General features: G+C 47.2%; 4 protein-coding genes across 5 annotated transcripts in view; 3 read left to right on the plus strand and 1 right to left on the minus strand.

The window, feature by feature from the left end:
- Nucleotides 1-1,338: 1,338 nt before the first annotated feature.
- DENND11 (DENN domain containing 11) lies at nucleotides 1,339-32,837 on the minus strand. Its single transcript, XM_066590280.1, has 9 exons — nucleotides 32,601-32,837; nucleotides 15,967-16,066; nucleotides 14,765-14,923; nucleotides 11,838-11,991; nucleotides 9,987-10,125; nucleotides 9,066-9,197; nucleotides 6,113-6,263; nucleotides 4,402-4,470; nucleotides 1,339-4,314 (listed from the first exon to the last, which is right to left on the minus strand). Exons 1-9 carry the CDS (start codon nucleotides 32,809-32,811, stop codon nucleotides 4,119-4,121), a joined length of 1,311 nt encoding a protein of 436 aa, XP_066446377.1. The 5' UTR covers nucleotides 32,812-32,837; the 3' UTR covers nucleotides 1,339-4,118.
- A 6,690-nt stretch (nucleotides 32,838-39,527) lies between these two features.
- LOC136611034 (uncharacterized) lies at nucleotides 39,528-44,168 on the plus strand. Of its 2 annotated transcripts, none has more exons than XM_066590279.1 (2): nucleotides 39,528-40,225; nucleotides 42,779-44,168. In XM_066590279.1, the coding sequence occupies exons 1-2, from the start codon at nucleotides 39,583-39,585 to the stop codon at nucleotides 43,375-43,377; spliced, it is 1,242 nt and encodes a 413-aa protein (XP_066446376.1). In that variant the 5' UTR covers nucleotides 39,528-39,582; the 3' UTR covers nucleotides 43,378-44,168. The 2 variants fall into 2 exon arrangements, with proteins under 2 accessions (XP_066446376.1, XP_066446375.1); XM_066590278.1 differs by lacking the exon at nucleotides 42,779-44,168 and adding an exon at nucleotides 41,723-42,763.
- Nucleotides 44,169-50,512: 6,344 nt separating this feature from the next.
- On the plus strand, nucleotides 50,513-63,703 carry LOC136611031 (E3 ubiquitin/ISG15 ligase TRIM25-like). The gene is made up of 2 exons (XM_066590276.1): nucleotides 50,513-50,994; nucleotides 61,534-63,703. The coding sequence occupies exon 2, from the start codon at nucleotides 61,536-61,538 to the stop codon at nucleotides 63,147-63,149; it is 1,614 nt and encodes a 537-aa protein (XP_066446373.1). The 5' UTR covers nucleotides 50,513-50,994; nucleotides 61,534-61,535; the 3' UTR covers nucleotides 63,150-63,703.
- Nucleotides 63,704-67,807: 4,104 nt separating this feature from the next.
- WEE2 (WEE2 oocyte meiosis inhibiting kinase) overlaps nucleotides 67,808-71,559 on the plus strand; it is a 17,921-nt gene continuing 14,169 nt past the window's right edge. Inside the window, exons 1-2 of the mRNA XM_066589393.1 lie at nucleotides 67,808-67,902; nucleotides 70,840-71,177. Coding sequence (XP_066445490.1) covers nucleotides 67,884-67,902; nucleotides 70,840-71,177 — 357 coding nt within the window. The 5' untranslated portion in view covers nucleotides 67,808-67,883. The remainder of the gene's footprint in view (nucleotides 67,903-70,839; nucleotides 71,178-71,559) is intronic.

Consider the following 71,559-nt stretch of genomic DNA (forward strand, 5'->3'; position numbering starts at 1 on the left):
ATTCTTGTACATAGGAGGCAGTATTATAGTAGTTATATTCTTGTACATAGGGGGCAGTATTATAGTAGTTGTATTCTTGTACATAGGGGCAGTATTATAGTAGTTCTATTCTTGTACATAGGAGCAGTATTATAGTAGTTATTTTCTTGTACATAGAGGGCAGTATTATAGTAGTTATATTCTTGTACATAGGAGGCAGTATTATAGTAGTTATATTCTTGTACATAGGGGGCAGTATTATAGTAGTTGTATTCTTGTACATAGGGGGCAGTATTATAGTAGATGTATTCTTGTACATAGGGAGCAGTATTATAGTAGTTGTATTGTTGTACATAGGGGCAGTTTTATAGTAGTTATATTCCTGTACATAGAGGTCAGTATTATAGTAGATGTATTCTTGTATATAGGAGGCGGTGTTATAGCAGTTCTATTGTATATAGAGGGCAGTATTATAGTAGTTATATTCCTGTACATAGCGGGCAGTATTATAGTAGTTATATTCTTGTACATAGGGGGCAGTATTATAGTAGTTATATTCCTGTACATAGAGGGCAGTATTATAGTAGTTATATTCCTGTACATAGAGGGCAGTATTATAGTAGTTATATTCCTGTACATATCAGGCAGTTTTATAGTAGTTGTATTCTTGTACATTGGAGGCAGTTTTATAGTAGTTGTATTCCTGTACATAGGGGGCAGTATTATAGTAGTTGTATTCCTGTACATAGGGGGCAGTATTATAGTAGTTATATTCTTGTACATAGGGGGTAGTATTACAGTAGTTATATTTTTGTACATTGGAGGCAGTTTTATAGTAGTTGTATTCCTGTACATAGGAGGCAGTATTATAGTAGTTATATTCTTGTACATAGGAGGCAGTATTATAGTAGTTATATTCTTGTACATAGGAGGCAGTGTTATAGTAGTTCTATTGTATATAGGATGTGGTGTTATTTTTATATTCTTGTCCATAGGTGGCGGTATTATACAATTTATATTTTTGTCCAAAATTTGAATTGTGCAGTTCCTGTGTTATGCCTCCTGGAAATGTCTTAATGAATGGCCCACTTGTTCCTCTGCGCAGTCTGACAAGGTCAGCATTCATTTCTCTGAAGAAATGGTATTGTTAATTTATTCACGCATTTCCTGGAGGAGTAACAGAGGAATGATACAACATAAAAACTGATAAGAGCTCCATTATTATCTTATAGCGAATGCAAGTACTTGATGACAACCCTCTCTGCATACCGGCTTGTTTTTACTGTCCCCCCTCCCCCCTTGCCCCAAAGTCTACAGGTGATGGTGCAGTCTTATAATGATAGATTCCCTTTAATGACATATTATTAATGACTTCATTTAATTAGCATTCATCTCACCAAACATTTGCTTCGTCTTCTTTACAAATCCGTTAAGCAGCACACATTTATAAAACACAGTCTTTATTCCAGTGGTTCTTGGCCGGCTCAGTGTCCGGAGACGCAGCGTCGTTAAGAGTCCGCAGCAGTGTTCGTTAAGAGACGTGGTCCTTGGTGGTTCTGAAGTACTGACCTCCCGCCCCGGGCACAGCACCAGCAGAGGGCCGGGCACTGACCGATAAATCCCCTCTACAGCGGATCATAAACTTTCCTTCTCACCCAAAATATACACAGGACCAATATATACATACGCTAAAGAAAAAGGACCATAAAGGAATGTATACAGGAATGTGCAGCTCGTATACCGCAGGGCGTGTAAACGTTTGCAACTAGGTTGCGGAATAAGTTGGGGCTCTACAAATAAAGATTATTGTATTATTATTGTGGTTTTTTTCCCCAGGGTAACAAAAAAAATAAGGAAAGAAGCAACGTTATAAGTAGTTTAGATTAAAACTGCCCCCCCCGTTTTGCGTATGCAGCTCCTATGCAGTGTGTGACCATGAATAAAGATAAAGGCTGATCTGTCCAATATAGGTGATGAAGAGAGATTAACAGTTTCCAATCCACTGTCTGACGTCTAAAGACATTCTAAATGAAGGCTGTACAGCTTCTGATGTAGGGAAATGTCCGGCAGGGTATTCCTACTGTATATTATGGCCGCTCTGTTGTTGGGGGGCTCTCCAGCATGTCCAATACCGCAGGTGGCGCCATTGTATAATGGCAGAAAAAGAAAGCCCCCTAGGAAACGCTGAATTCAAAATTGGATTGCAAAGGGTTAAAGGGATTTCCAAGACCTTAAAAAAAAAAGTTGAAAGGGCTCAAAAGGAATAAAAATGTAATATCTCAGTGTCCTGTGCTGCCAGCCGGAACCAAGAACAGGCGGTCAGTCATATGCCAGTCATTGCGCACGTAATTACTCACAGGCTTTAATGGCCATAAAAGAATCACCGCTGAAACCTGCAAGCGGGCGAGTGGTCACGTACCCAATGAACGGCATGTGACCACACCGCTCTTCTTTCGTCTTTCATGTGGCGCCACTGGAGCTGCAGCCGCAGGGATAGGGGAAAACCCCTAAAGGTCTTGGAAAACCCCTTTAAAGTAAGGACTAGCTGCAGGATCAGACTACACACAGGGCTTGTTTGTAGTCTGTAACCATGGAGATGAACTGCGGACATAAAGTGGGATTTAAGTTTTTAAAACCACTTGAAAAGTTACTTTGAGAGGCTGAAGTAGTGACCGACTCCTGGACCAGACTACACACAGGGCTTGTTTGTAGTCTGTAACCGTGGTGATGCCTAGGTCTGCACAGAAGCTGGAGACACAAAACGGTAGATTTTAAGACTATTTAAAAAGTAGCTTCATTTCTTTTGATCTTGCTTACACTGGAGCAAAGAAACGACGGCCATGCCTTTAGTCCATTAGCCGTGACTGGGCAGGGTCTTAGGCGGCATAATCTTGCCAATGATGCCAGTTTTATGGGATTCATTTTTGATGCAGTAAAGTGCAGGATTGACTCCTGCCACCACTTTCCATAAGTTAGCATGCACTATAGCACCACCTGTTATTACTCTGAGCATGGCAGCAGGCGATGAGCTTCCACTTCCTGTAATACCATTTTACGGACTACAGACTCTTTAAAGGGGAATGTATCGCCATATATATCTATAGACAAATATACTTGCTTTGTTATCTCTCAGGTCGCCTTGGCATTCTCAGTGTCAGAAGGCGGCTGGAAAGCCAATCCATGAGAGAGAAATCTGAGACACTTGTTATATTAAGTGCGGAGTGTTTCCCTGTAATCACAGTGCGCCAGATTTAAAGGGGTTTGTCCAGGGCGGGGTCCGGCATTTTTTTATATGAGGAAAAGCGCCTCCACCTGGCTTTGGCCATACCTGGTATGACAGCTCCGCCCCACTGAACCTTTTTCTACTCCCGGACAACCCCTTTAAGGGCCTTATCAAAGTGTTTATGTGCAAACTATTAACCGTTATATTTGGTTCTTTTACTTTTCGTAGCTTCGACTTTTCTCATCGTAAGATCCGTTTCCGATATTTCAAGGGCTTTGCCTTTTCTATATAGAATCGGTCTGCATGAAGAGTGAGTCCCTTTGTAAATACATTAAGATTATTTATCTAGTACCGATCCTGAGTTACAGCCTGTATTAATACTTCAGAGCAGAATTCACTACTCTACAGGCTTCAGAGCTGAAATCTCTCACCGTTCTCTGCATCCTGGGAAGTGCTGGCATCTATCCACCAAGGCTCTCCTACATTACGGGAGTTCAGCTGAACTATTAGCAGAGCGCGATAGCAGACTTGCTGACTGTTTCCGATATCTAGCAGAATTGTGAACACAGCTCTGGAGCACAATATAGGATGTAACGCCGGATCGGTCATGCAATGAATTTATAAAAGTAACTTTTTAATGTAGACGCCGACCGTTGAGGAAGCCGTTTTGTGCATCTTGGTGAATCTAGCTAACAGAACGGCTGCTTGCTGCGCTGATAACGAGTAATCCGGACCTCTCTGCGGGGCGACTGATCCATCGGCACCCGGACTTCTGCAACGTTCTTATTGCATATCTTACTTGTGACAGCCGGTTGCGGTATTTGGGGAAGGGAGCGCCGTTTGCGTCCTCCTCCGCAGTCCGTGTCCGAATATTTACACGAGACGAGCCGAACAGCTTGCAGAGTCGTACGCGGCGTCAGGGGCAACACGGGTTGTCGATGACCAGCATCAGATCAAAACCGTACACTTCCAGAAGGTCCATGAGGAAGTTGCGGTCGCCCTGCGGGTCCAGGCCCATGCTGCGGGCATGATCGGCGGTGAGAGTCTTATCTTGGCTGGATGCCACCTCCAGGAGGATCTGGAATATCCTGTTGTTCTGCTCCATGAAGAAGCTGCAGGGCAAACAGAGAAAGCAAATCAAATAAGCGGGTATTACGGCGCTGATCTCCAGGATTTAACCCCTCGCGGTGCACACTTACAGAATGAAGAGGTCCTCCTCACAGGATGAACAGTCCCCGTCGACCTCCTGCGAGTACATCAGCAGCTGCCTGTAAGGAAAGGCAGCAATGAGTGCAACTGAACAATGGTGAAAGCCCCCTCCCCCCCTCTTTTTAGAAGGGTGTGTATACTTTTGCAACCATTTGCCATTGCTCAGATAATAATCACCTTTATGTATTCTGATGCAATTATATCATCAGATGCATCTAAATTAACCAAATGAAACTACTTTGCCATTAAAAAAAATCTTCTCTCGTTTTGTGTACACAGCTACTATGCAGACCTATTGTGTCTCCATGGTTACAGACAAACTGCGGAGTCTGATTCTGTAGCCTTGTTATAGTCTCTCCACCCCAGTCCCTTCTTCTTGCTCCTCTACCAGCAGGTAGAAGAGAACAAGATGACTGCAAGATCAGACTACACATGGGGCTGTTTGTAGTCTGTAACCATGGAGACTCAAAGATCTGCATAGAAGCTGTAGACATTAAACGGTAGATTTTTAAATTAACCTTCTATTGATCAGCGATACAATTTTTATTATTTTTCTCACAGAGGCCACTAAGGGGCAGTAGGCTAGGCCGCCATGTTTCTTCCATCCTCTCTAGAAAAATGTAAGTTAAACAATACATTATACGTCCCCCGAAGTGGTAGCATTACAAGATACAACTTGGCCGGGGAAAAAAAGGCCCCATAGGCTCGGTTGACAATTTTTTTTTTTTTTTTATATATAAATATGTTATAGCTCTTGGAACTTAACGATGTAAACACGAAAAAATTGCCTGGTCATTAAGGAACAATATAGGTCAGTCACCAAGGGGTTAAAACTATCTGCAAACTAAATCAGGAAGTGAAAATTAATGGAAAGTTACATAACGGTAAGTTTACCAGCAAAGAGCCGATTCTCACAATGGAACCTGTTCCATTTCCCCTGCAGTGGCCACTAGAGGGGAAATGTTGTATTACATGTGCCCATTCCTGCAATACCTGGACCGCCCGGGTCTGCCGCTCATTAATGGTTCCACCTTCTTGCTCACAGAAGGGAGTGTTTAGGATGTGGATGGAAAGGGTCATCAGCATGAGACCATCCTTTTAAAGTGGTCTCCTTTAAAGTAGTTAGCACCTATCCACTAGCGGTCATATCTGCACCGACCCCAAGAATTGAGCCCCGGCGCATCTTGAGATGTGTGCAGAGGATAATGCACAGTCGTACCTCCATTCCATTCACTGGGACCGGTAAGCGATGGCCATCTCCAGCAATGCCACAGAAGTGAATGGAGCAGAGGTGCCCATCCTCCACTGCCCACACGTCGGGATGTGCTGGAGCTCAATTCTGGGACCCCCACCGATCAGCAAGGTAGCTCCTATCCTGTGGCTAAAGGGTAGCTCGATGTGATCAGACAACCCCTTTAAGCCCATCAGCAGATAACCTAGTGGCATCAAGTAATGTCATGTCCAGTCGTATGCCACCTGGTTAGACCAGTTCACGACCATCATAAAGGGGAACTCCACCTCATACATCTAATGACTAGTCACCCTCACACCAGGGAGGTCATTGGGTTTCCTCAATGTGCCCAAGTCCCTTCTGTGCAGGCACAACCCTTCCATGCCCACGGTAATCAGAAGATGAGGTTTCCTGGTGACTTTCCCCTTTAAATACAACCAGTATCCCATTTCTAGAAGAGCAGTAGTCACCGCTGATCGTTAAGCCGGCGGTATTTCTCCTTGTCCGCGCCGTTGACCCTCAGCAGGGGCTGGAGATGTTCCAAGTGAGTCTTCACATTTTGGTTGTCTACATAGACATCATAGAGATCCTGCTTCTGCTCAAAGATCTTCTCCGTCGTACCTGCGTACAAGCGATATGAATAAGGGGTTAACCAGACAGAATGAGGTACGAAGTCCAGTCCAAGACTGAAGAAGAGCCAACTGCACTAGCATATCCTGAGATGATGAGTCTAAGGGGGTTGTGCCTATTTACCAACGAGTCTATGGAGGAGAAGCCTCCATTCAGCAGTCAAGGTGAGGTCGCCCAATAAACTATTAGGATGTAACAGAAGCTCATCTTCTACATGAGCAGCCATTTTGATTAAAGGGGTTGTTCCAGGTTAGTAAAGCGTGTTTGGAGGAAAGCAGCCATGTTTTTCTGACCCTGGCCAACTCCTTTAACAGAGACAGATAGATGAACTTTAAGAGCTGACATGGAGGTTGTCCCATGAGGCCCACCCCAGTTCATATGTTCTACTGGGGAATATGGTGATCAAGGAGTTGGGCCCCCTGCACAAGACACCATGTAGGACTCATTTCAATAGAGACCATGTAATACCTCAGCTCTCCTGCAGTGGCTGAATTATGGGAAATTTACAGCTTCCCCTGGTGACAGCAGCTGAACGCTTAAAACCTACAGCAATCGGTCGATCGCCAATGGGACCTCATTTAGAGAAGGGATCCATATGGGACCCCCTTAACTCCTCGGCACCCTCACTGACAGCTAGGCTTCCCCTGTAATAATGGGGATCAGTTAGAATAATAATCCGCAATTTTAACCTCTTATGAATGGCGATTAATGTTGAGATCGGCATGTACGAGGCTAACTGAAGGAGGGTGCTCCCTCTGTGACATCATTAGCCCTCTGCCATTTTATGACGGAGGGTCAATAGGTTGTCATGGCAACACGATGCCAGTCAATGGTGTTCAGGTATGCCATTGCTTTTTCTGGACAGGAATAGTGAGAATACACTGCAGTACAGAATTACTGCAGTGTACTGTCTGAGCAATCTTGAGATCATACATTCTAGTCCCCTACAGGGACATAAAAAAAATTACATTTAAAAATAGTTTAGAAAAAAATGCACACCAAATTAAAAGAAATAAAAACCAACATAATACATTTTGCGGACTTTTCCCCGTTTTTTGTTTAACCCTTTCCAATCCATTTATTTTTTCTCATCCATTCTCCCCAGCTCCAAATAAATTGGAGCTGGGGAGAATGGATGAGAAAAAATACGTTTTCCCTTCACCCCCCTGATCTGACAGTTCAGGAGGGTGCAGGTGGTCACTACACCGTGGGGGGGGAATGTGGAAGTATTACTTCCGCATTCTCCCTTCAGCCTACCGGCCCAGCGATCATGTAACAGCTGGGGGTGAGGTGACATCGGCGGTCACATGATCGCCGGCCGGAATCTCCGTGCATTACATAGCGCTAATTGAGCGCTATGTAATGTGTAAAGGAGAAGGCAGAAAGAGTTTTTAACCCTTTCTGCCTTCTCCTCGGGGGTCCTCGATGAGGACCAGTGCAGGTGTGCATCTGCATCCGATGTGTCTGACGATCGGGTGCAGATGCACTCCTGCACTGTAGTGTTGGGCCTGTCCTGACATCGGAGCTGTGGAGGAAAATGATGATGTCGGGGCACGCCCAACATTGGATTGGAAAGGGTTAAAAAAACACCATTAAAAAAAAAGAAACAAACAAAAAAAGGAGCCGAAAAGCTTTGCTCATTTCACGTCCTAAAAACTGTGAAAGTGATCAAAAAAGTCATATACACCCCAAAGTGGCATTAATAAAAACTACAGCTCGTCATGCAAAAAAAACAAACCCTCACAGAGCTCCGTCCATGGAAAAACACAGAGGGCTCTGGGTCTTTGAACACGACAATGCAAAAAAAATAAAAAATAGTGTTATTACTGCGCACAAGTGGAAAAGCCTAAAATGTTGCTGACCTCATAATCGTAACGACTTACAGAAAAAAAGTAATTATGTCATTATATCGCATGTATATAATGCCCTAAAAAAAGGACTAAAAACTTGCAGAATTGATGTCTTTTTTCTCTGCCCTCCCAAAAAACGTATAAAAAAGTTACACAATACATAAAATGTACCCCAAAATGGTACCAATAAGGACTACAGCTCCCCATTTAACGAACAAGCCCTCATACGGCTGTGACGGCGAAAAAATTAAAAAGTTGCGGCTTTTGAAAAGTGGAGATGAAAATCCCCCAAAACTTGTTGTGTCCTTAAAGGGTTGATCAGAGGAAACGCCCTCACTTAGTACCGTACAGGTTCATTAAAGGGGTTGTCCCGCGCCGAAACGGGTTTTTCTTTTTTTCAATAGCCCCCCCGTTTGGCGCGAGACAAACCCGATGCAGGGGTAAAAAAAAACAAAAAAACGGATAGTACTTACCCGAATCCCGGCGCTGCGGCGACTTCTTACTTACCTTGCTAAGATGGCCGCCGGGATCTTCACCCACGGTGGACCGCAGGTCTTCTCCCATGGTGCACCATGGGCTCTGTGCGTTCCATTGCCGATTCCAGCCTCCTGATTGGCTGGAATCGGCACGCGTGACGGGGCGGAGCTACGAGGAGCAGCTCTCCGGCACGAGCGGCCCCATTCAGAAGGGAGAAGACCGGACTGCGCAAGCGCGTCTAATCGGGAGATTAGACGCTGAAATTAGACGGAGCCATGGAGACGAGGACGCTAGCAACGGAGCAGGTAAGTGAATAACTTCTGTATGGCTCATAATTAATGCACGATGTACATTACAAAGTGCATTAATATGGCCATACAGAAGTGTATACCCCCACTTGCTTTCGCGGGACAACCCCTTTAAGAGCGGACGCTCTTTAATTCATCCCCCCTTCTGCAGTACTTACAGGCCACGTAGGAAACCTCATCATCGAGGGTCTCAATGTCAGCCACATTTACATAGAAGAAAGGCTTGGACTCCGGAGCGGTGGCGCCAACCCCGGGCAGAGTGACGTTGGCGAGACAGCAGCAACAGTAAACTGCGGGAGAAGAAAAAAAAAAAGTTATACAAAAAGTTACTGACCACAATAGAAGTGCAAGTCGTGTGCTAGGGACTTCTATAGGAGTTCTCACTAGGAGGACTATAGTGATCATCGGGTTCAAAGTCTCCTCTGAAGACCTGCTAGCCACCAGGTAGATGACGCCAGCCGGAAGGATCAGCGGCAAAAAATCTGAAGCTCCGTTGTGCCACGAGGAAACATCCTACAAATACTGCAACGTCCCATTTTAACATTTAGAGGGGTTACCCCACCAGAAACATTTATCACCTACCCATAGGATAGCTGCTAAATGTATGATCCCTGGGGGTCTGACCTTTGGGACCCTAAGGATAACGAGAACAGCGTACCGTTCCCTCGGCAGAATGGAGCGGCGGTGCACAAGCCTACCCACCACTCCAGTCACCGTCGATCACCCATGGTCCAGTAGAGCCAAATGGAGCAGTGATAACATATGCATACCACCGCCATTGTGGTGGTCCCTGTAGGTCCTAGGAGGTCAGACCCCCAAGAGATCAAGCATTTATCACCAATTCTGTAGGCGGACGATAAGTGTGTTTGGTAGGATAATGCCATGACCGGTCATGGCTTGTATTGTAGTTTGGCTCCATTGAAGTCAATAGAGCTAAGCTGCAATACCAGATATAACCTGTGGACAAAGGTGGCGCTGTTCTTGGGAGAAAGTAACTAGGTCTTTCTAATCCTAGATAACTTTAATTAAGGAAACAACATTAGACGAATGAATATATCAAGAAAAATATAATAAGTTACCTCTGTAGCAGACGACACCTACAGGCGGGGGCGAGAAGATCAGGATGCGCTTCCGTAGCAGCGCAAACTTCCAGAGGACGAAGATCTGCTCCCCGAAAAATTTAATGAACTGGGACATACAGCCGGCAGGGTGCGTGATCTACGAGAGAGACGACAAATGGGATCCATGCTAACGCATAGAACGGGCAGCATAATGAAAACGTGGCCGCTGCGACCCGCGACATTCTGCACTGCCGGTAGCCACACGTGCAAAATAAAGCAGAGGGTTTTTTGTTTTTCCAGTGAGGCATCGGCATGAAGATTTGTTTTTGCGGGACAATTTGTATTTTCCAGCGGTGCCATAAAATGTATGGAGAGACTTAAAGAAATTCTACGTGGGGAGAAATTGAAAGGAACAACTGACAACTGCGCCATTATGGGAGGGGGGGGGGTGATATGTTATGTTTATTATTTTCATTAGTACGATTACTGCAAAACCAAATGTATATTTTTTTATGTAGTGCTGCTTAAAAATAAGATACCCGTAAAAAAAAAAAAAAAAAAGTGATTGTCGACATTTTTTGACCCCCATAACTTTTTACGTTTTTGGATTGTTTAGGGGCTTTTTTACTTTAGGGAAGCGACCAGTAATTTTGCCCGTATCAAATCTTGTATCCAAGCTAGAGGCAGTACAACAGGTTACTAGAGCCTCCATACCCACCTGTATCACATCTTGTATCTAAGCTAGAGGCGGTACAACAGGGTACTAGAGCCTCCATGCCTCCCGTATCACATCTTGTATCCAAGCTAGAGGCGGTACAACAGGGTTCTAGAGCCTCCATGCCCACCTGTATCACATCTTGTATCTAAGCTAGAGGTGGTACAACAGGGTACTAGAGCCTCCATGCCCACCCATATCACATCTTGTATCCAAGCTAGAGGTGGTACAACAGGTTACTAGAGCCTCCATACCCACCTGTATCACATCTTGTATCTAAGCTAGAGGCGGTACAACAGGGTACTAGAGCCTCCATGCCTCCCGTATCACATCTTGTATCCAAGCTAGAGGCGGTACAACAGGGTTCTAGAGCCTCCATGCCCACCTGTATCACATCTTGTATCTAAGCTAGAGGTGGTACAACAGGGTACTAGAGCCTCCATGCCTGCCTGTATCACATCTTGTATCCAAGCTAGAGGAGGTACAACAGGGTACTAGAGCCTCCATGCCCTCCGTATCACATCTTGTATCCAAGCTAGAGGTGGTACAACAGGGAACTAGAGCCTCCCTACAAGGGGTCAGTTTTCTACAATAAATCCCCCTTTTGCTCCGATATTGTAATCACCATTTCCATCACAGAGAGGAAGTTTCATTTGATTCCAACGACTTCTTCTTGGGGGGGGGGGGGGGGGTTGGTTTTCACAATGAGTGCGCTATGGACTGTGGATGTCTGCATGGGGCAGTGAGACACATATTGCCACATATATGACTGACAGGAAGAGATTAACCAAGACCAGACGGGGACTTCCGATTGCTATGAAGATATATAAGAGAATGAGTCTGCTCAGAGTATTGGGGCCGTTCTACAAGCAGCAGTGACGATGACGGCCGCCATGTTGCCCACCCTTTATGTGGGCCGATGCAAAATCCATGCAGTTTGAATAACTGTTTGTGTGTAGAGTCATCAGACGCAAAACACACGGGGGGGGGATGTGCGGGTATTAACACTTTTTTGGGCTGAACAAAAGATGTGATCTGCCAACAAACTAGTGTTGCCCGTTCGTCAGCTGACACCAATGGCGGGGTCCGGTTATCGACCCGTGGAAAACGGTACAAAGAAAAAGGATTCCCTTCCAATTAGAATGTTTTCAGACCTTCATCTCCGGGTACAGGTGCTTGTGGATAGAGGACAGCCAGTGCACACTTGGCTGGCAGGACTGGGGGGTGACGCCAGCAGGTAAGACCCCCTTCTTATCTTCATAAAAGGCCTCCAGAGGTGTGTAGTGGCCGGGGAGCTCCAGCTGATGCCTGCAACATATGAAGTAAGGACCAGTGAAAGACGGACAGAATCTAGAATACAGATTAGAAAGAGGAGAAAGAAAACAGATTTTTCTCCAGTGTAATCAGGTGAAATCTAGTGTAATAAAGTAAACTCTCCACTAAATGTCACCAGTCTAACCCAGGAAGAAGTAATTATGTGATCGTAAGACCGCTGTTACTTATAATTAGGGGCTCTATAGTGACGGACTCTGTTCCACTGGATTGGTTCATAGCCAATGTGCTACCGATATTCAAAAGGGGGGCGAAAAGAGACCCTGGAAACTACAGGCCGGTAAGTCTGACTTCTATTGTGGGTAAAATGTATGAAGGATTTCTAAGGGATGCGATCCTGGAGGACCTCACGGATAATGGCTGTATAACTTCGTATCAGCGGGTCTATGAGAGATCGCTCCTGTCAAACCAATCTGATGAGCTTCTACGAGGAGGTAAGTTCTAGACTGGACCAGGAGTCACTAGATCTTGTGTATCTGGACTTTTTCTAAAGCCTTTGATACTGTGCTACCTAAGAGGTTGGTATATACAATTAGATTGGAGTCAGAAGGAAATTTTTTCTCTAAAAAGAAGGAAAATTAGCTTCTACCTCGTTGTTTTTTATTCTTGCCTTCCTCTGGATCAACATTAGGGAGTAATAGGCTGATCTGGGTGGACGGGGGGCTTTTTTCAAGCTTGCACACTATGTTTCTATATATGTTAGACTGGATACCACTGGAGCAAATTAATTCACCTGACAGCAAGCAGAGATCTTGAAACTGATGAGGATCTGAAGCTTTGTTTGAAGGACCCCTATGAAGGAGTTTCTAACTATCCACAGGATAAGCGTCTAATCGGTGGCGGGGGTCCGACTGCTGGAACCCCTCCGATCACGGGGGTTGTGTGCATGCGGGATGCCACTCATCTCATCAGCAGACCCATAGAGATAAATGAAGGGACGGTCTGCATACTGAACACACATGGGGGACACAGGACCCTTGTTCCTGTGATCCCGGAGGGTCCCAGAGGTCCGACTCCCACCGATCAGGCAAAATCTTGGGTTACCGCCTTTAAATCTGTTTTTCACTAGATGCGACATTTGCAGCAGTAAATAAATGTAAATGCTATAATTGGCGCCGGACGGATATTTTTATCGTACGCGGCGATCAATACTGCAGAGGGGACAGCGTTGGGAGTGTGACCTTCTGAAGTCCAGGAATAATCAGAGACGAGGCGTTCCATCCGTTCCTGCAGTACAAAAGGGTGGAAGAATAACTCCCAGCGCGTTCACACCGAGGCGATTTACTGGGGATTGTCTGCAGCTGAAAAATTCCGCGTCCAACCGGGCGTATTAGGCCTTATGTCCACGGGGAATCCGCAGCGGGTCCCTCCTGCCCCGCGAACACGAGGCCTAAAATCAGAATAAACTCGCCTGCTCCGGACGATGCGGTTCTTCCTTCCTTCGCAGCCGGATCTTCTTTCTTCGGCCTGGCGGATGTGCTCGGCACGCCAGCGGCGCGCTGGGCACATCCGCCGGGCCGAAGAAAGAAGATCCAGCCGCGAAGAAGGGAAGAACCGCATCGTCCGGAGCAGGTGAGTTTATTTCTGGAACGGGTCTCCTGCGGATCCAGACGGCTTCCATAGAAGCCTGCAGGAGCCGTCCCCACGGGAGACCCGCACGAAAATGGAGCATGTCACATTTCTTTCCCCGCACGCCGATCCGCACCTGACAGGAAAAATGACATCCGCAGGTATTTAACTACCTGCAGGTGTCCAATGCATCCCTATGGGGCGCGGATCCGCGTGCGGGAGAAACGCTGCGGATTGTAACCCCGCGGACATGAGGCCTCACGGCGCAGATTTTGGGGCGGATTTTTTCAGCTGTGGAAAATCTGCATCAAATCTGCCAAATCAGTGTTTTTGGTCCGCAGATCCGCACGAGGATTTAGGTTTTTGCATCAAGTGACTTCTTAATACGGACACGCGTCAGATTCCGCACGCAGGTTTTGCCCACTTCAAGGGTTAAATCCACGCCTGTATCGGCCTCAAAAACCACAGCAAATAGGCGTGGATTTAGATCTTTCGGCTGAGCGCACAGGACGGAAATCCCGCAAAATGTCCGCAGCGGGATCGCACGGAAATTCTGCAAGATTTCTGCAGCTTGAAGACCCGCGGGATTTGGCGCAGGTTTTCAAGCGGCTTATTCCGCTGCGGCCAGCTCTCACCATAGAGAGGAGAGAGACCACCGTGGAAACAGCGATACAACTGACATGTCGCGGATTTGATGTCGTGGACCCTGCGCATTAAGGGTGCGTTCACATGGGGGGGGGGGGGGCGCATCTCAGTACGTGAATACACGTCGCTGTGGGGTTGTGGTGTTGCAGCGTTTCCACATCAAGCCGGCCACAATTCATAGTTCACTTGGTTAATCTTGAGGCGGGCTCAGGGTCTAATCCGTGTTCAATGTATTTGAATGGAAAACCGCGCCAAAGTTTACAAATCCACTTCATAAAAAAAAAATGTTAAAAAAAAGAGAGGTGGACGGTCACTTCTTTACTACGGAATCTGAGCAGAGATCTGCGGGTGGATCCGCCCACTGAATGACGGCTCCATGATGGATAGCGCCCCCTCAGGTGATCTTTCCACAGTGAAACCGATCTTGGAAAAATCTGCGCCATATAAACGTCAGCGGAGGTTCCACATGGAATGTCGCCGTGTGACGGGCCTTCCAGCGCCGCAGTCGGTATCAGGACTCCTTGAGGACTCTTACCGGACTTGATTCTCCAGGAAGTGCATGTAGCGATACAGCAGCGTGTACGACGGCGACAGGATCCCCACCGACTTCATCCGTGCGCCTCGCTCCAGCTCGCTCTCCACCGGCATGTTGGCAAAACACGCCAGGCCGAAGAAGCCGCCTTTACGAAAGTAACTAGAAATAAACAGACAAGAAACGGCACTTTGCTAATTGATTTTAAACTGCCGACCGACCGCAGCGACCAATCACAGCACGGCGCTCAGGAAACGAAAGCCCCGAAAAAAAAGAAGGAAGGAAGGCTGCCCTCCTATTCTGGAGCGCTGCAGCCCGATGCCCGGCGTGCAGAACCCAGAAGAAGTGGCGGGCGAGTGGTCGCTTGCGGCTCATTGGCTTCAGCGGCAGTTCTCCTATAGCTTGTGAGTGGGCTCGTGCACAGTGAATGGCATGTGACCACCCGCAGCTTCTCCCCGGGTCCGTGTGGCGGGCACCGGAGCGCCAGCGCTGGACGGAAGTCCGCCAAGATAGCAGAGGATACAATTTTTTTTTTTTTTTATTTCAGAAGATTTTAGGATAACCTGCTGGTCGGTGGGGGGCTCGCTGCTGAGACCCCCAACAGTCTGTTCTCCTGTCACTGTGCGGGTCGCTTCGTCCCCCACCGTCATGGTAGCAGCTCCCTTCATTGCATTGCGGCGGCGGAAATACCCAAGCGTCTGCCGCTCTGCGATCTCCCAATGACAGTGAATGGACCGCTAGTGCGCTTGTGCCACCGGCGCTCCATCCAGTCTCCTCCTCCCTGGGGGGTGCAGTAACCCGCAGAGGAGAGGAAGGGGGACCCGCGGTGAGACCCCTGTGGGCCAGCAGGTCCTGTGGACAGGGGATTACTTGTAACCTTCGTACAACCCCTTTAAGGCTGTAAAACATCTTCTTCATATCCCAGGAAACCCTTTAAGATTACTTGGACATATAAGCCGCGCGGCTGCAGACAGCGGTGAACACGAATGACTGATGTCAGCCAGCTTTCACAGAGCGCCTCGGGCATAGAGTATATATCTGCACTGCTATATACTTCTAGCCCCTCGCTGCTGGCGCCAGTGTCAGTCTGCACTGTAAAGCTGACATTCTATTCCAGAACCAAGAAGCTCAGGATGAACAGAACGCTCTGCGGGGGTTCCTCCTCTTCTATATAGAGGTAATCACAAATTGTCGCAGCTACTTACATGAAGTCTGACTGGACCCGGTGCGAGCCGCTGGCCATGGATTTAAACTCCACTCCTTCCAAGTCGATGTCTTGAGGCAAACACCACTCCACCATGTTACCTGGAGACAAGAGAGACAGGAGTATAATAGTGAGTGCAGCTCTGGAGTATAATACAGGATGTAACTCAGGATCAGTACAGGATAAGTAATGTATGTACACAGTGACTCCACCAGCAGAATAGTGAGTGCAGCTCTGGAGTATAATACCAGGTGTAACTCAGGATCAGTACAGGATAAGTAATGTATGTACACAGTGACTCCACCAGCAGAATAGTGAGTGCAGCTCTGCAGTACAATACATGATGTAACGCAGGATCAGTACAGGATAAGCAATGTATGTACACAGTGACTCCACCAGCAGAATAGTGAGTGCAGCTCTGGAGTATAATACCAGGTGTAACTCAGGATCAGTACAGGATAAGTAATGTATGTACACAGTGACTCCACCAGCAGAATAGTGAGTGCAGCTCTGCAGTACAATACATGATGTAACGCAGGATCAGTACAGGATAAGCAATGTATGTACACAGTGACTCCACCAGCAGAATAGTGAGAGCAGCTCTGCAGTATAATACAGGATGTAACTCAGGATAAGTAATGTATGTACACAGTGACTCCACCAGCAGAATAGTGAGTGCAGCTCTGGAGTATAATACAGGATGTAACTCAGGATCAGTACAGGATAAGTAATGTATGTACACAGTGACTCTACCAGCAGAATAGTGAGTGCAGCTCTGGGATATAATACAGGGTGTAACTCAGGATCAGTACAGGATAAGTAATGTATGTACACAGTGACTCCACCAGCAGAATAGTGAGTGCAGCTCTGGAGTATAATACAGGATGTAACTCAGGATCAGTACAGGATAAGTAATGTATGTACATAGTGACTCCACCAGCAGAATAGTGAGTGCAGCTCTGGAGTATAATACAGGATGTAACTCAGGAGCAGTACAGGATAAGTAATGTATGTACACAGTGACTCCACCAGCAGAATAGTGAGTGCAGCTCTGGAGTATAATACAGGATGTAACTCAGGATCAGTACAGGATAAGTAATGTATGTACATAGTGACTCCACCAGCAGAATAGTGAGTGCAGCTCTGGAGTATAAACAGGATGTAACTCAGGATCAGTACAGGATAAGTAATGTATGTACACAGTGACTCCACCAGCAGAATAGTGAGTGCAGCTCTGGAGTATAATACAGGATGTAACTCAGGAGCAGTACAGGATAAGTAATGTATGTACACAGTGACTCCACCAGCAGAATAGTGAGTGCAGCTCTGGAGTATAATACAGGATGTAACTCAGGATCAGTACAGGATAAGTAATGTATGTACATAGTGACTCCACCAGCAGAATAGTGAGTGCAGCTCTGGAGTATAATACAGGATGTAACTCAGGAGCAGTACAGGATAAGTAATGTATGTACACAGTGACTCAACTTAACAAATAGATTTCCTCTACAGATAAACTGTACAATATTGTCCAACAGCGGAAATACGACTGGCCGTAGATATGAGGCACTTTTCAATGTTTATCACGATTCTCAGCAGTAATCAACGGCGTTCTGACAACTAACCAGTTAGCTTCTGATTAGTGCCAATGTTAGGGAAACTGTAACCACGAGCAGCAATAACTGCCCAATGGTCATATAATACCACCATATAATAATAATAATAATAATAATAATCTTTATTTGTATAGCGCCAACATATTCCGCAGCGCTTACATAGACGGGGGATACAGAAAGACAAAAGTACAAACATTACAGAACCACGGTTACATAGTAAACAGTTGATAGAGACAATAGGGGTGCGGGTCCTGCTCCAACGAGCTTATATACTACAAGTAATGGGGTGATACAGAAGGTAAAGGGGCTGGAGATGTGCAGGTATGGAGAGGTGGAGAGTGAGGGATGCTATACACATAGACAATGGTCAGACATTTAGCCGTGTGATGGCAGAATCGGTATGACTGCAGGAGCGGTTTATGATGGCTAGCAGGGATTCCAGTCAGTAGGTCAGGGAGCATGTTATCAGGCGGAGTACAGAGAGGTTTTTTTAGGGAATTCGGTATGCCTCCCTGAAGAGGTGCGTTTTTAGAGCACGCCTGAAGTTCTGCGATTGCCCAGGTAGCCTTTGGTAGTGCGTTCCAGAGGACCGGTGCTGCTCTGGAGAAGTCTTGGAGGCGGGAATGAGAAGTTCGAATTAAAGGGGCGCACAGTCTAGTTTCGTTAGCTGAGCGGAGAGCCCGGGCTGGGTGATGGATTGAGATGAGGGAGGCAATATAGGGTGGCGCTGCACTGTGGAGGGCTTTGTGGATGAAGGTAGCGAGTTTAAATTGAATTCTGTATTTAACGGGCAGCCAGTGCAGTGACCGGCACAGGGCAGAGGCGTCCGAGGAGCGGCTGGACAGTATGATAAGCCTGGCTGCCGCATTCAGGATGGATTGGAGGGGGTAGAGTCTGGAGCAGGGGAGGCCGATCAGCAACGAGTTGCAATAATCGAGCCGGGAGTGGATGAGGGCAACAGGAGGGGAGGTCGAGCCAGCAAAGCAGACTCTGAATGAGCGGTCAGATAGGTAGGAAGAAAACAAGGAGAGAGCAGTATCCTTTAGGCCAATGGAGCGTAGCATACTGAGGAGGAGTTTGTGGTCAACAGTGTCAAATGCTGCGGAGAGGTCGAGGAGGATCAGTAGGGAGTAATCGCCCCTCGATTTGGCTGACAGTAGGTCGTTTGATACCCTTGTAAGAGCAGTTTCTGTTGAGTGTTTGGGTTGGAAGCCAGACTGTAGGGGGTCGAGGAGAGAGTTCTCTGATGGATAGCTTACAAGGCGGGAGTAAACCAGGCGTTCTAGTAGTTTGGAGATGAAGGGGAGGTTTGAGATGGGTCGGTAGTTGGCAGCATCATTTGCGTCCAAAGTCGGCTTCTTTAGCAGTGGGGATATGATGGCGTGTTTGAAAGAAGAGGGAAAGATGCCAGAGGTCAGAGAGAGGTTGAACATAGTGGTGAGATGGGAGATGACCACTGGGGAGAAGGAACGGAGGAGGTGTGAGGGGAGAGGGTCGCTAGCGCAGGTGGTGGGGCAAGCAGAGAAGAGCAATTTGGAGACTTCTTCCTCTGTCGCTGGTCGCAGTGCTGACAAGACTAGGGCCAGGGCTTGTCTGGGATTGGGAAGTTATTTCCTGACGGATGTCATCAGTTTTCTTTTTGAAGTGGGCAGCCAGCTCCTCGGACCGAGATCCGTCACCGGGGGCTGCGGTTTAGGGCTGAGAAGGGAGTGAAAAGTATCAAAGAGCCGTTTAGGGTTGTGGGATAGTGAGGAGACTAGAGAGGTGAACTAGACTTGTTTGGCATGGTGGAGGGCGAGGTTGTAGGTTCTGAGCATGAATTTGTAGTGGAGGAAGTCCGCGGACATTTGTGACTTCCTCCACTGCCGTTCAGCACTTCTAGAGCACCGCCGGATGGATGAAACAGGTTTGAGGCATGACCCAAAGTTGCCGCATTCTACATCGGATAGCTTGGGTCATGGGGGGGCGCAGCTTCATCCAGGGCATGTTTGAGAGCGGTGTTGTAGTGAGCAGCAGCCATGTTGAGGCAGGAGAGGAGAAAGATAGAGGACTGTAGGGACTCAGCAAAGTCCTGGGTGTGAACGGCCTTAAGGTTCCTGTAGGTACGGTAGGTAGGTAGGTCTGGAGAGATGTTAGGGAGCGTGACAATGCTTGAATAATATCTCAGTACTGCCATATTGTGCGCACACATTGCTGCCACTCAGGTAAGAGGGTATTCTCATCCCAGACATCTACGGCCGTCCATCTCTAGAAAGGGGGCCGCTGCCTGTCGCATCCAGGCCGTGAGAGGTGGCCTTTTTCCTTCTTCTGCGCGGTTTCCACGATTGGTGAGATATCCTATTGATGAAGTTGCTCCGTCTTCAGGGCACATTGAGGAGTTTCCTAGCAGTTGGAGGATCACCGTATAGCAGACCCCCGCTCTAGATCGCCTTTATGGAACGTAACAGTCGGAAGAGGGAAACATGGGAAAAAGCGAACAGAAGAGAACTTTTACTCTGCAACTTCTCCTTTCAGCAGAACAAGTCATGTGATCGCAGGGATTAGTCAGTGACCCAACGAGGAAGCCATCAATTCTGCCATTGTTTTTCTTTTAATTTACAGCGTTAATCGCGCAGCATAAACGACACGATACATTTGTTTTCTGCGGGTCGGTACGATTACGAGGATACCACAAATTTTTTTTTAGTTTTTTTTTTCACTTTTCCACATTAAAACCGCCTTTTTGGAAATTCTTTGTTTTTCTAAATCGCTGCATTCAAAGTCCTACAACTTTTTTGGATTTCCATGGACGGCGCTCTGCGGGGGCTGGTTTATCGCGTGACGAGCTGTGGTTTTTATTGGTACCATTTTGGGGTAGATACATTTGGTGTTCTTGTACGAGTCGTTACGGATTCAATGATACCAAGTATTTGGGATTTTAATTTTTTTATGCAAATAGGGGAAAGAGCGCAAAAAAGTTTCTTCTTTAGACTATGTTTTTGTTTCTTTCTACATTTTTATATCCCTGTAGGGGATTTGAGCCATAAGAGCTATGATAATCCCTATAGGACTTCTGCAGTATACAAACATTCCGTCCAGCGCGGTGATTGGTTCAGCTCCGCATGACGTCTTCATTGGCAGCCAATCAGGTCCTAATGAAGGCAGGGCTGTTAGTAGCAGCCTGTTCAGTATTTTATCTGTTGTGGGGGGCTGCACTCGCCCGCTGACAGTAGAACGTACATTTATGTTGCTGCTGCACAGAGCCTAGACAGCAGCAAGATAAATGTACTTACTAGATTCAGCCCCGGGCGGTGGGAATGTGTCAAATGGGCAGTCCCCACCGCTCACTGGTAATAGAGTCTGACATCAGCATTGGGGACCGCTCACTTGACACATTAACAGCATCAGGAGCCGAATCTAAGAAGTATGGGGAAACTGGGGCGAGAAGACAGAAAGGAAGGACATGGCTGGAGTCAGCGGGACTGCGGCTGCAAAGCTATAGATCTGGTTCGCTGATGCAACGGTGCAGCATTACCCCAACCTTTTCAGCCTTGTGGCACAACCGCACGCCAGCCGGAAACAGACCAGGGAATAGTATACTCCTTACTGTAAGCTGAGGCTACTGCAGCAATAATTGCGGACGGCCCAAGATGCGACTCGCCAACCAGGATTTTCTCCGATGGACAGAATAGCCAATCCACCTCCGGTGTTGCAGCACCCCTGGCAGGCTCTCATGGCACCCCGGTTGGGAATCACTGGTATTGGGGTACATCCCTTAACATGCCAAGTTATAAATCTATTTATGCATTTCCAGGAGGAACAACGGAGGACCGGCACAATGCAGAGTTCTGAGAAAAGAGGTGTCTGCATTATCTCCTGGGGTATGCAAGTATCTCCTAGTACGGACCGTCCAGCTTCACAGGGGTTGCCCAATCTACTAAAAATATGGGGCAATGATTTTACGGGCATTATAGCACCCACCTGCCCTGATCCCTCCGACCCTCGGTGTACCCCACAAGAGTTGTGGCAAGATGACTTATCTGCCAATCGTGTAACCTTTCCATCATGCCCTGAACCCTTGTTCACACGGGTGAATCTGCGCCGCCTATTATGTCCATAATGCGCAGTGAATAGAATCCATTGTTTTGTTGGGTTTGCATATTTTGCGCAAAAAATGCGCAGCAGGTCCTATTTTGGTGGGTTTTATGCCCCACAATAGGCCATTGAAGTGAATGACCCGCCGCAAAAACGCAGTGAATATATGGGAAACCTGCGCAGTCACACAACGAGCCGAAGACCCTTTTTTATACTATTGTACACGCAGGAACGGCCGCAATACGCAGAAAATGGGATTTTCGACCACGTAAATACGTAGCATATTTATGCGACAAAAACCTGCTTACGCCCGTGGGAACGAGCTCTTACACTGAAGAGGACAATCCGCCGCCATCACCTACGCACAGTGCGCCAGCGATGGAGGAGGGAGGCGGCCGGCTGCGGCTCGCGGTTGCGTTTCATCTATTTTCTCTTTTGAAAAGTGGAATTAATTCATTTTTCGACTTTTATCTGTAGATGTAAATATCGGTCGGCTGCCGGGGTGTGAACCGCGCCCACCAGAACACGCAGCGGGTGGAGAGGCGATTCCTGTTAATCCTGGAGCCGGCAGAGAATGATGCCGCCTCACAAGGTGCCAGAGATCACACAGACTGAAGTCACAAGACTGTGACAATAGAGACACGTGGCACACCCAGCAGATGGCAAGGTAACATCCACAGCCGGGTACAAGCGCCAATTATGGAATTACACCTGTTAACCATTAATAGTCATCCATTAGGGAAACCGGCTGCCAAGCAAAACCACCCAGTTCACTGGTAGAAAACAAAGCGGACAGGAGCACAAGGGGCATCACTGCGGAGGGGGGGGGGGGGCAGACACCAGGGGCATCACTGCGGAGGGGGGGGGGGGGGACAGACACCAGGGGCATCACTGCGGAGGGGGGGAGGGCCAGACACCAGGGGCATCACTGCGGAGGGGGGGGGGGGGGGGGGAGGACAGACACCAGGGGCATCACCGCGGGGGGGGGGGGGCAGACACCAGGGGCATCACTGCGAGCATCACTCCGGGGGGGCCTCAACCTTCTTATGCCATGGTCGCAAAGTTGTGCAGGACCCAATTCCCCACGGAACAAAGACCTTGTATTCCAAAAAGGCCGGTGACACGCCAGCGTATTTTGGCAACATTTTTCAAAACGGGAAAGAAATACGCTAGCGTGTCACCGGCCCAGTATTACCAGTGTTAGCCCCAGACTGCAGCTATGTTCATGCAGTATTTGAAATGGAATTTGCGCCGGTACGACTGAAAATTCAGAGAGAAATCCACGTTTAAAAAAGGCTAATTTCTTTCTCATGGGAGGTTCACGCCGCGGTCCATACCGGGCGAATTTTTAATTTGAATTATGGGAGAAAAAAAAAAAAAAAGGGCACTTCGTCAGTCAAAATTCACACCTCAAAAAACTTTTCCCATTGACTGGACTAAATCCACGTGTGGATTCGCAGCTGCAGCAAATGAGACGCCGCGTTGGAAAAATATATTTGTCAATGGAGGGGGGGGGGGAATCTCCCCCCTGCTCCCTCTCACAACTCAGTGCTCTCCCCCGCCGGCACCCGAATCTTTTGAGCTGAGCGGGCAGGTACTTGCATAAGGCACTACTCGCTCGAGTAGTTTGCCTTAGCGAGTACGCTCGCTCATCTGTAATTATATCCTATAATATTGTATCGCTCAAGATAGACATCCAGGCCTCTTTTGAACGCTTATCGAATTTGTCATCACCACGTCCTCAGGCAGAGAGTTCCATGGCGTTTAATAATTTTTCCAAAGATCTTTCCCGGTACAGAAGTCAGGCTCACAGGCCTGTAGTTTCCTGGATTCACCTTCTTCTCTTTTTTGAAGATAGAGACAACATTTGCCCGTTTCCAATCTTCTGGGGCTTCTCCTATTCTCCAGGAATTTTCAGAGATTATGGCGAGTGGTTCAGCAATTACCTCCGCTGCTTCCTTCAGTATCCTAGGATGTAATTCATCTGGACATGGAGACTTGATTGAATTCATGTAAGCTAAGTGTTCCCCCACCATCTCTCTGCTTATAGATAGCCTGCATTCTTTTATTCCCCCAATAGCACAGGGAAGATCAGCTGATGTTCCATCTACTTTCTGAGAGAAACCAGATACAAAATAGGAATTTAAAAGTTTGGCCTTCTCAACATCATTCTTAACCAATTCACCATTTTCATCTTGTAAGCATCCAATAGCATCTTTGACTTTGCTTTTGCTTTTGACATATCCCCAAAATCCTTTTGTATTGCTTTTGGCCTCTGTTGCAAGCCTCAATTCATTATTACCTTTAGCTTTTCTGACACTTGTCCTACAGTTTCTGCAGACCCCATTATATTCTTCAGATATTCCTCCTCTTTCCATTTGATAGACATATATTTCTTCGTTTATAACATGTGTACAAGTTCTGTGTTCATCCATCCTGGTCTCTTTAAATGCTTCCCCTTCTTTTAGGGATTGGTAACGATTGTCCTTCGAGAATCTCATTTCACAATATTTCCCAACCTTCTTGGACATTTCTGTCCTTAAGAACATCCAGCCATTGGATTCTTCCTCTTTCTGAGATCATTAAAATCTGCCTTTCTGAAATCCAATCTTGAGGTCTGAGTCTTCTCAGGTCTTCCTCCCCTTTTTATCCAACCTCCAAGGATATCATGATCACTGCCTCCTAAGGTCCCAGCCCCCCTTACTTCCTCAACCATTCCCTCCCTGTTGGTAAGAATTAGGTCCAAGATAGCAGATCCCCTTGTTTTCTCTTCTACCCCTGGGGACTCTTCACACAGTCTCTGCGCCATTTTTCATCCCATTAACATATATGGGACTCCATGCCGCAGTTCATACGACGCGGCTTTTAAAATTCAGGGAAAAAAATGTTTTTTGAATGTCAGTTCTTGATGTGAATCGACTTTGGGCGTATGTTCCGCAGGTTCTCTGCGTATGTCGCGCGTATTGATGCAAGCCCATCGATTTCAATGGTTCTTGCACTGGGCAAATGCGCAAAAAATAGAGCATGCCGCATATTTTTTCATGCAACCCAATTGCGCGCTCAATATACACACGCGCGAACAGACCCACTTCTATGCTTCGTGTATTACACACGCAGAATATGTACATGTAATACGCTGCGCAAATACGTGAGAATGAGCCCTTAAGACAACTTTACTCCAGCAACTATCCTAGCAGGAAACAGCGAATTTGGGCGATCCCCGTCCCGTGTACACGCGGCCGCCGACAGGGCGCCGAGCCAGAAATCACCTACATGTCAGAGGCGATTGGTCGTCTAGCAGAACTAATAACCAAGCGACTATCGGCCCGTGTAATCCGGCAGCCCTTCATCTTTGAGCGACTCCCGTTTACTGTGAACGGCGGCGGGCGGATGGAACGACCCTTGAAGCTCCGCCTCCATTCACTGAACGACTATCGCTTCTGTGTAACATATGGGGCGCGATAATCAGGCAGTAGTTTATGGCCGGCTGTGGTAAAAGAGCCCTTACACGGGGCGACGGCCCAAGGAACGATGGATGATCGATCAAAAAAAATCGTTGTATCGTGCGAATTTAAACAATAATCGTTCCGTGTAAACGCAGACAGCGATTGAACAACAAACGACAATGCGTTCGCTTCTCGTTCGTCATTCAATTTACGCAGGCCTAAAGATAATCGTGCGCTCGTCGTTGCGTGTAAACAGCGACCATTTAGTCGTTGACATTCACCAGTGCAGAACGACTGAACGATCAATGCAAATGTCAATGATTTTCCCGCCTGTATAGACAGGCTGCCCGGGCGAACGGCGAGCTGAGGGTTCCGTTAGCTTCTGGCGTTTGTGTAACGCCGTCCACCACGCAGATGGAAGCAGCGGCCGCCGCACGCTCCGGACCCCACACCTCTACAGGGGAAAACGGAAGCAAACGGTCCATCGTGGTCACATTCAACACTTCAACCAATCAGGGAACTTGTTGAGTCGCTCGCTCCTGATGTCTTCGGTCGAGTGTGGTAGGACATGTTGGCGCAGCTGCCAACGCAGCCCACATAGAACCGCGGTCAACATGTAGAGAATCCATGGGAGAGTTATCATTTTTCTGTATAAAAAAAAATAAAAAAACTCAAAAATCTGGTGCAAGCCGTGGCGCAGTTTTTTTTTTAAAAAAAGGGGCGTGGCTGACCCAGACTGGCACATTTCTGTATAATTTATGCCAGAAATCAGCACCTGCCCCTGTGTAGGCACACGGAGGAGCCAAGATGCACCCAATATATGAGGCGGCGGGCACCTCTTTATATACCAAGTGCAAAGTGCGCCAGCGGAAATTATATTAATTAACATTTAAAGGGATAGTCCAGGCTTTTTTTTACTAATGTCCTATCCCCAGGACCCCGTCCATCAACTACCAGGGGGTCGGTTACAAAAGGCCTGAACCCCCTCAATGACACGCAGCGGGCTCCGTATAGTAACATCTCATTTGCATGTGGATGTGATTTGTTTCCCCGGAGTGCGGATCGCAGCGTGTTCCATCATCCTGCGGATCTCCTGCGGCTTCCATTATAGTCAATGACAACGGCAGCCGCATGCCGAGCACATCCGCCGGAAGAAGAAAGAAGATCCGGCCGCGACGGAGGGGAGACCTGCAGCGTCCGGACAGGTGAGTGTACCGACATGGCTGCGGGATTCCCCTGTGCGTGCCCGTGGGCACGAGGCCTTCCAGTACAACCGTCTTTGTTGCCCATAGCAACCAGGGTGCAGCTTGTAAAGTTGTGATGTTTAGTACCGGCAGCCACGCCCCCTTTTTGGAAAAGTGGCGTGCGGATCAAAAATTAGCAAAATTTTTGCGCCAGGGCTTGTACGGATTTTGTGACTTTTTGATTTTAAAAAGATGATACATCGTCCCCGTAGACTCCTCTGCATTGGTGGCTTCATGCCACGGAACGTGCGATCACACGGCGGGAAAAGGCATGTATTGTCAATAGGGAAAATTTTAAAAAATGGCATCACACTCGCAGAAGCGTGCGTATACGGGCGCGGGGGGTGCGGTTTGTCTTTTCACCCATTGGAAGCAACGGGCAAGATTATTTTGTTTTTTTGCATCACCAAAACGCACAAGCGAAACACGGAAATGTGAAGGAATGCGGTGAAATCAATGGGGTGTATTCTCTAGGTATTGCGAGCTGCCTGGGGGCGCGGTCACACGCAGCGGATTCCGCAGCAGATGGCACTTGGCCAATTTACATTGAAAGGATGAAATCCACACCAAAATCCACAGCAAACCAGCGAGGCGAGACCGGCCCCACCGACCCCGCTCACCGCCCCCCCCCCCCCCCCCCCCCCCCCGTGTAAACAGGCAGCTTCACTGATGAACGACTGCGACGGGCCGGAGGTTCCCCGACCTCCATCCACTAACGATGACCCCCGGAACGATCACCACTGGGTATCTGCGCCCAATATCATTACAAAATACTCATCCTTTCCACAACCTGTTAGTCATCACTGCGGGACGATTATAGGGGGTCCTCCTTACAGGAAACCCCAAACCTCAGAGGCAGAAATCGGACATCGATGGAAACAAACTCCAAAATTTTTACTTTGCAAAACGGTATCCCATAAGACGTTCTTGTTGCCCATAGCAACCAATCACAGCACAGCTTTCATCTCTCAGGCTGCTGAGGTAACACGAAAGCTGCGCTGTGATTGGTTGTTATATTCTACTGAGGTAACATGAAAGCTGCGCTGTGATTGGTTGTTATATTATACTGCGGTAACATGAAAGCTGCTCTGTGATTGGTTGTTATATATTATACTGCTGAGGTAACATGAAAGCTGCGCTGTGATTGGTTGTTATATATTATACTGGGGTAACATGAAAGCTGTGCTGTGATTGGTTGTTATATATTATACTGCTGAGGTAACATGAAAGCTGTGCTGTGATTGGTTGTTATATATTATACTGCTGAGGTAACATGAAAGCTGCGCTGTGATTGGTTGTTATATTATACTGAGGTAACATGAAAGCTGCGCTGTGATTGGTTGTTATATTATACTGAGGTAACATGAAAGCTGCGCTGTGATTGGTTGTTATATTATACTGAGGTAACATGAAAGCTGCGCTGTGATTGGTTGTTATATTATACTGAGGTAACATGAAAGCTGCGCTGTGATCGTGTTGCCCATAGCAACCATTTTTTTTTTTTTAAATCTCAATTCATATTAATGTCTCTTTCTTCAAGTTTTAATTCCATGCACACGGGGTATCCCTGCTAGCTTAATATTCGCAAACGTGCGGCAACGACCTCTGCCCTCACGCGTCGGCCTGTTTGGGGAGTCCTAGCTTATGGCCGCCTGCAGACGAGCGGGTCGGATCCGGCAGCGAGAAATCTCGCCGCGCGATCCGACCCCAGCGCCTGCAGGGACAAGCGCGTACTCGCCCGCGCCTGGCGGCCCCGGCTCTTTGATGTGCCGGCTGCCGCGCAGCCGGCGCATGCGCAGACCGGAGCCGGCGGCCAGGTGAATGCGTGCCCCGCAGAAAATTAGAACATGCCGTGGTTTGTTTGCCGCACGACATTTCGCGCGGCCAAACCGCGGCCGTCTGCATAGGAGTGCGTATTGTAATGCACTCCTATGCAGACTTTCAGCAGCGGAAATCCCGCGGGAAATCCCGCGGTGGGATTTCCGCTCGTCTGCAGGCGGCCTATGATGTGCTTCCCCTTCCCCGCCGCAGCACTAAATAAATCTGTCCTGTCACGCTCCCTAGAGAACTCGATACGTTTTGGGATAAAACATAGCCGATGTGCTTCGGCCCCGCCAACGGCCGTGACCAAAGATCGCCAGCGATAATTCGTCGCAGGGAAGGAGGATGGGGGGGGGGGGGGTGGAGGACCTGAGAGGTCTCAGCGGTGACCCCATCTAACAGATAGGCTCACTGTGGAGAATCGCGGAATGCCGCGCTATGATTCTCCGCTCGTGGATAGCGGCGCTGCACAGAGCGTGATCCACGGGCGATCCTCAGGGTGCAGTGATCTCCCCGCCAAATTTTATCAAAGTCGCTTAGGCGGTTCGGCTGCGAAAAGGTAACAGACAAACAGTCACTGACACATTTATAATATTAGTTTGGATTATATACTGTACATATATACAGCCATCACTATATACTGTAGATATACAGACCCATTGTATACAGACTATATACTGTAGATATACAGACCCATTGTATACAGACTATATACTGTAGATATACAGACCCATTGTATACAGACTATATACTGTAGATATACAGACCCATTGTATACAGACTATATACTGTAGATATACGGACCCATTATATATATACACAGTAATCCCTATACAATACAGCTATTTTATACAGTCAGCATTATATAATGTACATACACAGTCCCATTATATACACAGTAATCCCTACACCATCTGGCAATTATATACTGTACATACACAGCCCTATTATATACACAGTAATCCCTACACCATACAGCAATTAGTGTTTCTCCAAAAATAAGACACTGTCTTATATTAATTTTTGCCCCAAAAGAGACACAGTGTCTTAGTTTCAGGGGGAAGGGGGGGGGGGGGGGGGGGACTCAAAGCCTCGTCACCTGAAACGAGCTGAGATGTCAGAGTGGAGGACACTGTAGTTTGCCGCAGCGCCGCCAGAGACCACTGCGAGGCACCGGGACACCGCGGACCAGCTGAGTATTGATTTATTTTTAATGCAGGTTAGCTAGGGCTTATTTTCAAGGGAGGGCTTATATTTCAAGCCTCCCCGGAAACCTGGGGAAGGGCTTATTATCAGGGTAGGTCCTATTATCAGGGAAACAATATATACCGTCCTCATTATATACTGTACATACGCTGTGCCCATTATGTACACAGTAATCCCTACACTGTACAGTTATATAGTTATATAGTCATATACTGTACATACAGTGTCCCATTATATACAGTAATCCCCCTACACCAATGATATACTGTACATGCACAGTAATCCCTACACCGTAGGGCAATTACAGTCATTATATACTGTACATACAGACCCATTATATATACACACAGTAATCCCTACACAATACAGCAATTCTATACAGTCCTACTATATAGACAGTAATCCCTACACCATCCAGAAATTATATACAATCATTATATACTGTACATATACAGATCCATTATACATACAGTAATCCCTACAGAATACAGCAATATACAGTCAGCATTATATACTGTACATACACAGACCCATTATATACACAGTAATCCCTACACCATCCAGCAATCATATACATTATATACTGTACATATACAATCCCATTATATACACAGTAATCCCTACAGAATACAGCAACATACAGTCCCATTATATACAGTAATCCCCCTACACCGATGCTATACAGTCATATACTGTATATACAGTCCCATTATATACAGTAATCCCCCTACACCGATGCTATACAGTCATATACTGTATATACAGTCCCATTATATACACAGTAATCCCTACATCATCCAGCAATTATATACTGTACATACACAGCCCCATTATATACAGAGTGATCCCTATACTGTACAGCAATTATTGTATTACAATCACCACTATAACATACAATCATAATACATCCAACACTATAATATACAGTCATTGTTTACACAGTTTATTATACAGTCATTACAGTGGACATATGTAGTCATTGTATATACAGTAATCCCTATATTATACATTATATATGTCACTACAAAATACAATCAGAATACATTCGACACTATAATATACAGTAATTATATACAGTCATCACTATAATGTACAACCATGAGGTACAATTATAATCACCATCACAATATAGTCATGACATACTGTACAGTCACTATAATATACAATCAGAATTAAGGCATCACTATTATGAAAGTATTATTAGTGATGATCGTATGTAGGGGGCAGTATAGAATAGTGATGACTGTACAGTATAGTAATAATGGAGGTATATAATAATGACCGTATAGAATAGTGATGACTGTACATTATAGTAATAATGACAGTATATAATAATGATAATTGTATGTAAGGGGCTATATAGAATAGTGATGACTGTATGTAAGGGGCAGTATAGAATAGCGATGACTGTATATAGTAGTATATAGCATGTAAGGGGCAGTATAGAATAGCGATGACTGTATATAGTAGTATATAGCATGTAAGGGGCAGTATAGAATAGCGATGACTGTATATAGTAGTATATAGCATGTAAGGGGCAGTATAGAATAGCGATGACTGTATATAGTAGTATATAGCATGTAAGGGGCAGTATAGAATAGCGATGACTGTATATAGTAGTATATAGCATGTAAGGGGCAGTATAGAATAGCGATGACTGTATATAGTAGTATATAGCATGTAAGGGGCAGTATAGAATAGCGATGACTGTATATAGTAGTATATAGCATGTAAGGGGCAGTATAGAATAGCGATGACTGTATATAGTAGTATATAGCATGTAAGGGGCAGTATAGAATAGCGATGACTGTATATAGTAGTATATAGCATGTAAGGGGCAGTATAGAATAGCGATGACTGTATATAGTAGTATATAGCATGTAAGGGGCAGTATAGAATAGCGATGACTGTATATAGTAGTATATAGCATGTAAGGGGCAGTATAGAATAGCGATGACTGTATATAATAATGATTGTATGTAAGGGGCTATATAGAATAATGGTTATATGTCAGGCACTGTATATGATAGTGATGGGTATATATATAATAGTGATGACTGTACATTATAGTGATGGCTATATATAAGGCACTGTATAGGATAATGATGGCTGTATATATAATAGTGATGGCTGTATATATAATAGTGATGGCTGTATATATAATAGTGATGGGTATATATAAGGCACTGTATATAGGATAGTGATGGCTGTATATATAATAGTGATGACTGTACATTATAGTGATGGCTGTATATAAGGCACTGTATATATAATAGTGATGCTGTATATATAATAGTGATGGCTGTATATATAATAGTGATGGCTGTATATATTATAGTGATGGCTGTACATTATAGTGATGGGTATATATAGGGCACTGTATATGATAGTGATGGCTGTATATATTATAGTGATGGGTATATATAAGGCACTGTATATAGGATAGTGATGGCTGTATATATAATAGTGATGGCTGTACATTATAGTGATGGCTGTATATAAGGCACTGTATATATAATAGTGATGCTGTATATATAATAGTGATGGCTGTATATATTATAGTGATGACTGTACATTATAGTGATGGGTATATATAGGGCACTGTATATGATAGTGATGGCTGTATATATTATAGTGATGGGTATATATAAGGCACTGTATATAGGATAGTGATGGCTGTATATATAATAGTGATGGCTGTACATTATAGTGATGGCTGTATATAAGGCACTGTATATATAATAGTGATGGCTGTATATAAGGCACTGTATATATAATAGTGATGGCTGTATATAAGGCACTGTATATATAATAGTGATGACTGTATATATAATAGTGATGGCTGTATATAAGGCACTGTATATATAATAGTGATGGCTGTACATTATAGTGATGGCTGTATATAAGGCACTGTACATTATAGTGAAGGCTATATATATATTAGTGATGACTGTACATTATAGTGATGGGTATATGTCAGGCACTGTATATGATAGTGATGACTGTACATTATAGTGATGGGTATATATAGGGCACTGTATATAATAGTGATGGCTGTATATATGATAGTGATGGGTATATATAAGGCACTGTATATATAATAGTGATGGCTGTGCAGTAAGCCGTCACCCCTGTTCTATGCAGTCACACTGCCCACTCCTCCCTGTAGCGCCCAGTCATCAGTGTGCAGGTAGGTACCGCAGGCCCCGCCTCCGCAGCTCCACTTACCGCTCCTGGGATCGAATGTGACCACGAAGACGGCCACGATGTGATCATCCTCCAGCTGGGGCAGAGGGCACAGCTCCCCCGGCGGAGTGCGGCTCCAGCTGGCCCCATAGCCGCGGGGCCACTTGCCGTCCTGCTCTCCCTCCTGGACGGGACTAACCCCCGGCGCCTCGGCCCAGTCTAGGAGCGGAGCCCGGTCAGTCCGCCCGGCCATTCCGCTAAGAGCCGTCAGGAGCCCCGGGCGCCGGAAGTGAGTGGGAGGAGCCAAGCACCTGTGAAACCGCTCTATCTCTCACCGTGTACAGGAGGGGATAGACCGCTTTCACTGCTGACGTCACTTCCGCCGAGGTCAGACCAGCTGCTGTGCCCTGAGCCGCCTGCCGTGGGGAGACACAAAGGGGTTTGTGTGCTGCTGACAACCGGGGTATTGTGGCTGGGTGCCCCCCGGAGCCAGGAGGATGGCGGGGGCTCCACCTTCCTGGTCTGATGATTATGGATGAGCCATCACCACACCTGGAAGCATGGGATCTGCAACCTGCTTTGTGTTTCCATTCACTACCAATGGCAAGATCTCTGCTTGCTGTCAGTGAATGAGAGCAATCAATGAATTCATCCTGATCTAATACTCCTGAGGATCGATTAGAGATCCTTCACAGAAAGCAGATGAATTTGTCACAAAAATCTGTGTTTTTTTTTTTTAACTAATTTAGTTTTTTATTAAATTATTTGGCACCAAGAGTGCGGCAGCAGCATATAGTGCCTGACCGTATCACCAATGAGTGCAGCGCGTTGTATCCTTGTATGCTCACATCGTCTGCATCACAGAGGGGGAGCGAACTCCATGCCTGACTGTTGGGGCGTGCATTTACTCACTGAGCGTCATTCAACATATGGGGGGGAAGTCCACAAGGGCCGTTACATGGGCAGCAGCGTGTCCGAGGCGTTAACTTCATTGTGTATTTATCAAAACAGATGTTTTTAGGGCATATAATGTCTCGTACGAATTCTGATCAGAGATCGCCTGGACTCAACGGAGGGGGAGGGGGGTGGGCTGTGCACCTTCTAGACACCAGGGGCCTTGCAGTGAGGAGAGTATGGCTCGTCAATCTTCCCCCTGGGTTGGGTATAAGCGGGGGACCTGGGGTCTCCTGTTTCCGTAACCCTTCTCAGCAGGGAGAACCCCCCCCCACTGCAAGACTCTGCTAGTATTGGGCAGCCCAGAGGATGTGGTAAGTACTGCCCACCTGACCGCACTGCCTCCAGCACCGATCACTTGTTAGGGACGGACCTAGCCGCCACCGGGGCGTACTACCATCTAGTCCAGTGATGGCGAACCTTTTAGAGACCGAGTGCCAAAACTGCAACCCAAAACCCACTTATTTATCGCAAAGTGCCAACATGTCAGGGGGCGGGGTTTGTCACGACACAGCAGCCCCAAGTCCAACAGTGACCCCCTTCACAGCGGCCCCCAGTGTAACTGTGGCCCCCCCCATACTTACCCCCTCCCTCCTCGTGGAAGCTCCGCTGGTTGGTGTTGCTGCTCGGCGCTGATGCCGGGTGCACACTGTGATGTCAGTGTGCTGCTGGACGCCTCCTCCCCCTGCTCTCGCGGATCCTAAGAGGAGACTTTGAGGGGAGGGGGAGGAGGATCCTGGCTGCACATTGACGTCACAGTGTGCGCCAGGATCAGTTCAGCTAAAGTGAATGGGAGCCGCATCCCCTGCCGGTATTCACTAAAGTGGTGAGCAGCTGACGGCGGCATGTGCCGGCAGGAAGGGCTTTGCATGCCACCTCTGGCACGCGTGCCATAGGTCCGCCACCACTGATCTAGTCAATACTTTATATCAACCTCTAACAAATTTGAATTAAGAGTTGATTTATTAGCCCATTCAAAGGCCGAAAGCCATTGGGCAACCGTAAGCCTTCCTCCCAGTCGAGAAGATGACCTCTTGTAGTGTCTCCAATGTCTCCAGAAAGGACGTTATAAGACATTCTACGAGGGAGCGAGACGCCGGGATAGACTTGTTAAGTACTCAAAAATCTGGATTTTGACGTGAAATTGTCGGCCGCAATTTTCAACTCCGCATCAAAATCTGCTCGTGTGGATCTTGGGGTTGATCTCTGCAGGATGGCGAATTCCCCTGCAATGTGTACGGCCCCATCAATGTATCCAGTCTAGACAGCTGATACATTGTAGCGAACCGCGCAGGTAGCCGTCTTCAGGTCTATCCGAAGAGCAGAAAAACACCAAAAAGAACGGATCCAGTAAAACCCCCTTTGATCCCAGTGGGACTTGCTTTATTTCAGTTTGCCTTCATTCCGTCTGGTTTCTGTTTTTTTTACAATAAGAAAAGACTGAATTACAGAACTTTTTTTTTTTCTGTTCCAAAAAAACGAAAACCGGACGGAACAGGGTTCTCCTTTTTTTTTTTCGAACTGCAGACAATGGGGAACGGATATAAGTGGAAGCTATTCTGTTTGTATCTTGTTGGGCTTCCTTGAATGGCTGCATTAAAGCACACGGCGCCCGCGTCATTGTACACGAGAAATAGAGAAAAAACAGTGCTAAAGACTGATGATATCGGAAAAGAAGCGAACCGACACAACGATCTAATTTTTGTTTTTTTTCCCTAAAACATCCATTTAACGGCTCCAACAAAAACTCCGATCTGTTGGCTTCAGTTTGTCTCCGTGAGGCTCCTTTCACACCAGCGTTACGGCTTTAGTCAGAATTTCGTTTTTCTGATCCGTTTTTTTTCCTTATTAACTTCAGTGGGATTTTACAGCCTGCACTGAAATCAATGGGGAAAAATGTATCCGTTCATTTCCATCTTAATTCCGTTTCTCTGCTCCAAAAACAGAACAGAGATACAGAATTATGAGTGAAGCCCCACCGCTGGCGTGCGAAGAGCCAGCGGCCGGGTTCACACAGACGTAAGTGCAATTCTGGTGCACAAATGCACTTGTGCCCGGGTGTCTCGCCCGCAGGGGGTTGTGTGCGCATCGCACCGTGTTTACACACACAGCATCTCATTGGTTTTGCGCCTATATGCGCCTCAAATACACAGGTTTAATGGCGCATTTATTTCAAGGAGCTCTTGTGCTGTGCAAGTGCGCAAAAAGTAGAGCATGTTGCGTATTTTTGGGGGGCGACCGAAATAGGAGCGTAAAATACCAACCTGAGAGTGAAGTCCTGGAAATGAAGGGGCTCTGTTTACTGCACAACGACGGCCTTGGGGTGCATTCACATCAACGTGTTTAACGCGGCATATAAAGCAATGAATATAACCCGTTGATCTCAATGGGTTCATTCCCAGCTGCTGTGTAGAGATGAGCGAGCGGACTCGGTTCGGGTGTTTTTGCACTCGAGTAGCGCTTTTTCCGAGTAACTGACTACTCGGACGAAAAGATTCGGGGGGCAGAGGGGAGTGGGGGGGGGGGGGGGGAGAGCTCCACACTGCTTCCCCCCGCTCACCCCCGGCGCCCTCCGAATCTTTTCCTCTGAGTAGTCAGTTACTCGGAAAAAGCGGTGCTCGAGTGCAAAAACACCCGAACCGAGTACGCTCGCTCATCTCTACTGCTGCGTCATGCCCTATTTGGTGCGTATCGTGCACTGTAATAGCCCATTGAAATCAAGGGGTGCGTGAATTTGCAGGAAATATGAAGGGCATATTTAGCATACTAGGACTTCTCCATATACAGCACGCCACCGAGGGAGAACAGCGGGCAGAAGAGATGTCCCCGGCACTGGTCTTCATCATTTCTGGCTGGGGATTGAAAAATCCTCGCCTCCTGGAAGCATTGGCTGATGGTTAGCCAATCAGAGCCAGTGTTTGATGAATGGCTGTGATTGGGTTATCGAGTGCTGGCTATGATTAGCTAAGCATCAGCCAATCAGAGGCAGCACTTCAAGGAGGCGGGAATTTTTCAATCCCCGGCCAGAAGAGATGAAGCAGAATAGTTCCGGGGAGAAGATGCGGCCGGGCTGACAGCGCCTCTAAGGTGATGTATACTTTTTTTTCCCCCTGCAGTTAGGGCTTAGGTTATGGCTTTTACAGTAGGATTTTCTTCTGTCAAGTTTCATCACATCACACAAAAATCGCATTTTCGTGTGATGCAATGCAACAGAGAGGAAGACTCCATAGGGAAACATGGGCTACAAACCCTCACAAGTCGTGGACATATCACGGGAGCCGCAAGGTTTTTCTAACGGGATGTTGCATGCTACCAAACATCGCACATGTGAATTAACCCACAGGAAAGCATGGGCTTCACATACATGCCATTCGTAGCACTGTCGCAACGACTTTGTCGCACGTGTGAAGGAGGCCTTAATGGTTGATGCAACAATTCTTCAATAGGACATGCAGATTCCTTTTATAATCCCCAATGTTGGCCGCAACCCCCAACAGAAGCTCCACTTTACCTAAATCTGTGAGATTTAACATAGATGAGCCGCCCTGGTTACGGGTGCGGATGCCACAGCGACTCTCACATGTCATTCTCCGGTCTCTGTCCTTGGCACAGATAGGAGCTGAAGGGATTATTGAGTCTACAGGAAGAATAGGTTAAAAGTCACATCAATAAATAAGGACCGTGCGCTGCGACGTGAGCCTCCGGGGACCGTGAAAATGGGACACAATAAATAATATATAATGGGCGCTACAAGTATGCCAGCGCAGGTGCCAACAATTACCTGTGCCAGTCCTTCATATCCACAAGAGGATGACATGAGCTCCAAGATGCCGAGAAAGAAAAAGGTCCCACCCTCTGTATCGTGGGCAGCAGTTGTATAAAAACCTCATTAGCGGGACAGATGTATCATTTATTTATCAGAGGAATCTTCTTTCCATGTTACTTAGTGTAAGCATGGACATCACCGAGGAAATCCATATGCGGATTTTGGTTTGGATTTTGACGCGGCCATGTTTCCCTAATCTGATACAAGCCCTTTAAGTCATGGGGATAGGGGATAACAAACTGATAGATTGGGTTCTGCCAATGGGAGGAACAGGGGGTCAGGAGTGTCCAGCACAGCTTCATTCACTTTAATGGGACTGCTGGGAATAGACAAGTTCTTGAACTACCGGCTATCTCTAACGGCCCACTGAAATGAATGGAGCATGCGGCGCGGTGTGCGACCATCACTCTATTCATTCGGAGACAATCCTGATCCTTCTTCTCCCGATCGGTGAGAGCCCCGGCATTCAGACTGTCAACGATCATCGATTTATCCCTTTTCCTGTGAATAGGGGATATCGTAGTTTCATCGGACAACCCCTTTAATAGGGCATATAGACCCGGTGTTCTTCATGAGCGTCATGTTGATCCCCACCTACATTGTCATTTCAGTTTGCTTTGTGTAACCACAGCCTCAATGTTCGCTCTCATATTCCAGACCCGGAACCCCCACAGTTCTACTTCAGGCCCTTTTGCATGAGAGATGCTCAATGAGATCAACGCTTAATTAAATGGCTCTTAAGCAGGCCAATACAGCCGTATTGGAGATGAAGGACTACTAATGTGACCGTTCATCTCCAATGCAATATACATGTAGCCGGGCTCGGGTGAAGGCGCTGGAGTGAGGAGGTGAAGTCCTGGAGGCTAGTTGTGGCTCTGCGGCAGAAGAAATCTGGTTAAACGGGTTGTTCAGGATGGGCACATGTGGAGGGGAGGTAATGGGGGGTTACCACAATGTGTTTCTTGCTCAAAACGGAACTCTTTATTACATCTCTTCAATTGATAATAATAATAATCTTTATTTGTTTAGCGCCTCTTATGCAGCACAGTGAGTAACGCGGCTGCAGGGGACTGGGGGCGGAGCTTTAGTATAATAGCGAGATAGAAAGGGGGAGGAGCTTAGAACGGAAAGGGGGAAAGAAGAAGGGAAGAGGAACAGAAGTGAGAAGCAAGTGAAGAGAGAAGACGGAGCCGTGCAAGACAGAAGACACGTGGAGTACAATTGCCTGGAAGAAAGATTTTCGTTTTGCTAACCAGCAGAGGAGATACTTGGATTACAAATTTGGATTTACAAACTGAAAGCAGAGCAAGCGGAGGATTGAATTTAAAGAAGAAGAGGAAGAAGCTTACGGTTGAGGACCGGAGACGTCAGGAGAAGAAGAGAAGAGGATTCCGGTGTGAAGACAAGGAAGAAAGAATGGAAGACCTGCGGGCGCAAATCCAGGAGGCAGTCAGCCAGGACGGCACCGGCTGGCTGGAGGAATTGCTGCTGAGCTACAGGACGGCCGCGGGAGCGGCGGAGCCGGAGGGACCCGGGACGCAACCGAGGAGAGCCAGCGAAGCGTCGCCGGTAGGAGGGGAGCAGCTGCGGGGAAGACCGCAGCGAAGAAAGCAGCCGCCAGCGAGGCTCAGCCCGAGCCCGGCGAACAAGCGACGCGGAATGAGGAGCAGCAGGGGAGAAGATGAAGCGGCGGCCGCCGCAAAAACCGGAAGCAAGATGGCGCCGGGTTCAAAACGTTTGGCGGGAAAACGGCCCGCCACGAGGCAGCGCTCACCGCCGGCGAGCGGGAGCAGAAGAATAGAAGCCCAGCCATCTTCTACAGCATCAGCAGCAGCAGCACCCAGCGCAACAGGGCAGCGCGCGCTGGCGCGAAAAACAGCGCAGACGAGGAGCGGTGCGGTCATGAGCCAGACGGAGGAGAGAGGGAACACGCGGGAAGGGCGCGTACCCCGCCAACACCGCAGAGCATCGCAGCCAGAGCGCAGGGCGGAAGGTAGGCAACAGAAGGGCAGGGGGACAAGTAGGAGGGGGAACATCACGGGAACAGCAGCCACCTATAGCACCCCCGCCAGCACCCCCGCCAGCAGCCCCATTAGCAGCCCCGCTAGCACCCCCGCTAGCAGCCCAACCCCTGACATTTTAAGCCCAGGAAGGGCACAACGGGGGAGGGATAGCCGGTGCGAGGGGTCACGTAGCCCGACCCAGAGCCCACTTGCAGCGGGCCAAGCGAGTCGTAGCCACGGTATGCCATCTTACTATGGCGCTAATAGACCGGAGTCTTCCCTATACCCGGGACAGCAAAGGGGGTCATACACCACACAGAGGCCAAGCAGACACACTTCAGTAGTGCAGCCACCCGCTACAGGCATGCAGCATCGGTGTTTCGTTAACCCGAGATACCTCGACCCAAGGCTGCAAGAAACGTTGGGTTATGCATCCCAAGTTTCAGCTAATTACGCTAGCAGTAGCCGCCAAGGGCAGGGCGCTAGGCGTAGGCGCAGGGACAGAGCCAGGGCGATAAGATTAGAATCCAGGCGTTCGGGCCAGCTAGAGCAGGCGGGCAGCGCTTCAAGTAGCAGCAGCAGCAGGGCAAGAGTAGACAGCAGAGTAGATAGGAGCAGCTCAGGAGAAGGTAGACGGGACTCTGAAGAACATCGGCACCTGCTCAACGTACAAGTCGAGCCAAGTTCAAGAGACTACAGGAGTTACAGAAGTCATGGCCACTCGCATGGACGGTCGTGCGGACACCAGCCTGGTTTGGCCTATCAGCAAAGGGCGCAGGAGGCTACGCAAAAGGACAGTCGTCAGCCCACGCCAGACCGCAGGATCCGGAGGAGGGATACAGCTGGGACATCACCCTTGGCGCTGCCGGAGGTCGGTCGAGCTGGTGAGTTGTCATTACAAAATGCTTGGTGTAATGTGATGGATCCCGCGAAGGGCGCGGAAACACAAGATTTGGTTGCGGTGTTGAAGTCTTTGTTGAGCAAGGTGGATCCGCAAGAGGGGCTTGCAGGATCCGGTGGTTCACCGGGGGGCAGAGGCCCGCCTGTGAGTAATGTGTCTGGAAGCTCAACTTTGTGTACAGATGGTGACCCAACGGAAAGGCCCTTTCGGAACACCGCCATTTACCAATTTGCGGGTTTCCCCCTTGGGTTTAGTACCTAAGAAGGAAACCGGTAAGTTTCGTTTAATTCATCACCTTTCTTTTCCCGCCGGTGAATCAGTTAACGACGGCATATCGAAAGATCAGGCGGCGGTGACGTATACGTCTTTTGATTGTGCGGTGCGTTTGGTTAGGGCGGCGGGCAGGCGAGCTCAGCTGGCAAAGACGGATATTGAGTCCGCTTTCCGGTTGTTACCTGTTCATCCCGAATGTTTTCACCTTCTAGGGTGCCGGGTCGAGAGTCAATTTTTTATAGACATGTGTCTGCCGATGGGATGCTCGATTTCGTGTTATTATTTTGAATTGTTTAGTTCTTTCCTGGAGTGGTTACTCAAGCACGAGACGGGCGTCTCATCGGTGATACATTATTTAGATGATTTTTTGTTTGTGGGCTCGGAGACATCAGCCGATTGCGCAATTCTGCTAAAGACCTTCCAGTCTCTCATGCGTCGGGTAGGGGTCCCGTTATCAGAGGAAAAAACGGTGGGCCCAGTAACACGGATCACCTTCCTCGGTATCGAGATCGACTCCGAGGACATGGTTTTCAGGCTACCAGTGGAGAAAGTAGCAAGGCTGACCCAGGTGGTCAATGAAGTGTCCAGCTGCAGGAAGGTCATCCTGCGCCAGATACAGAGTCTGGCAGGCCTGCTTAACTTTGCATGCAAAGTTATCCCCATGGGGCGGGTCTTCTCGAGAAGGCTAACTTTAGCCATGACGGGAATTCGGGAGCCTCACCATTTCGTGCGGGTGACTCAGGGGATGAGAGCTGATTTACATATCTGGAAGGTGTTCTTGCAATCCTTCAACGGGCAGGTGATATGCCCTAAGGAGGAGGTGACCGGAAGCGACATATGCCTGTTTGCGGACGCTGCGGGATCAGGAGGTTTTGGGGTCATTTTCAATAACCACTGGTGCCGGGAATCCTGGCCCCAGAGTTGGTTGCTTAGAAAGTGGACCAAAAACGTGACACTGTTGGAGTTTTTTCCCGTGGTGGTAGCTTTGGAATTATGGATCTCGGAGTTTCAGGACCGCAAGGTCTGTTTCTGGTCAGACAATGCGGCAGTAGTACATGTTATCAATAAGCAGACATCGGCTTCTCCACCCGTGTTGGCGTTGTTGAGACACGTTGTTTTAAAATGTCTACAAAGCAATATCTACTTGCGAGCCAGGCATGTTCCGGGTCGTGACAATGGGGCGGCTGACGCACTCTCTCGTTTTCAGATGGAAGCGTTCAGGGACCGTCATCCACAGGCGGAGGTCGAGGGGGCACGATGCCCCCCTCACTTATGGAAGCTGGTAGAGCAGAATTACTGAAGCTGGTGGAGACATCGGTCACGCGTGCGACGTGGAACAGTTATAATTCTATCTGGCTACATTGGCTTTCATTGTCAGGCGGTTCCGTCGCCGATGGCGAGAAGGCGCGGGCGGCGACGCTGGATATGCTGGCAGCTTTGCGCAAAAAACGGCGGTCCGTCGGTGCAGCAAAAAAGCACTTAGCCGGCGTAGCGTTTTTATTGAAACTCCACGGCAAGGCGGATGTTACAAAGGATTTTATGTTCCGCCAAGTAATACGCGGCTGGAAAAAGGAGAAGACGCGCGTTGACAAGCGACGTCCGATTACGTTTTCCTTGCTAGTAAGGCTTCTAGAACTGTTAGAAAGTGTTTGCGACAATAGCTCGGAAGCGCTGCTATTCAGGGCAGCTTTTTCGGTGGCGTTTTTCGCGGCATTGCGCATCGGTGAGTTGGTCCCGGCTAGTAAAAACAAGCCGGGCGGCCTTCGCCACAACGACGTTATTCCCTCGGGGGAGTCTTTGCGGGTATGCATTAGAAAGTCCAAAACAGACATGTACGGCAGAGGCGAGTGGTTAGCGATTAACAGCCTTGGCTCCAAGTGGTGCCCGGTAGCCACGGTACGCGAGTATATGAGCTCGCGTAACATCTGTGACCAATTTTTTGTTCATGCGCATGGCACACCCCTCACCCGGGTTCCAATTTTCGGCGGTTTTTCGTTCATCCCTACGCGCGGCAGGCCTGAATGCGTCCGAATTCGGTACGCATTCTTTTAGAATAGGGGCGGCAACCATGGCAGACGCACATGGTATGAAGGAGGAGGACGTAAAACGTCTGGGCAGATGGAAGTCGCAGGCCTACAAATCATACATCAGACCAGACCTAGTGTTATAGTAATTAGGAGTGGCAAAGTTTTTGCTGTATGTTGTTTAAGTCGTTTCGGTTGGACGGTACGGGTTCTGTTTTCTTTGTTTTTCTATTTTTCAGCTGCGGAACCGTGGAAAATATGGATTGTCGGTCATTCTTTTGTGTATTGGGCCGAAAGGCGGGCAGCAACTCGGCCACCAGGAAGGAGCCTGGGATTGACGGACACGGTGGTAAACTGGTATGGAGTTAGAGGCCTGCAGTGGCCCAGTTTGCTGAAAATTATCACGGACATTAGCAGGTGGACCCCCCGGCGAGTCATTCTGGTCGTGCACGCCGGGGGGAACGACCTAGGAAAAATAAAATTGGGCGATCTACTCGTCCTAATGAAACAAGACATGCTCCGTTTTAGGGAGTGTTTTCAGGAGTCCATGTTGGTCTGGTCGGATATCATCGGCAGGAGACGTTGGAGGGGGGCAAAAAGCCCCGAAGCAATTGAGAATGTCCGGAAGGTGGTCAACCAAAGGGTCTCGAAATTTGTGCATTCCCTGGGGGGGATTGCTATACGACATTGGGAGCTGGAGGACAGAGAGAGAGGTGCACTGAGGAGTGACGGGGTACACCTGAACGAAGTCGGGTTGGACACGTTCTTGTCGGGACTGCAGGATGGAGTCGAGGCTGCGCTAGCTCGGGTTCGTGGGGTGGGGCGGAATGCGCCGTGAAGAATGCGGCGCATGCCGCGTGGCCTGAACTTTCCATGCTGGTTTGAGGGAAGGTTTACAAGCCCAAGGAAAGCGGGCTTACAAACGTCCAGTGGAACTGTTAAAGTTGAATTCAGTTAAGTTAAAGCGGGTTGGAGCATGGGAAGGGTTAGCGAGTTAGAAAAAATAGGTAGTAAGGGTTAAATCGTTAATAAAGCTGTGGCCTACCCCACATTTGACATTAAAGAAGTTGTCGGTAAGTTTTTTGGTATTAGTTGGAAAGGGAGCGTCAGTCAGGCTGATGCCCCCAGTCTCTTATGCAGCACAGTGAGTAACGCGGCTGCAGGGGACTGGGGGCGGAGCTTTAGTATAATAGCGAGATAGAAAGGGGGAGGAGCTTAGAACGGAAAGGGGGAAAGAAGAAGGGAAGAGGAACAGAAGTGAGAAGCAAGTGAAGAGAGAAGACGGAGCCGTGCAAGACACCCACCCACCCGCCCGGGGGATTGGGCGAAGAGAGACTTTATAAGACTGTAGTTGTTGGAAGTCGTCACAGCTGGTTTTGCCTGAACTTTCCATGCTGGTTTGAGGGAAGGTTTACAAGCCCAAGGAAAGCGGGCTTACAAACGTCCAGTGGAACTGTTAAAGTTGAATTCAGTTAAGTTAAAGCGGGTTGGAGCATGGGAAGGGTTAGCGAGTTAGAAAAAATAGGTAGTAAGGGTTAAATCGTTAATAAAGCTGTGGCCTACCCCACATTTGACATTAAAGAAGTTGTCGGTAAGTTTTTTGGTATTAGTTGGAAAGGGAGCGTCAGTCAGGCTGATGCCCCCAGTCATCATATTCCGTAGCGCTTAATACAATATTATCATCAAAGACCGATGGCCCATGGCTGTTGTAGGGCAAGGTTAGGGTTCAGGCGGAGGGGAATTGTGCGTAACAGGGAAGCGCAAAAGTCTCTCCAGAGAGAGATCCTCACATCCGTGCCTGATACCCGGAGAACCATCTGGTAATTTACCATAGGTCACTTGTTCAACTTTCCAGCTGGCCGACACTCTCACCTGACCGGCGCAAGTCACCTGCACACCTTATATAACTTCTGTCTCTTATGAGAGTTCACTGCACCTGCTCTCTCAGGTAAAAGTAATGGATCCAATGAATTCTTATCTGCTCTTACTGACAACTTTATCTTCCCAAAGGTAGAAGAGAAAACAAGGGGATCTGCTATCTTGGACCTAATTCTTACTAACAGTGAGGGAATGGTTGAGGAAGTAAGGGTGGCTGGGACCTTAGGAGGCAGTGATCATGATATCCTTGGAGGTTGGATAACAAGGGGAGGAAGACCTGAGAAGACTCAGACCTCAAGGTTGGATTTCAGAAAGGTAGATTTTAATGAACTCAGAAAGAGAGTAGGATGAATCCAATGGCTGGATGTTCTGAAGGACAGAAATGTCCAAGAAGGTTGGGAAATATTGTGGAATGAGATTCTCAAGGCACAATCGTTAGCAAGAAGGAAGAATGGGAGGCATTTAAAGAGACCCGGATGGATGAACATAGAACTTGCACACATGGTAAAAACGAAGAAAAATCAGTTTATCAATGAGGGGGGAATATCTAAAGAAGAATATAATGTGGTCTGCAGAAACTGTAGGGAAAGTGTCCGAAAAGCTAATAATGAATTGAGGATTGCAACAGAGGCCAAAAGAAATAAAAAAAGGATTTGGGGGTATATCAAAAGCAAAAGAAAAGTCGAAGATGCTATTGGATGCTTGTAAGATGAAAATAGTGAATTGGTTAAGAATGATGTTGAGAAGGCCAAATGTTTAAATTCCTATTTTGTATCTGTTTTCTCTCAGAAAGTAGATGTAACATCAACTGATCTTCCCTGTGCTATTGGGAAATGCAGGCTATCTACAAGCAGAAAGATGGTGAGGGAAGACTTAGCTAACTTACATGAATTCAAATCTCAAGGTCCAGATGAATTACATCCTAGGATACTAAAGGAAGCAGCGGAGGTAATTGCTGAACCACTTGCAATAATCTTTGAAAATTCCTGGAGAACAGAAGTCCCGGAAGATTAGAAAAGGGCAAATGTTGTCCCTATCTTCAAAAAAGGGAAGAAAGTGGATCCAGGAAACCACAAAGCTGACAATGGGGTCTGATGGGGGGATGTCACCAACCAATCAGTGCTTGAGAAAGGCACCACAGCATGCCAAAACGCGTTGCACAGTGAACAAGTAAACACATTTTAACCATTAGATCCATGGGTCTTAAGAATGTTCTCATAGTCCTAGAGCATGGAGCTTTTTTATTTTTTCTGCCTGGCTTTAATTGAAAGCTAGTGGTTACCCAGCGGGCTTCCACCCTTCAAGACGACTCTCCTGGATCAAAGGACAAGAGATCTATTGAAACGCAGACTTGGAGACTAGGTACAGATGGGTCCCAATTGGGACTCCTCCTGAGTACCAGGTGAGTGGAATTCACTTATTTGCTACATATAAATTATATAGCGCACTATCATATGTCAACCCATTTTTTACCAACCAATCAGTACAGGACATCGCTGTGCTTTTGGACTTTCCAAAGTCCATAGTTGGCAATGTTATTGGGAAATGGAAACCATCTGATGTCTGTGGTGCAGCCATGTTCGGGGGAACCTTGTAACCTGACAAACCGGGGATAACAAAGCCTTGTAGGAGCTGTGAAGACATCACACACATCATCTGCCCTCGCTCAGGGGGTCTCACAGGACATTGAGACATCCATTAGTACCAGAACCATCCATAGGGAACGGCATGTGAAGGGTTACCATGGACGAGCGGCTGCACACAACATCACAGCAGTGACTGCACAGCGGCGCCTGCGATGGTGCTTGGAGCGTCGTTCTTGGACTGTAAATGAGTGGAAGTAAGTGTTGTGGACAGATGAATCATAGTATACCATCTTCAAATCGGATGGTGGCACTCGGTGTGGCGATTGTCTGGGGAACGGTTACTACACAGGTGCATCGTCCGAGCAGTGAAGTTTAGAGGAGGTTCTGTTATGGTGTTGGGGGGGGTTCTGCTGGGAAGGACCAGGGCCATTGGTTATAGTGAAGTCCACCCTCAATGCCAATGGTTGCAGACACATTTCAGACAATGTGGCATCACCCCCCCTGTGGTAATACTCTGGTACAGCGCCGTGTCTCCACCAACATGACCGAGCGCCATGTCATACGGCACGCAGTGTGGAGGTGCAGAACGTCTGCAAACCTAATTGGCCGTCCAAAGTACAGATCTTAATCAACATCAAGCATCTTTGGGATGAACTAGAACGCCGTATCTGTGTACATTCAACACGTCCATCATCACTAGCTGAATCTCTCCTCAAAGAATGGAGACAAATCCCTCCACATATCTATGTAAATTTAGTGGAAATTGACCTAGGAGGGTTACTGCGGTCATCGAGGCCAAAGATGGCCCAACATCGTATTGAAAAATGTGAATAAAAACTAATTTCCTCATCTTCTATGTGTGTCCCAATACTTTAGTCAGCATAGTGTACCGTACTAAAGAAGTATCACTGTGGCTACTTCACCACCGGTAACACATAAAGAGAATAAAACAAAAGGAAAACGCTTTCCTATGAAAAGTACTCAGTAACGGGTTCCCCCCAAGTTACAGCAAAGCATGCCCTGTTGACAATGGGAGCTCTGCTATCAATCAGCCAACAAACGTGTATCTGCTTGTGTAGTGTACAGAAGTTTATGTATGAAAGTTTCTAGAAGGTTCTGATTGATCTATGTCGTCTCATGCTTATATGTATTATCAGTACGTTTTATGTTGCTTGACTATGAAGTGTATTGCCTAGCTTCAGCACTGAATGGGTTACTGTCTGGGTCATGTCTGGAAATGTAACTTTTGTAAGTCATGTGACCATGTTTCTTATATGTGTTTGCAAGCTGGATGATTGGTTTTTTTGGCTTTTTTGCTTGCTGAAACTGGTCTGCTTGGAGTTGAGTGCTGTCGTGTTGGAGTGCTGCCTACATGCAGGTACCTTCAACCTGCATGTGGTGAAGATGAAGGAGAAGGAGAGGTGGCCAAGATGTCTTTCCTAGGAACACGTCTTACAAGCATTGTGCTGTATGACTGGAGTATTGGAGTCCGCCGTGCAGGGACAGAGACGTCAGGAGTAAGTGACCGATGGAGAGTTTGTGCCTTTTTCTAAGGAGTATTTTCAAGGCGCGGTGCTGCACAGATAACTTGGACTGTGGGCCTGGTGTCATTCTGTGTCTGCCTCCCTGTCCTCATCACTAGATTTGCCTGCATCGATGTGTTTTGCTGAGCCTACTTCAATCTACTGAGAACTTTAATTATTCAAGTATAATTACAGCTGTCGACTGTTCCAGCAACTGTTGGTTCAACTACTCTGCATCTGTGTGGACTTTATTCCATCTTCATCTCCACCGCGGAGGAAGGAATGGTGGTGTCACATGTGACATATCAAGTAACTCAAGAACTCCTCATTTTTAATAGCCTTCCCTCGAACCATTGGACGTTCTCTTTGGTTACCCTCTGGGTGAGAGATGGTAGTGCCACCGTGACAAAGCCCTATTCCAGTGGTGGCGAACCTATGATACGCATTCCAGAGGCGGCATGCAGAGCCCTCACTGCTGGCAAATTTAAAATCTCCCTGCACCCAGATGTCAATGATGGCCGAGTGCAGGAAGATGGTATCAGGGACCGCTGTATGCGGATCCCGGTCACATGATCACCGTTATCCATCAGATAACGGTGATCATGTAAAGTTAAAAAAAAAAGTTAAAAAAGTTAAAGTTTCATCTCCCCTTACGGTCCCAGATTTGTCCCTCGATTGGATCTTTATCCACAGACCTTTCTCAGCTTTGGCGCATGCACCCCTCAGCAAAATGGCAGATGCATGCGCAAAAGTCAAGAATTGTCCTGTAAATTTAAATTCTCCCTGCTCCTGGCTAAAAAAGGTAGCCGAGAGCAAGCAAAGATGCCACAGGGGGCTGCGGTATGCAGTCTCCGGTCACGTGATCGCCGTTATCCAATAGATAATGGCGATTACGTAAAAGTAATAAAAAAGTAAAAAAAAAACGATGCAATTGGTGAGAGGAGATGAAACTTCTTACCAGAGGCCTCCGCATTTGAACCTCGACGTGATCATCCTCCATGCACCTTCCCGGCTTCTGTGCATGCGTCTGCCGGCAAAAGGCCGGACACATGTGCAGAAGCCAGGGAGCCTGGGAAATGTAAAAGCTCCTTGCTCCGGCTACCAACAGTCGCAGAGTGCCTGGAGCAGTGATGGGTGGCCTTGTTGAGCGGTCCCCGGTCACGTGATAAAAAGTTAGCGATCTGCCTTAGGCTGGTCTCACACGATCGGATAGAAATTGTGGATTCCGCATGCGTCTGATCCGCGGTAATACGCGCAACAATCAAATGCATTGGATTACACAATTCTGCTCACATATGTGTGTATGTTGTGCAAAAAAACCTGCTTTTAAATTGACACAATTGCTAAAAAAATGAAAATCGTATTTTTTTTTCCTTCTCCTTTGCTTATATTCATTAAAAAACTGTGGGGTCAGAATACGAGTACACCCCTAGAGGAATTCGTTAAGGGGTCTGGTTTTTAAATTGGGGTCATTTGTGGGGGTTCTCTATGGTTTTGGCCGCTCAAGGGCTCTACAAGTGGGCAATGGGGCCTAAAAGGCCTTCAAGCAAAATGTCTGTTCTGAAAGCCACCGGCTGCTCCTTTCGGTTTGGGCCCCGTTGTGCATACAGACATAAGATTAGGGCCACAATGGGTATGTCTCTGAACACGGGACAAACAGGGGGATACATTTTGGACAGTAAATTCTCATTTTCATGTGCACTAGAGGAAAAAAAAAACTGCCATTAAAATTACGTATTTGCAAAAATCTGAAATTTTAGTTTTTCTCCTCTAAATTGCATTAATCCCTGAAAAAACGGTGGGGTAAAAATATTCCTGACCCCCCCAGTGAATACATTAAGGGGTGTAGTTTTTAAAATTGGGTCATTTGTGGGGGTATCTATCAGTCTGACCCCTATGAGCCTTTGCAAACGGGGCTTGGTGCAGGAAAACAAAATGTTCCTCAAAATGCTGAAAATCACTATTAAATTTGTACGTCTCCTAAATGGTTAAAAAAAATGAAAGTTTTTCAAATGTGCTTCCAGAATAAAGTAAACAGATGGAAATATATATCTTATCAAAAATGTGTACAGGATGTTTGCACATATTTCAGATATTGCAATTGAAAATGTGAAAAAAATGATCATTTGTTCAATATTTTCCCAGTGTTGCACTTTTAATAAATATTCACAAATTCTATCCGTCTATTTTTACCCCCTAAATGAAGTACAACATGTGGAGAAAAAACAATGTCAGAATCACTTGGATATGCAAAATCTTTACAGAGTTATTGTATGTTAAAGTGACACGTCAGATTTCCAAAATTTGGCTCCGTCACTGAGGCGCAAACAGGCTTGGTCACTTAAAGGAGATTGCAGCTCTTAAAAATGTATAAAAAAACCGTATACTGCACTCTGCTGTTACAAGTCTAATTTCCATACAGGGAAGCTGCAGTCGTGAAACAGCTGGTGTCTCTAATAAACTGGCTATTCAGTGTATGTCAGAATTTCCCCAGCATACATGTAATAGGTGGCGCTGTAGAGTCCTTGTTCCCTCTCCCATTTGCATAAATTTCCCAGAGGAGCATGCATGGCATTATAAGTCTCTTTTCACCTACTAAGTGTTCTCCCTAAGGCCAGGCTCACAGCATATGTGTCAAATGTAAAGAGGATCAGAAACGCTATCTTTTCTCCTTAGGGAGAGCACCTAGGCGGTGAGTGGGGAGACTCAAATGGCCATGCACGCTCCTCTGGGTAATATGCAAATAAGGGAGATGAAATAAAACCATTCCCGATCATTGTTACAGAGCTTGTATAAGAAGTCTGACTTTGGCTTGAAGGAATGCTGCCTTCCAATAGGTGGCGCTGCGGAGGTATTCTCCCATCTCCCTTATATTCAAATATAAAGAAAAATGAAATACAATTCGTGTCATGCCTCATTTCTCCTGCGGTGGCGCTGTGGGGAACGTTTGCTGCCAGGTTCATCAGATATTTTCTGCCCACTGGCTTTGCATGCTGCATTATATTGCGTGACGAGTTCATGCGGTTCCTTATTGTCCGCAGGGGGTCCCGATGGATCATTTAGCCTCCTGTAACGCTGCAGTCCCCTTGTTGCAGGAGACATGAGAATATAAGGACAGCTTCCACGGTCAGCGGGTCCATGTGGTTTGAATGGCTGTGATGTCCCAGGAAGAGGGAGGACGCAGGAGGTGGGGGGACGTCTACTCGCATGGAGACCTTGCAGGAGATCCTGCTGCATTTCTCAAGTTTCTTTGAAGCCAGGTTCCTCCGCCTCCCTGGGATTATCAGCCCAACACTAAACAGAAGCTGAGCCTTGGGGTAAAAGCAAAGACATAAGAGGAACCCTGCTCCTCCGCAGCCGGTGCTGGATATGAGGCACGGTGAGGCCTCCTCCTGAAGACCCACTTGTGAAGAGTTGCTGCCGAGGAAGGGGAGCCGGCCGGTTGTACCGTAGATGCCGGCGCTACTGGTGAGAGATCCTGTGTTAGTGATCGGTGATTTGTGGTCCTTCCATGTTCTGCCTTAGGGAGGCTATACAGGACAACTATCGGCTGAAGTCCCTGCAAATAATCGCTACGGCAAGTTGTTAGCGCACCAACGATTGTTGTTTCTGTGTTTTTACGCAGAGCGATTGTTGGTCATTTTTGCAGTCGTTGAAGCGCCAACCTCCCTATCAGGTTGTTGGCGGGTCGTTGAAAGACGTGATCGCCTCATTAGACCGGATCAACCAGCGACTATTTTTTAGGTGACCTAAAACTAAGCGACTCGAGAACAGATGATGGCGCAGTACGCTGCTGGTCACCGTGTTTACACCGACCGCCTATCACATTCACTCTTTCAAGTGACTATTTGGACGATAGTCGTCCCCGTGTGAAGCCACCCTTAGGCCTCATGCACGTGGCACACGCCGATTCTACACACGGATTACTGCAGCAGAAGACCTGCAAATGATTTTTAGATGCTTCCCGGCGATCGCGGATGTGATTGTTTTTCCGCGCGGATGTACAGCAGATCGTCCACACGGAAAAAAATTGCAAGCCCACAGTGACCGCGTTCCCCCTGCTGGGGCTCCAAGCAACAAGAGAGGTATCTGCCTACAAATCCACCATACATCCACAATTGAATTGCGGATATATTACAGATCGCTCGCTTCTAGAGATGAGCGAACGTACTCAGTAAGGCCGATTTCGCAATCGAGCACCGCGATTTTTGAGTACTTCCACTACTCGGGTGGAAAGTACTCGGGGGCGCTGTGGGGCGGGGCGTGGTGGAGCGGGGGGTAGCAGAGCGGAACAGGTGGGAGCCCTCTCTCTCTCCCTCTCCCCCCCACTCCCCTCTGCAACCCCCCGCTCACCCACAGCGCCCCCGAGTACTTTTCACCCGAGTAGTGAAGTACTCGAAAATCGCGGTGCTCGATTGCGAAATCGGCCTTACCGAGTACGTTCACTCATCTCTACTCGCTTCCATAGTGATCAATGGAGCTCATTTGTACGGAATTCGCGGTAAATAGACGACTATGGGGTACTGCGGATCTCCCGCGTGGGTGGCAATCACGGATTCCACATATCAAATCCGCTGTGCATGAAGCCTTAAAGGGGTTTTGTCATTAAAAAAAATATATCAATACTTACCTATTCCTTCCCCGGCCGTCTTTTTACCGCATCTTCTCGTCGCTGATCTCCATTAAGGCCTCATGTCCACAGGGAAACTCGGGCCCGCAGGGATTCCCCATACAGAATCCCGCAGCGGGTCCCTCCTGCCCCGCAGACATGAGGCCAATACATATATTATACTTACCTGTCCGGACGCTGCGGGTCTCCCCTCTGTCGCGGCCATATCTTCTTTCTTCGGCCCGGTGGATGTGCTTGGTCTGTCGGCAGCAGGCCGCCCTCATGCACACTTTCTTTTTTTTTTTAACTCCTATTTTCCCGCAGCATGGACGCAGTGAAAGCCACGTCTGTGCCGCAGGACTGGACGGCTTCCATTGGCTTCAGTAGGAGCCGTCTGTGCGGGAAAACTGCATGAAACGTAGCATGCTGTGGGTGATTTCCCGCACGTGCGATCCGTGCGGCACGGAAAAATGACATCTGCAGGGATTTAATTACCCGCGGGTGTCCAATGATTTCCTATGGGTGTGGATCACGCGTGCGGAAGAGCTACGTAGTTTTCCTTATTCCATTTTGCCCGTGGACATTGGGCCTTACGCCTCCCGTCCATGGGGGAAGCGATATCCCGCGGCAGATGTCCGCCGCGGGAGCCGCTGCTGGGGAGCAGGGAGAGCTGACAGCTCTCCGCACTGAGCCTATCTAACAGGCTCATCGCGGAGAATTGCGGCTAGTCGCAGCATGCTGAGATTTACTTCCTACGAGCGGAGAATCTCTATGATTGTCCGCTCGTGGTCAGCGGGGCTGCGCTTTCCATAGTAGCCTATAGTAAGGTATGGAAAGTGTTCACTGCGTTTCCGGCAGCCGGATTATCGCCGCAGAAAACGCAGTGAGAAATCGCCCGTGGACAGGAGGCCTTAGTCCTCCGGGTCAGGTCACAACAAGCCGGATCCTCTTCTTGTTTCGGAGCGTCCATTCTCGGCATTCTTCTTCCTGCAGGTTGGTGTACCCGGTCACTAGTGATGTAGCGTTCACTGGCTAGCAGGGAATACTGAGCCATTGCCGAGACTGTGAACAATCACAGAAAACGGCCGTTACTTACTGACTGAGGAGTGCGTATAGATGCATCCTCTCACCTGTTTTTAATTTTTTATTTCCCCTTCTGTGATGCATTGCCGAGGCTGTGCATGCACGCTGTCTTGCCACAAGTGTTCATGCACAGTCTCAGCAATAGCTCAGCACCCCCTGCTAGGCAGTGAGCATACGTTACTAGTGACCGGGTACACTGACCTGCAGGAAGGAGACTGCAGAGAATGGACGCTTCATCACCGGAAGAAGAAGAATCGGCCGGCTTGCAGTGAGGTGACCCGGGCGCTGCAGGAGCCAGGAGAAGATGCTGTAAGAAAACTGACAGGGGAGGAATAGGTAAGTATAGATTTTTTTTTCTAATGACAGAACCCCTTTAAGCCGATTTCACACGACCGAGAATCTTGCGTGAGATTTGCATGTTGCGAGACTCACAAATCTCACACGAATATGAACCTCATTCTTTTGAGTCATTTACATGAGCTCTGCATATCCTTTTTGCGTTCCTCGAAACGCGTTGTCCATTGTTTTCAATGGGACAGTAAAACACATCGCATGCTGAGCAATGTGCAAGGTTTTCCACTGAAAACAATGGGTAACGTTTGTCGATCCTCTAAGGCCAGTCGCACACGATTGGATTTGCATTTTGGATTCTGCAATCGGCATCTGCGTGGACTTTCTGCAAAAAAATGAGAAAACTTTATTGATGTTATTTTCACTTTTTTTTAAGCCCCCCTGGGGGACTACAACATGCGGTGCTGTAGCATTACGTCATACTGTGATTTGACAGGCAGTTTATCAAGCCACCCCACGGGGACGGCTTGATAGGCAGCCTACTAAGACAGCCCTGGGGCCTTTCAGAAGGACCCTAGCTGCCATGACACCTGTACTGCTCCCTGCGATCTCACGTGTTGAAGCCATACGGTACCCCCAAGCATCGTTTGGAGAATTTAAATGGCGCTGTCAGAATTGACAGTGGCATTTAAAGGGTTAATAGCCGCGATCGGCTACGCAGCTGATTGCAGCTATTGCCCGCAGGTGTCAGCTGTAGTAAACAGCTGATGCCCGCGCTGTATGAAGAGAGGTTGCCCAGCGATCTCTCTTAATACATCCCCCGACGCTCTAGGACGAAAATGTAGGAGATGACTGCCATTTTTTTTTGCTTCGGCTACCAAAAGTATTTTTGCAGTTTTGTTTTTTCTGAGACATATAGGGCTACTTTTTAAATATCTTTTTCTCTGACTTTTTTCCCATTTTTTTGTTTTATTAGTCACTGGCAAAGCTGATCAGGTTCTACTAGGACCCTGCAGCTCTGCTGTAACAGGGAATCCCAGTGGTCATGTGATTGCCTGTTCGCATAGTGAAAGAAACACTTCCACTTTCACTTCTTTATACATAGCGCTCATTGAGTGCTGTGTACTAGGTAAAGGAGAAGGCAGAAGGGGTTAAAAACCACTTCTTCCTTTTCCTTCATGTTATCAGCTGTTACTAACAACTGAGACTCCAACCTTCTTCTGATTGATTGCATAAGCAGGGGCTTTAATCCCAAACTGTATGTTTTCTATTGGCTGAGATTAAAGCCTAGGACCAAGCACCGTAAATTCACTGTCCTTAATGGGTTAAAGCAGTTGTACCAGAATTCACTTTTATTACTTTTTATTACCTATCTATAGGATAGTTGTTAAGTCTGATTGGTGGGGATCAGACCAGAGACCCCACCAATCCTCAGCACAGGGGTTTTGTAGCCCACTCTTCTCGCCACTACGGCTTCACTGCACCCGCCCACAGTGACATCAGATTGAATGAAGTGGCAGTTGCACATGCGCAGCTCCACTCATCCCAATGGGGCTGATGAAATAAGCGGAGTACGAGTACTTGGCTACCTCTGGCAGTCCCACTGAAAATGAATGGAGGGATGACGATTCTTGAGCTCGATTGGGGGTGCAAGTGTTGAGGCCCCCCATGATCAGCCTTTTATCACCTGTCCTACAGATAAGTAAATTCTGGTACATGTTAAGAATTTGTTTTGTTTATGAAAGAGAAGACAATGTCAGATCCCGTGTAGAAGCACGGGCCCCCAGGAGAATCACGCCAGTCTGATGCCGTATCAAATGATTTCTAATGTATTCAAAGTTACATGTTGTTTATATCAGAAGTGACATCACAGCAAAAATACATACCCCCAAAACTAACAGACATATATGATAGGCTATAACTGAAATGATTAACATAAGTTCACACCTTTAGGCCTCCTGCAGACGGCCAGGTCAGATCTCGCAGTGGGATGCGAGCCGTGCCCCTGCAGTGACCCGCGGCTCACCTGCTCCCGGCATGTGTAGTGCAGAGACCATGTGTCGGACATGATGTTTCTGTGTCGGCCGCGATCGCACAGAAATAGAACATGCCGCGATTTGTATACCGCGCAAGTTTTCACGCAGTCAAATTGCGGCTGTCTGCATAGGATTGCATCAACTAATGCAATCCTATGGCAGCGGGCACGGGCAGAAGTTCCCGCTGTCGTATTTCCACCTGTGTGCATTTACCCATTAGGTGTGAATTACCGTGTTTCCCCCGAAAATAAGACAGTGTCTTATATTCATTTTTGTTCAAAAAGGTTTAACTTTTTTACATCTATAGCTGCCTGGACACTATTTAAATTGACTTTTTTAATTAACTGCTAGCAGGGCTTAATTTTGGAGTAGGGCTTATATTTCAAGCATCCTCAAAAAGCCTGAAAAATCATTATGCATCCTCAAAAATTCTAGAAAATCATGCTATGTCTTATTTTCAGGGTATGTCTTATTTTAAGGGAAACAGTGTAGGTGTGACTATAAAGGCCCATTTACACCAGCAGATAATTGCTCAGAGGACAGTGACAGCTTTGAGCGATTATTTTGCATAAAAAATAATTGGTATTTAAGTAGCTACTCAGCTACTTAAATACCAATTATGTATGCAAATGAGGCCTTCACTGAACACAGCTAATAGAGGCTATTATCTGCTCTCAGATCCTTTGTTCTCCATGGAAAACAATGCTATGAGCACTCCCTGTGGAGAACGACTGATAAAAGTGAGTGATGATTTTTAGGTGAGCTTGATTTTAAGGATCAGCTAAAAGTGCCTGAAGTGCCCCGCGCCAGTTACGTGCACCGATTATCGGTAAAACAATCGCCGATTAGCAAATTTTTTGCGATAATCGTCCAGTGTAAATGGGCCTTAACAGACTTCTCAGACTTCTCAGATACAATGACATACTCATTAGCACATGTCATCACCCAGTAACATTGCATTTGCTAGTATATAGGAATGGTTACTGTTTAACCCCTTGGCTACTTTTATCTTTGTAGTCTACAATGTAATAGCAAAAGCAAGTAACTGATATATTGATCTACAATTTTCCGAACAGTACAACCCTTTTAAAAATGGCAGTGGAAAGTTAAAGGTAGATCTCCAGAGACCAAGAAAGAGAGGAAAAGTCACAGCATGCCTTGGAGACCAAAATGATCATAAGGCATCATACACACTCTGTAGTGCCTCGAATGGAAGAAGCATCATTAGATTCTTACAGATGCCAAAAAGGTGTGAATATCTCTTTATGAAATTGGATGTACACAGAGGTACCGTATGGGGCCATAGGCTTCCCTGGGTGCCATATTATAGCTGTGTCTAAAAGGGGTTATTCCAAAATCAACTTTCATCATCTGTCCACAGTTGTTGCTAGCCGTTTAGTCCTTTACGACTAGAGATGAGCGAGTATACTCGCTAAGGGCAATTGCTCGAGCGAGCATTGCCCTTAGCGAATACCTGCCCGCTCGAGACAAAAGGTTCGGGTGCCGGCAGCGGGCAGGGAGCTGCGGGGGAGAGCAGGTCGGAACGGAGGGGAGATCTCTCTCTCCCTCTCTCCACCCCGCTAACTGCCGGTACTCACCGCTCCCCCGCGCCGGCACCCGAGCCTTTTGTCTCGAGCAGGCAGGTACTCGCTAAGGGCAATGCTCGCTTGAGCAATTGCCCTTAGCGAGTATACTCGCTCATCTCTATTTACGACCCTCAACGACCCTAATGGCTTCCTCCTTCCATGTTTTTCGGTTTTGCGCTGCTTCTTTCAGGTGTGTGATATCCATGCCAGTATCCGCTCTGACAGTATCAGCCATCGTGTCCTTTGGTGGCCAGGTCTTCTTTTGACACTGATCTGTCTGAGCATTATGGATATTTCTAGCAACTTTGCCTGCATTACATGGCCAAAATCCGTGAGCCTGAGCCGGTCATATCGAGTGATATATTAGGTGTTATATGATTCAGGCCTTTTCTGTTTGATACTCTCGCCATCCAGGGTATTTGCAGCAGCTTTCACCAGCATAACACCTCAAACGCATCAATCCTCCTTCTATCGGCTTTTTTCGCAGTTCAGCTTTCACATCCATACAGGGCTATGGGGAAAACGGGGGTTTGCACTATCCTGCGTTTAGTTGATATGCCGATATCCCTACTTTTCCAGATTTTCGATGCTCCAGCCTCATCGATTTTTGAGCCAAGGAAGATGAAGTTTCGCATGCATTCTATGGCCTCATTGTCCATTACTTGCAGTTGTCATAATTTTAGTCTTCTCTAAATTCAGGTGGGGCCCATTTTTCACTTTCAGTTTTAATCTTACATATCAGCTGCTTCAGACCTGCTTATCTTTCTGCAAGCAGAGTTGGGCCATTCGCATAATGAAGATTGTTGATGTTTCTGCCACCTATTTCCCCCCCCCCCCCCCCCCATTTCCAATTTGTCTAGATCTATTTTCCACATGATCACTTCTGCATATAGGTTAAACAAGAAGGGTGAACTGATGCAGCCCTGTCAGGCACCTTTGCTGATCCCAAGCCAATGTGTGTGTTAGGTTGTGCTGCTGGGACCTGTAGTACTATGGTTTCTAGGAGCACAAGCCCACAGGTGTGACATGATTGTGCTGGCTATGTGTGGTGACATCCTGCTAGCCTATCCCCTGGGTCTTTGCTCACATATATATCCAGCTCCTGTCAGTGTCTGTTTGGTGTTCAGGGTGAGCAGTCATGTATCTTTGTCCATTGCAGTGTGCTGTGTGTTTGGTGTCTTGTTGGTTCATGTCCGTTCTCATGTTTATTTTCTGTCAGTTTTTGTATTTTCTGTCTCCGCTGTTTCCTGCTGAGTTTGTTTGCCATTTCTGCGCTAGGGTAACCCTTAGGGTCCTCTGGTACATATTGTCTTGCTAGTGTAGGGACCCGCAAGACAATGAGGAGCCTTGATCGTGACTTGCGGGCAACCTCGTACTTTTATAGCTATATCATCTGCTTTTGTGTACTGGTATGCAAGGTGAGTGTTTTGGTTATTTGTCATTCCCATGGTATGTCCATCAGTCCAGTCCGCAGTATGCAGTTCTCTGTCCAGTTGGTGTTTCCGTCAGCATGTCCAGTCTGATTGCCGTTTTAGGTTTCCTTGTTGTCCCTAACCCCTGTTTGGGCACGTTTGTGTGGGCCCTGTGCTTATTTGCCCACACAAACGTAACCGTGTATACCCATGATGTGTTCACACAGCGGCTTCTTGATTGGTATAAAGTGAATTTATCAGCACTTCATTTTTGGCTAGTTGTTTCATTGCCATAACCACTTCTGACTCCATAATGGAGGCTCCATGTCCACAGGCTCCACCTCATGCAATGGTCCAGGTATGTGGTTGCAGGCATATAGTTCCTCTGATTATTCCTTCCACCTCTCCTTGATGCTCTGTTGATCATACATTTCCTTCCCATTTTTGCCTTTGATTGTGCTGTTGTCTGCCAAAAAAGGTTTTCAGGCCATCTTGACCTGTGAAAATAAGACTCACATATGGCCTTTCATGGCTTCTGGTTCGAGTTGTTTGCAGCACTCATTCCAGTCTATTTCCTTGTCTTTCCTTGCAGCTCCCTGAATATTGGCATTTAGTTGCTGAATTTTGTCTTTGTTGCCGGCTCCAGCTGTCTTCTGCATACCCCACTCGGAGCGCTCAGCTGTATACCAGCTGAGTGCTCCTAGAACACAACATCTCTATACAGTGGGAGCCTTGATTTACACACTAATAAGCTCTTAAGTAGCTAATTAGCTGCTTAAGAGCTTATGCAAAAAAAACTGTCATCAAACTGCCGTTTGAGTGAATGTTGAGAGATCATCTTGCCATGTAAATCCACACCACGATTATTGCTCAAAAGATTTCTTTTGAGCGATAATCGTGGTGTCTAAATGAGCCTTTAGCTGCACCTGCCTCAGAGGGGAAGAGATTGAATAGAGTGGTGCTTGAGTATGTGCAGTATTGCTCCATTCATTTTCAATGGGAATGCTGGAGGTGGACGAGTGTTTGTACTTGGCTATTTCCATCGATCCCATTGAAATGAATAGAGCACATGCTTGGCCACCACTCCATTCAGTGTCCTCCTCACTGCAGGGTGTGCGGTGAACCTGCAGGAGGAGGAAAAAGTAACACAGAGCTGCTATTCTCAGAATTAGTGTTGGTCTTGGGGTGCAACCTCACCTATTCTGTTGATTGTGGAACAACCCCTTTAACTGATCAATTAAGCCAACAGCTATTTCCCTTACTTCACCATAAACACGCATGTTTGGCCCAGCGTACATTTTTATTTCAGCAGGGACCGGGGATTGAGTCGCTGCCAGACTCTCCCGCAGGAACAAAGGTTCAGGTATCTTGAAATCCAACTTGGAACTTGGAACTCCAATCTTAACTTGGAACTTGTATGGAGACATAGTATGGCAGTAATGTGTATAAAGTCTAAACTTTTCATGTCCTGAATGTACTTGCTTCTGAAAGTAGCCTTGATGGATCAAGGTCCACTTAAAGCTTTTCCATAGGATCCCCACAGTAAGGCTGCATTCACACGAACGTATATCGGCTCGGTTTTCACGCCGAGCCGATATATGTCATCCTCATGTGCAGGGGGGGAGGATGGAAAAGCCAGGAGCAGGAACTGAGCTCCCGCCCCCTGTCTGCCTCCTCTTCGCCCCTCTGCACTATTTGCAATGAAAGGGGCGGGGCGGGGCTAAGCGCTGATAATTAGCCCCGCCCCCGTTCCACCTCTCCCCATTGCAAATAGTGCAGAGGGGCGGAGAGGAGGCAGAGAGGGGGCAGGAGCTCAGTTCCTGCTCCTGGCTCTTCCATCCTCCTCCCCCCTGCAAATGAGGACGACGTATATCGGCTCGGCGTGAAAACCGAGCCGATATACGTTCGTGTGAATGCAGGCCACATGTGTTAGATTTACAATAGCTGTTTCAAGAGCCTTTTTAGCCAGCAATGACCTGCAGATGATTCCTCCCCATCAGCAGTGAGGATCTTCCTTAAGAAATTGACCCTCTGATCCCTGTTACATAACAGTTTAAGCCACCAATCACTTATCAGTTCTTTAAAATGTCTACCTGTGTAAACCAACCTAAAAAAACTAAGAGCTCTTCTTAAACTAGATGGAGAATCCTATTCAAAACACTACTGTAGGACCAGATGGTTTCCTGTAATTGCAGTAGGTGAGTGAATACTCAAAGGGGTTTTCCAGACAAATACTATTGATAACCTATCCTCAGAATAGGTCATCAATAGTTGATCGACTGGAGTCCACCGCTTGGGCACCGCTATCATTGCCATAACATGGTACAGAGCAGAAGCAGATAGCTCTGACCCCTGTTCTGTGGCCAACGTTTGTAATTGCAAGTGCAGCTCCTATTAATTTTATGAGCGCCGGCCACTAAACAGGGGTCGAAATTATCTGCTTCCATTCTGTACCGTATGTTGTCTGAGTCTGGACTTACTGATCAGGCTTTCTTTGGAAGATTACAATGAAATAAGTTTCATGCTTTTCAGGTGTAAAGGCCCTTTTACATGCAAAGATTACCACTCCAAATTCGTTCAAATGGCTGAAAGTGAGCTATAATCGTTACATGTAAACACGGGCAGCCGTGCACTATTTATTCAATGGTCGTTAGCGCTGGTTTTTAGCCTGCATAAAAACCATCATTTCGCTGTTCAAAAGACATTCTTAACAATGTACTCATTGTGTTTGCTTTGCATACATAATGATTACACTGTTTACTAAGCTGGGAGGAGAACAATGGAATTCTGGCCAGATAACCATTGCATAAACACAGGCCGAGCTGAGCAAACAACTCCTGGAGGAAATGCACATAATTAAAAGCCATTACCTGTATGTGTAATTTTAGTCAAAAATGTCTGCAGTTTGTTCCGTCATGCGGTTGCTTTAATGATAATTGTTGTATGTAAAAGGGCCCTAAGACTGTTATCTCTCTTCTTTCCTTTATCAGACATGGCGTCTGCTGATCTGAGAGATGAGCTGGACTGCTCCATTTGTCTGCATACTTATACAAATCCTGTAATGCTGAGATGTGGACACAACTTCTGCCGGGTCTGTATTGATTGTGCACTGGATACACAAGATAAGTTTGGAGTTTATTCCTGTCCTGAATGCAGAGAAGAGTTTAAGGAACGGCCGGCACTGATGAGGAACTTTGTGCTCTGTAAAATAATGGAGAATTTACTGCTCACTCAACAAAAAAAGATGGAATCTGAGATCTTCTGCACTTACTGTGTGGACTCTCCTGTACCGGCTGCTAAATCCTGTCTGCACTGTGAAGCTTCTCTGTGCGAGAAACACCTGAGAGTTCACAGCAAGTCAGCAGAACACGTCTTATGTGAGCCCAGCGCCAACCTGGAGAACAGAAAATGTTCTGTCCATAAGGAGCTCTTAAAGTACTTCTGTACTAATGATATTGTTTGCATTTGTGTGTCCTGCAGTGTAGCAGGAGAACATCGGGGACATCAGGTGGAGATGCTGGATGAGGCCTACGAGAAGAAAAAGAAAAAAATGAAGAATGTTCTACAAAAAGTGATCATTAAAAGAGAGGAGACTGAAAAAATAGTCCAGAGTCTAGAGGAGCAAAGGAGAAAAACACAAGAAAAATCTGCTAATTTAACAAAGAGAGTGACTGACCTGTTTTCAGACATCAGGAAACGCCTGGATGACCTTGAAAATAAGGTTCTGTGTGAGATCCCCAGGCAGGAAGAGCAGGTGTCACTGTCACTCTCTGCTCTGATCCAGAAGCTGGAAGTAAAGAAGGACGAGCTGTCCAGGAAGATGAGACACATGGAGGAGCTGTGTAACATGACTGATCCACTGACTGTCTTACAGGAACCAGACACCGGGGACTTGTGTGATCCTGAGGACATGGGGGGACATGATGGAGGTGATGGGGACACGGGGGGACATGGTGAACCGCTCCATGATGTAGATGATCTGGATGTAGCTGTGATCTCAGACACATTTCACGCATTATGTGACATAATAAGAGGTTTCAGGAGCGGGAACTATACGGAGGGTCCTTTAGAGATATTAATGGATGTAAATACAGCTGGTAATTATTTACATATATCAGAGGACCTTAAAACTGCAACCAGGACACAAATAAACAAGAAACGTCTAGAAACAGCAAAGAGATTCCAATTTAATCAAGTTTTAAGCAACAGGAGTTTTTCTTCAGGTCGACATTATTGGGACGTGGAGATCAGTAAAGCAGGGAGTTGGAGGGTGGGGATGTGTTATGCCAGTATGGACAGAAGAGGACTTCAGTCCTACATTGGGGGTAATAAGAAGTCTTGGGGTTTATTTGGAGGAAAGTATGATAGTCAGTATGGAGTGATACACAACACTACATATATCCAGTTACCTCACAAGATCTCAAGTGATAGGGTCAGGATATGCCTGGATTATGAGGCCGGGCGGCTGTCCTTTTATGAGCTCTGTGACCCCATCAGACATTTGCATACCTTCACTGCCACATTATCTCAGCCACTTTATGCTGTATTATGGCTACATGATGGTTGTCTAAGAATAACTGGGACAGTCAAGAGCTGGGAGACCTGATTATATATTTTTTAAAATCCACTCAGTGGTTGGCAGCAAGGAATAATGTGGCATCTAAATGCAGAGGCATTTGGCCCCTAGGAGTCTTTCCCAAGACCATATGGCACTATCAGATGGACAACTGCTTCTACCTCAACTGAAATGCATCTCCTGTGCCATATCCCATATTGTCTGTAAGCAGGGGAACTGTACAATGGATTAAAAACATGGACTTTGAAATGTTACCATATGATACTCTGGCTGTTTGTTAGAGCCATTCTCCCCAAAACTCTTTATGTTCTCATATGAAATTGGAAGCATACGGACAGTCAGTAAAGCCCCATGCAACGATATGGATGTCCTTTTATGAAGCCACGCTAAAGGAGTGCAAATATAGCTGCGGCCTACCTCTCATTTATGTCAATGGCGAGAGACCATTTTTTAGATTGTAGAGGATCCCAATTACCTGAAGCCCACCCCTGTGGACGTGTTATAGAAGCCTACAGAGCAACTGCCAATTCAAATAACATCTTAGATCTTTTTCTTGCATTTCATTAAATACTTTTTTTGGTGTTTATCCAGCAACTTTCTAACCGTCTTTGTTCTGAACCTATTGTTTGGAGTATAAGTTCCACATTTTGATTTATTGTCAAGCTTCTCAGTCCTTCTTTCATGTTGAAATCATCAGTAAGGCCTCATGTCCACGGGTAAATTAATATTCAAAATCCGCAGCGTTTCTCCCGCACTCGGATCCGCGCCCCATAGGGATGCATTGGACACCAGCAGGTAGTTAAATACCTGTGGATGTCATTTTTCCTGTCAGGCGCGGATCCGCGTGCGGGAAAAAAAACGCGACATGCTCCATTTTCGTGCGGGTGTCCCGTGGGGACAGCTCCCACAGGCTTCTGTTGAAGCCTATGGAAGCCGCCAGGATCCACGGAACACCCGTACCAGAATTAAAACTCACCTCTTTGGACGCTGCGGTTCTTCCTTCCCGCCCGGATCTTCTTTCTTCGACCCGGTGGATGTGCCCGGCGCATGCGCGCGGCACACTGCCGGCATGCCTAGCACATCTGCCGGGCCGAAGAAAGAAGATCTGGCCGGGAAGAAAGGAAGAACCGCAGCGTCCGGAGAGGTGAGTTTATTCTTATTTTTTGGCCTCATGTCCGCGGGGCAGGAGGGACCCGCTATGGATTCTCCATGAAGAATCCACGGCGGGCCTGATTTTCCCCGTGGACATGAGACCTAAAACAAATGGTTACTCAGGAGTCCTGAACTCCTAGCATCATGCATGTGAGTTCTGATACCAGGAGAACGGGCAGTGATGCTACAGCCTCTAATAGGCAGGCAGCGGTCATCTGACTTCCACTGTAATCAGAGACTGGGAGAATCACGGTGCTACAGTGCTGGATCGCCGTGGCTGAGGGGGGTAAGTAAATACATCGTAGGATACTAAAGGTAGCAGCAAAAGTAATTGCTGAACCACTTGCCATAATCTTTGCTACTGGGACCAATATAGGGCACACTATTCCTACTGGGGCCACTGTGGGGGAGACTATTATTACCGAGACCACTGTAGGGATCAATATTACTACTGGGGCCACTGTGGGGATCACTATTACTACTGAGTCTAATGTGGGTGTCACCTTTACTACCGGGGACACTGTGGGGGACACTATTACTACTGGCGCTAATATAGGGGTCAACAGTACTACTGAGACTGATATAGGGCACACTATTACTACTCAGTATAGGTCAGTATAGGATATAGTTTTACTACTGAGGCCACTGTGTGGGACACTATTTCTACATGAGGCCACTGTGGGGGTCAGTATTACTACTGGGACAAATATGAGGGGACACTATTACGAGTGAGGCCACTGTAGGGGTCACTATTACTACTGAGGTGACTGTGGGGGATACGATTACTACTGAGGCTACTGCAGGGTCATTAAAACTACTGAGGCTACTGTGGGGGACACTATTACTACTGAGGCTACTGTGGGGGCCACTCTTACTACTGGGGCCACTGTGGTGCACACTATTACTACTGGAGCTACTGTGGGTGTCACTATTTCTACTGAGGTTACTGTGGGAGTCAGCATTACTACTAAGGCTACTATGGGGATCACTATTACTTCTCAGGCTATTGTGGGGGTCACTATTACTACTGAGGCTATTGTGGAGGTTAGCATTCCTACTGGGGCCACTGTGGGGCTCACTATTACTACTGAGGCTACTATGGGAGTCAACATTACTACTGGGGCCACTGTGGGGGACACAATTACTGCTGAGGCCACTGAGGAGGATACTATCATTACTGAGAGCACTGTGGGGCTCAATAGTACTACTGGGGTCACTGTGGGGGGCACTATTACTACTGAGGCTACTGTGGAGGTAACTATTGTTACTGAGGTCAATATAGGGGACAGTATTACTACTAAGGCCACTGTGTGGGACACTATTACTACTGAGGCCACTGTGGGGGATACTATTATTACTGAGACTGCTGTGGGGCTCAATATTACTACTGAGGTCTCTGTGGGGGTCACTATTATTACTGAGGCTACTGTGGGTGTCAGCATTACTACTGGGGCCACTGTGGGGGACACTATTACTACTGGTACTAATATCGGGGTTACTATTACTACTGGGGCTGATATAAGGCACACTATTACTACTGAGGCCAATATAGGGGTCACTATTAGTATGGAGGTCAATATAGGAGACACTATTACTGCTAAGGCCACTGTGGAGGTCACTATTATTACTTAGGCCACTATGTGGGACACTATTACTACTGAGGCCACTGTGGGGAAACTATTATTACTGAGACCACGGTGGGGGCTGAATATTACTATTGAGGCCACTGTGGGGGTCGCTATTACTACTGAGGCTATTGTGGGTGTCAGCATTACTACCTGGGCCACTGTGGGGAACACTATTATTACTGGCACTAATATAGGGGTCACTATTACTACTGGGGCTGATATAGGGCACACTATTACTACTGAGGCCAATTTAGGGGTCACTATTACTACAGAAGTCAATATGTAGTGGCCCAGCTGGTCCTAGAGAACATTCATGGTACACTTATCCTGCCTCGCCGGTCTGTATGCCATCCATCCATGGATACAGAAGGTGCCGTCTGTGGTAGAGACCCTGTGTCTCCCCTTTTGCTCTAAACATTAAGCTCAACCCTGATGTCAGCTGCTCTCTCATTGGCTGACAGTCCGGTTTAATCTTACTAGTGCAGAGCCCAAGGGTGAGGAAGCAGTTTTACAAGTCCCTATGCAGGAGGAGGAGTCCAGAAAGTGCAGGAAAGAAAGAGAGGTTATAAAAAAGAGTGACAGAGGACAGTTAATCGGACTCAGCCAGGTGTGAGTAAGGAGAGGTTGCAGTTCTGTTGTCGGAGAGGAGGAGTATGTTAAAGCACGTTTGCTACCCGAAGTAGAGTGAGATGAAAAACCCGCTCCCTTGGCATCTTGCAGCAGCAGAGAAAGAAAAGGGGAGCCTTTCGGAGGTCCATCTGCATCTAACAGTGAGTTATAGCTACCCAGTGAAATTCAAGCCAGGATTAGCATACAGTCACTTGCCCCTCTTCTTCTTAATATCCTTAAGTCTAATTCAAATCAAGCATTCATCTAAATCCAGTAGTGGGGAAAAGTGTCTAGCTAAATCAATCTACAGTAGAGAAAGGGAAAGAGCACAAGATGCTATCTGTCAGACAGCAAACAAATCTCCATCAGCAATTATTGCCAGTCCTGCTATCTGTTACTGGCTGTGTAATGACCCTTAGTGGTTTGGATCCAACAGAATGGGGATACTCTTCTTTCTTGGATCTGTTATGTAAAGAACATCGACATTAACTATGGCCATATAGGAAAGCTCTTCATTCCAGATTGTTTACTTGCCTCCTGTAGGATCTCGTTGGCCAGGAACCTGCTGTCTCCTTCCTCCACTTGTGGGTTTGTGACAGAAGTGACGTGTCCAAGGTCACCTGAAACCAAGTACATAAAGCTAATTTATATACCAGAGTCCATTCCTATACCCAAGAGGACACCATAGTGTCATCATACACACCAATCTTATACAGAACGCTGGCAGAGGAAATCTCGTCTTCTCCATCACTGTCCTCCTGTCCCGCTTCAGTCAGCTTCCGACAGATGAAGATATTACCTGGAAAGAGGACAGCAGTCATGTGTTGTACATAAAACAATGGAGGACCATGACTATAGATGTCTTACATCTGCCATAAAGGAATGAACAGAAAGCCATGCTTATAGTCCCATACAGCCCCTTTAAGTCCAAAAACATGACCAGCGGCTACTAACTTGGCTTGATGTCCATGTGCACCAGGCCTGAGCTGTGTATATACTTCAGCCCCATGGACACCTGCAGAAGAATCTCCTTCAGCTCTTGCTCCCCCACCAGCTGCCTGCTCTTCATGTTCTCCGTGATCCTGCAGACTCCCACCTGATGCAAGCATGATACACCATTATACGCATGCTATGGATTGAACAGACCACTGGGATATATCATGGGGGATCATTAATTGTGCAACATGAAGCAGTTGCCCATAGATCCCAGATTTTTGCTCCTTTGTAGCAACAACTCGATTGGTTGAAATAGACAACTGCTCCACTTCACCATCAATCTGGATTCATAATCCAGACTTCCTTTTAGGTCACCAACAACGGTCCCACTGCGGGGTGTGCTGAAAAGACTGAACGGTGGAGCATCATCGGGGTCTGAATGCAAGAGCATAAACTGGGTGAGTTGGTGATATCCATAGGCAGCCAGTGGGGAACTAAAGGAGATCAATAATTTTGCAACAAAGCTTTCATGGCATCCAAAAGAAAAATGAAGCAATAGTCTTCGTTAAAAATGTCCAGTCGTTTTGGTGTTTACAGCTCCTATACAGACTGTGTTTCTATGGTAACAGACTACAGGCAGTCTTCTGTTGCCCCATTCCATCTGCTGCCTCTTCTTTCTAGAGATACCTTTATATGTGACAACTGCTGGGCACACGAGCGCCTGACAGCCGCCCCACGGACTACTTTATACAGGAGCGACGGTCGTTTGATTACATTGCGGAGTAGGAATAACTTAGTGCGCTCCCTCTATGAACCCTTTACTTGCCACGATGTACATTGATTGTGGCATATAAGGGGTTAGGAGCGGGGATAGATGTTCTCATAGATCCCTGCTGTTGCGTCGGGAGGCAAGCTATCAGTTACAGATGGCTCTGAGCCCATCCATAGGAAGAAGTTTATGTCCTGTTGCGTCAAGTGCCCTCCAGCCTGGACGTTAGGACGGCTTTAGATGACCGTATATCGGCAGGGGTTTGCACGCCTGGACGATATATGGTGTCCCTCTCAGCAGGGGGAGGAGGCTGGAAGAGTCGGGAGCAGTGCACTGAGCTCCCGCCCCCTCTCCGCCCCTTGCCACTATTTGCAATGGGAGGGGGCTTCGCCTCCATTCCGCCCCCTCCCATTGCAAATAGTGGCGAGGGGCAGAGAGGGGGCAGGACACCGTATATCGGCGCGGCGTGAAAACCGGACCGATATACGGTTGCCTGAATAAGCCCTAAGGGCTTATTTAGACGACCGTATATCGGCTCGGTTTTCACGCAGAGCCGATATACGGTGTCCTTGTCTGCAGGGGGGGAGGATGGAAGAGCCAGAAGCAGGAACTGAGCTCCGCCCCCGTCTCACTCCCTCCTATTGCAAATAGTGGCAAGGGGCGGGAGCTCAGTTCCTGCTCCTGGCTCTTCCATCCTCCCCCCCCCCCGTAGATACGTTCGTGGGAATGCAGCCTCATGCTGTAGCATGAAGGAGTTAATTGTTTGTTTTTTTTAAATTAGATGCAACGCAACAACAAATAAGTAGGTGCAAAAGTACTCACCCTCTACCCCTTTAAAGACGCAGCCCCCCATTTTTGTTTTTTCCTTCACACTTTCAAAATGTCAATATTATTTATCCTTTGCTGTAGCTACCACTACTTGCTGATATTGAAAATGGCTTAAAACCTGCCTCCAGCTCCGCATCAGAACCCGGAATTTAGTGTGCAATTGCGCAGCTGGGGATTTGGCTGCGTTCTGCAGCATAATTCCGCCCCGTCTGAAAGGGCCCTTATCCTCTATCCTGTGTATAGGGGATAACTTGTGATTGAAGTGCAACCCCTTTAATAAATCAGCCCCTAAGTATCAGCAGTGTCAGGCCAGCTTCACACGAGCGTATTGTAACATGTAGTACAGATGTGTCATACGAACGCGCTGCAGATGACATCATAACCGTACATCATCGGTGCTTCCCATTGTTTCATCTGTACCTCCTTCCATATTTGTTGTCATGGGTTTTATCTTCTACTCGGTAATACGGCTCCATGTCTTCCCAATTGAAAAGCATACCAAGGAATGCAAATATGGAGGCAAAAACGGACAACAATGGCGCAGGCGGCGTTTTAAAAACATGGCTGTGAAAAATACATTTATATTAGCTTTGTATTACGGTCCGTAAACCGCAAGCCCAATATGGAGGGAAAATACAGTCGTCTTTAGCAGTGTTTACCCAAACAATTCTCACAAGTCCACTGACCTGACTGGCATTTAGTGAATTGCACCCTCTCTCTTCCAGCAAGGAAGAGGTTAAAAGGGAGGGGCGCACAGGTACAATTGTGAGCAACCACTGATTGGTGTTTGGAGGATCATTGCAGTGCATTATATAACGAGGGCCCAGGAAGGCCTCAGTCTTTTTTATTTTTTGTCCAGTGGATGATGGGAGTAGGTGGTAAGTGGGGGCAAAGGCGTAACGTGAAGCTCCCGGCCCTGATGCAAAACCTGTAACAGGGCCCCCAACAATAATGCTTTACTTATAGTACTGGGCTCCCTATATGGAGAAGAGAGGCCTTATGGGCCCCCTAAGGTTCCTGGACCCGGGTGCAATTGCATCCCCTGCATCCTCTATAGTTACGCCCCTGACTGGGGGTGATGGGACTGGGGGGGCCCTGTACACAGTAGATGGAAGTTCTACAAGGCTGCTGATCTTGGTGGGACTGGACATCTCTTGTATGTGTAGAGGGATCTCTTTCTTGAAAATGTTCATGCATGTTGCTGATGTGGGGTGATGGTATCAGTGTATATATGGTGTATATACAGTTGTGGCCAAAAGTTTTAAGACCTGCATGAATTTTTGTTTTCGCAAAGCTTACTGCTTCAGTGTTTCTACACCAAGTTTAGGCCAAGACTCAATATTTACAGTGTAGGTCCCTATTTTTCAAGACTTCTGTGATTTGCCCTGACATGCTGGATATCTGCTTCTGGGTCAAATCTTGACTAATGAAAACTGTTTTGCTTGATCACTGCTTGGAGTTTATCACCATTTCTGTGGGTTTTTTTGGCCACCTGTCCTTTCAAGAACTGACCACAGGTTCTCAATGGGATTAAGATCTGGTGAGTTTCTTGGCTATGGACTCAAAACTTCAATGTTTTGTTCACTGAGCCACTTGGTTATCACATTTGCCTTGTGACGTGGTGCTGGATAAAGCATTTCTTCACGAAATTGCTCCTGGATGTCTGGGAGACGTTTGTCTTGGAGGTTCCAAGATGTCTTTTCCATAAAGATCCCGTTCTTTATTGATGGCTCCAGGTTTGGGTCTTGTGGGATTTGCCTTGGCCCATGGCCGTCACCCTTACACATCTCATCCACAGGTGTGAAGATGTACACAATGCCACACCCTTCTGGAATTGCGCAGAAGCTGGACTTCTCCAGCGGAGAGGAAGAGGATGGTGTTACCGATGAGCATGTGAGGGATTTTCCACGTTCAGAAGAAGCTGCTGACCACCTGATGTGGAGAACCCATGAGAGCCCCTTCCCGGTCACTCCCCAGCGGGATGAGAGGGGGCTTTCCCCGTGTCAGGAAGCTAGCCCTGACAGTGACTGCTCCCCTCCCGCCAAGCTGTATGCTGAGGGGGAATGTCCTGGGACCCCCCTGCCTTACAGTACATGGAAGAAGCTGAGACTTCGAGACAGTCCGTACACCCCAAAGGTATAAGGAAACCATTTTATGATGATTGGGTCCAGTTTTATGTAACCCTTCAGCATTGTGTAATATTTGCATCCTAATTCAGTTAGAATGCATTTTTCAGATCTCTGCTTGCTGTCAGAGGCTTTAAGGGGTTGTACCAAGATTAGAGGCTATCCCTGGTTCACAAGAGAGGAGATAACTTGCTGATTGGTGGGGATCTTGGCGCTCAGACGCCAGACAGTCTGCAAAAAGGGACTGGTGTGTCCCACTCGGTCACTGTGGGGGGTCGCTTATCCACCGTGGTGTCACTGAATAGTGTTGGGCGAGCATGTGCAGTCAGTGCGCTACTCATTTCAATGGGATTCACGGAAACGGCTGGCCAGCACCGCTTGGGTATCTCGGC

Source organism: Eleutherodactylus coqui, chromosome 2, assembly GCF_035609145.1.
Source record: "Eleutherodactylus coqui strain aEleCoq1 chromosome 2, aEleCoq1.hap1, whole genome shotgun sequence".
In the NCBI taxonomy this organism is placed as follows: Eukaryota; Metazoa; Chordata; class Amphibia; order Anura; family Eleutherodactylidae; genus Eleutherodactylus; species Eleutherodactylus coqui.

What these genes read in the sequence shown, in the direction of transcription:
- LOC136611034 (XM_066590278.1), top strand. Translation starts at nt 39,583, where the DNA reads ATGCCATCTTACTATGGCGCTAATAGACCGGAGTCTTCCCTATACCCG. An exon ending in GCCGGAGGTCGGTCGAGCTG is followed by an intron (nt 40,226 to 41,722) that starts GTGAGTTGTCAT and finishes TCTCGTTTTCAG; the next exon opens with ATGGAAGCGTTCAGGGACCG.
- LOC136611031 (XM_066590276.1), top strand. Translation starts at nt 61,536, where the DNA reads ATGGCGTCTGCTGATCTGAGAGATGAGCTGGACTGCTCCATTTGTCTG.
- DENND11 (XM_066590280.1), bottom strand. Translation starts at nt 32,811, where the DNA reads ATGGCCGGGCGGACTGACCGGGCTCCGCTCCTAGACTGGGCCGAGGCG. An exon ending in CACATTCGATCCCAGGAGCG is followed by an intron (nt 16,067 to 32,600) that starts GTAAGTGGAGCT and finishes TCTTGTCTCCAG; the next exon opens with GTAACATGGTGGAGTGGTGT. An exon ending in ACCTGTACCCGGAGATGAAG is followed by an intron (nt 10,126 to 11,837) that starts GTCTGAAAACAT and finishes TCTCTCTCGTAG; the next exon opens with ATCACGCACCCTGCCGGCTG.